The sequence below is a fragment of the Dipteris shenzhenensis genome, chromosome 11, assembly GCF_047967505.1.
Source record: "Dipteris shenzhenensis isolate YYH24624 ecotype China chromosome 11, Dip_SZ_1.0, whole genome shotgun sequence".
NCBI classification, from domain to species: domain Eukaryota; kingdom Viridiplantae; phylum Streptophyta; class Polypodiopsida; order Gleicheniales; family Dipteridaceae; genus Dipteris; species Dipteris shenzhenensis.
Genome location: NC_141606.1, coordinates 40,244,561 through 40,316,649, shown reverse-complemented (window position 1 = coordinate 40,316,649; position 72,089 = coordinate 40,244,561). Strand labels below are relative to the sequence as shown.

Here is a 72,089-nt window from a genome sequence, read left to right as displayed (position 1 = left end):
AACCAAATGGTAGTGGTCAGCACATAAAAGAAGAGACATCTTGCATTCTTTGCTATGCATAATTTGTTGTTGATAGATATTCATTATGGATGTTACACAAGAGGAATAGTTCCAAGAGCATACATCATGATACTGTTGGAAATGATACAAGCCTTCATGAACAAGTCTTTGTGTATTTAAACACTTATTTGTACTATAGTCTATATGTGTTTCTTTGATCGTGCATACATTGAGTTTTGAACAACCAAAGTTAGGTTGTCTTGAATCCTCTAATCCTGAGTTTGTTTGCAAGTTGAAGAAAGCCTTGTATGGCTTGAAGCAAGCACCTAGAGAATGGTCTGACAAGATAGGATAGTATCTTGTCACTATTGGCTTTCAGATTTCCAAGGCAGATTTCTCACTTTATGTGAGAAAAACAGAGAAAGGTATTATGTTGCTTGTCATTTATGTTGATGATTTGATCATCACAGGTGATAGTGATGAAGATATCCTTCATGTGAAAATGCTATTGAAGCAGAAGTTTGAGATGAAGGATTTGGGAGAGCTGCGTTATTTCTTGGGCATTGAGGTGATTAGATCACCAAGTGGGATACAGCTCTTGCAGAGGCAGTATGGATTGGACATGCTGTCCAAATATGGGATGACAGGCTGTAAGCCTATTTCAGTTCCTTTGGAGCAGAATGTGAAGCTGAGCGCAAATGTAGGTGAGCTTCTGGAAGACCCTACTATGTACAGATGCATAGTAGGAAGTTTGATTTATATGACTATTACTAGGCTAGATTTGAGCTATGCTGTTGGATTGGTAAGTCAGTTTATGCAGGCTCCAAGGAAACCGCATTTGGATGCGGCTAGACACATACTCAGGTATGTGAAGTCCACATTGCAGTATGGACTATTTTATGAGGCTGGAGTTCAAATACAGTTGCATGGATACACTGATGCTGATTGGGCTGGTAGTATTTCTGATAGACGATCTACCAGTGGGTATATGTTCTCTTTTGGGAGTGCTGTAGTCACTTGGAGCAGCAAGAAACAGCCTACAGTTGCCTTGTCGAGCACAGAGGCCGAGTACAGGGGTGCAGCAATGGCTGCATGTGAGGTAGCTTGGTTGCATAAGCTACTCTATGATATGCATCAGTCTACTGATGGGCCACTTGTCATTTATTATGATAACATGAGCAGTATACACTTGGCAAATAACCCAGTCTATCATGCTAGAACAAAGCACATTGAGGTGCATTATCACTATGTGCGGGAGAAGGTTTTACTAGGTCTTATTGATCTAGTTTATGTCAGCACAGAGGATCAGGTAGCTGACATATTCACGAAGGCATTGGGCGCAGAGAAGCTACGCAAGTTCAGAGACCTACTTGGTGTGCAGGAATTGGGATTGAGCTTGAGGGGGAGTGTTGAGATATCGAGCTCCACTCGTGACATGCCAGGGTGACCGTTGTGCATTTATGTCACCAACTTGTTAGCTGCAGATGCGGTTGGTACACCGCCCATGAATAATAGCTGTATGACAACTATCCTTATGTACTCTAGTTTGTGGCTTAGTTAGTATGCCACCTTAGTTAGCTGAGTTTGGTTGAGACCCACATATAGGGTTCTTCTATTTCTTTGTACTAGAGTTCTTTTGGCTTACACAACTAAGAAGAGGAAAATTGTTTTTCAGCCTCCACCTTTGTGTGTATTCCCCCATTGTGTATGTGAGAAAGCCACAGGTGAGACTCCTTCCTTCTCTCCCACTATCTTCACAATTACATCTAGCCATCGTTGATTGGTTATGAGCCTCATTGAACAAGAGGATATTTGTACAAATTAGAATTGCCACCAGCCCCCAGCTTGTTGCATTTGAATTTTTTGGGGAGCCGATGGAGGAGATGATGGAGAGGCCAAAGATCTTGCATATTGCCAGGACTCAGATTACGGCCCCCCCAACAAGATGACAATACTCTGCTGTGAAAATATTGAGCACTTCATCAACATATAGGGGGAATCCATACAGTGCAACCATATAGAGGCTAGAGCTATGCATGCCATCCAAGCTAGTGACTAAGTATAAAAATTCAAATTTGTGATTCGAAAAAATCGAGAAAATCACTTGAATGATTCGAATGGAAGAAAAAATCGGTTTAAAAAGCGGTGACACGTCATGTTTTTTAGATAAATCACCACATCATCCCCACATATTCGTACGAATAAATTTTATTCATATGAATAAAGTATTTGTATGAATTAACCCATATTAGGACGAATATGTTACTGCATTTCTACATATAAGCTCACTATTTGCCAATGTGTCTTATCTCACACTTGGTTCCCCAGCCGAGCATAAGAGATCAAACAAGGAAAAGAAGAAGAAAGGTCGTCAAGGTTGTGAAAGCAATCTACAAGGTCCGAAATAAGATGGATTTTTTGTTAGGGAGCTTTAGGATCTCATTTTGAGTTCCTGAGATCTCTTGTGAGGTTTTTGGTTTTGGTCTTTGTTCTTTTATTTGTGGGAGTTCTAGGTTCTCTTTATTGAGTTCCTTCGATCTCTTGTGATAAAAATATTTTAGATATTTATGTGTCTAAAATTCGTTTGTGGGAGTTATAGGATCTCCTTGTTGAATTCCTTAGATCTCTTATGAGATAAATTTATTCATGGGAGTTTGTTTTAGATCTCGTGTGAGAAATGTGCTTGTTTTTGTGTCTATGGGAGTTCTAGGATCTCCTTGTTGAGTTTCTTAGATCTCATGTGGATACATTTTTGTATGTGGAAGTTCTAGGACTTCCTTGGTGAGTTCCTTAGATCTCTTGTGAGAAATGGGCTTGCTTTTGTGTCTATGAAATTATGAAATTTGTTTATGGGAGTTCTAGGATCTCCTTGTTGAGTTCCTTAGATCTCTTGTGAGGATTTCTGTACGTGGGAGTTCTAGGATCTCCTTGTTGAGTTCCTTAGATCTCTTGTGAGAAATGGGCTTGTTTTTGTGTCTATGAAACTATGAAATTTGTTTGTCAGAGTTCTAGGATCTCCTTGTTGAGTTCCTTAAATCTCTTGTGAGGATTTTGTTACGTGGGGGTTCTAGGATCTCCTTGTTGAGTTCCTTAGATCTCTTGTGAGAAATGGGCTTGTTTTTGTGTCTATGAAATTATGAAATTTTTTTGTGGGAGTTCTAGGATCTCCTTGTTGAGTTCCTTAGATCTCTTGTGAGAATTTTTGTATGTGGGAGTTCTAGGATCTCCTCGTTGAGTTCCCTAGATCTCTTGTGAGAAATATGATTTTATTTTGTGTTTGTATTCTCACACTTGCTTTGAATGAATATTTAATATTCTTTCAATAGAATGTGAAATAATACAAAGAGTTTCAAAGTGTACGATATTAGAAGAGTTGTCTCATTCTTACACTTTCTTTTGAATGAATATTTAATATTATTTCAATAGAATGTGAATGAATGATTTTCAATTTGAGTGTATTCTTTTAAAAAAATGAATCCATATCTCTTTTTATTACTCAATTCTTTCACTTTCTTTTGAATTAATATATAATATTCCTTCAATAGAATATGAATGAATAATTTTCAATTTGAGTATATTCTTTCAATAGAAATGAATCAATGTCTTAATTTTTGTTACTTATTCTTACAATTTTTTTTAAATGAATATTTTATATTCTTTTAATAGAGCATGATTAAATGACAATTAATATATTGCATGCTTGAACGTGTTTTTCAAAGGATATGTGTTGTTTTTTATAAAATGTGTATTGCAGTATGTTTCTATTGTATACTCAAATTAGTTTTTTTGCATTTTGTTTTTGGCAACTTCAAAAGCATGGTGCGTGGCAAGATTTGGTCATACGTGATGGAGATACAAAAAGTACATGCCTCGGTTTCTTTCTTGCAGTGTAAATATTGTGGACACAAGTTCACATGCGGTTCTACTCGCATCAAGCAACATTTTCTCAAAATAAGTAGTGACATTGGCGCTTGCACATGCACTTCATCTGATGTTCTTTTGTTATGCAAATCATATTTAAAGAAAGTGAAGAAAGTGGTTAATCCGACCCTAATAAGAAATTGTTCAAATCAACAAGACGTGAGTGCTGAGGTTGATGAGATGGTTGAAGGAGAAGCACCAATAAATGCGAGGAGTGTATCCATACATGAAGGTGATGTAGATATGCTAGTAGCAAGTGGGTCACAGGTGAGTTTTGATGCGACTTATGTCTATCAATTAAAGAATAGAAAAAAGGGAGAACAATCTTCTATGGAGGATGGATTTCTTTGACAACAAGTGCATGAAGAGCACTTAAGATGGACAGAAGCATTTGTTAAAAATGGTATACCATTCAATGTCATGAGAGATGACACATTTCATAATGCCTTGAAATCATGTGCTAGACCAGGATTTATTTTGCCAGATTATAATAAAATGCATACGGATCATCTTGATAGAGTCAAACAAACTGTGATGGATTGGTTGAAAAAAAAGATATTGGACTTTGTTCCTACATATGGGTGCACTCTTGCTTTTGATGGATGAACTAGCAAGCAGGCCAGACCCTTGATAAATGTAATGTGCATTACTCCCAAGGGAACTATGTTTTTGGAGAGTATTGATACGTCTCTAAAAGAAAAAACTTCAACATATATTATAAAAATATACGAAATAGCAATTCGTAAAGTTGGTGGCAGTGAGAATGTTACTGCATTAGTAACAGATAATGCATCGAATTACAAGACCGCAGGTGAGGATAAAAATCCCAAAAGACAAGGAGCCTGAATTGAAGGACTCTGACTACAAAGAAAAGAAGCCTAAAGGGAGGAACTAAACCCCTTCAAGAACGGAGGAATAAGGGCCAAGCCTACAAACCAGGGAGCTCAAAGTAAGGAAAGGGAAAGAGACATGAAGGGAGGGGCCAAGACCCTGAAGGGAGGAACCAGCCCAAGGAAGAAAGACCAAGCCCACAATCAGGGAGCTCAAAAAGTAGACCTGCTTAAAGCAATATGGAACTAGTGCCCCCTGAAGGGAGGAACCAGCCCCCTTCAGGAAGGAGCAAGGAGGGAAAGCCTACAACAATTAGGGAGCTAAAAAAGGCAACCTGATTAAAGGAATGTGAGTTGTCACCCACCATGGCATCGGATCAAGAATTAACTTTGACAAGGGTCTAAGCCACATCCAACAAAAGTAATGGAATCAATTTTTCAAAAAGCAACTAGCACTGAACTTTGCCTTGCGATCCTTATGAACTTTTGGGAGCTCCAAATAAGAATACATAGCACCAATCTAGCAAGAAAATTTCAACTTTTGACCAACTACCACAAGTTGATTTTTGACTACTTTCAGCTTTGTGATGGTGTTGCACTAAAATATCCCTTGTCCATATTCATGTTGTAGAGGTAAGTCTGGAGATCAATTTCTTGTTCACCTTGTACATCTCTCGAGCACCTTCCATGCCTTTTGCCAGCTACATGTGTGGAAGGACAATGTGTCTAAAGGATGTTTCCAAGGCCTATGCGTCCTGCAGTACCCATCCTTGCATTGTATTCCAATATGTTAGCCGAAAATGCGTAATGGAAAGACAAGCCAAAACAAGGTGACACATGTGTTAGTGAGACCACAAAACAGAAAAAATGCTATTACAATGATCAACCTAAACATATAAAGCATGACTACACGAAGGTGGTGAGCAATCAAGCCCAATCCATAATACTTCCCAATGAATTCCTCTCCAACAGACCTCTTATTACTATTGGTCAATCTCTTCAGTGCATTTTTTCTATCCTTGTGGATTCTTTGGTTTTTTCCTTCTATTTGAAGCTTCTGGGACATCAGAAGAAAGGTAGTACCCAAGGAAAAAGAGCTGCATCAAGAGAGATGAGGATGGAAAGGGCTAATCAATTGAGGCATTTGAAGATTCCAATTGGCGCACAAATTCAAAGCTTACAATAGATGGGTACTTCTACAAGGTACCTTAGCTTGATGCCACAACAAACAATGCGAAGATTAAAAAACAAGTTGTTTTCTCTCAATGCATTGAATTCAATTGCATGCTAATCAATTGAGGCATTTGAAGATTCCAATTGGCGCACAAATTCAAAGCTTACAATAGATGGGTACTTCTACAAGGTACCTTAGCTTGATGGCACAACAAACAATGCGAAGATTAAAAAACAAGTTGTTTTCTCTCAATGCATTGAATTCAATTGCATGCTTTGGTCATAGCATTTCTTCAAGTATTTCAAATAAACAAGGAGGGTGTCATGGGGACATGAATTTCTAAGCTTTTGGAGATATGTTCATACATAAGAGTTTCATATTATGCCTCTGAATGGTGGTTGTGTGTTGTGGGGAATTCCATGGTGTTATCGTCTTTGCACAATCATCGATACATATAATAAGACAGTTACTATGACTCGTAACAAGGGAAATACTGATGTACTTGTTGTAGAACTCAAAGGGGAGCTATTCTCCACAATTACTTTAGTAATGAAAAAGCATATTTCTGTGTATTTTCTTTGGCAAAACTAAAAAGAGAGGGAAGATGTTCAGCCACCTCATTCTGGCTTGGATAAAGAGCGAAGAGATTTCTTGTTTGAGTTTCAAATTTGTTTTTTTTAATCTCTACTAGGGGAACTTCCACCCAAGACACCCAAAGACCATGCCATATACCACCATACAAGTAGAAGAAATATTGAATCAAGTGAATGAATTGTTGCAGAAGGAGCTGGTTCGGTTTCTCCTCATGTTGTTCACCAAATCTTTTGGTGTAGAAGAAGGATGAATCTTGGAGAATGTGCCTTGACCTACCATGCACTTAACAAGATGGCAGTGAAGAATAGGTTCTGTACTCCCAGAATTGATATCCTAGACACACTTGGGGGGTCTTCCATTTTCAGCCACATTGATCTGAAGAGCGTGTATCACTAAATCCACATAAGAGCAGAAGAAGTGCACAAGACCACTTTCAGAACCACATTTGGGTTATATGAGTATCTTGTGATGCCATTCGGGTTTACCAATGCTCCTACCACTTTCAATTGTATGATGGATAGGATTTTTTTAGAACACATTTTGTGGGAACATTTTTTGATGACGTCATTTTGTTCTCTAAAAGTGAGGTAGAGCATCGAAAACATTTGGCAGTAGTGTTTGAACAGTTGAGAAAACACAAGCAAAGAAAAGTGAATTCTTCATGCCAAAATTCACTTCTTGGGAACATCATTTCCAAAGATGCAATTCGGATGGATGTGGCAAACATTGAAGCAATTAGAAATCGGCCACCACTCAGGAACATTCATGAAGTAAAAAGCTTTCTTGGCTTATGTTCATACTACACAAGTTCTATTCATTGCTTCTTTTGAAGAGCTGAAGGAAAAGCTATGCTCCGATCCTGTGTTAATCTTGCCATATTTGCAAAAACCCTTTGTTGTCACGTGTGATACCTATGGAAATAGCATTGGAGGAGTTCTTATGCGGGATGGATGAGTTGTTGCATTTGAGAGCAAGGGGTTGTAGGCCGTTGAAATGAATTTTCAGATTTATGAAAACAAGATGCTTGCTGTAATTCATGCCTTAACATAATGGAAATTTGGGCGTTGATTTTTCTGTTTAGACTAATCATTCTTTGCTGCTGCGATATTTTATCACACAGAGAAAATTATCTGAGAAGCACATGCGTTGTGTGAATTTTCTCTCTATGTTTCATTCTCAGATTATACATGTGCATATAAATAAAAATGTAGTTGCTGATGCACTATCCAAAAGGCTAGTGCCTAATGCCGTATTGAAGAAGTCACAGGTTTTTGTAGTTTGTATTGCCTATCATGATGAATTGGATGCCATGAAAGAGCAACATGCTACAGATGATGACTTTGCAAGGATATATGATCAGATATCTAAAGAGAAGAGGAGTGATCATTATGCCCTCCGAGATGGTTTTCTATTGATGTAAGGCCGTTTGTGTGTTACAAAGCAGTTGCGGGTCAAAGTTATAGCCGAAAGTCATGTTCCACCTTATGCAGGACGTAGAGGAATAGATGCAATTGTGAAGGATGTTGAGCACTTCTTTTACTGGCCAGCTTTACACCTTGATGTTGACTCGTATGTTAGGTAATGCATCATCTGTGTCAAAAAGTTATGTATGATAGGCGGAAAGCACCTGGACTGCTATAGCCACTCCCTCTTCCAGATAGATCGAGGTGGCAAAGCTTTGCCATGGTTATTTTTTATCTTCATATATCATCAAGTCATGATGGTATCTGGATCATTACTTGCAAGTTCAGCAAACAGGTTCACTTTATTCCCATGAGGAAGAACATTATAGTAGACTAGATGGCAAAAATTTTCATGTCTCATGTTTTCAGATACCATGGAATGCCACAGTCAATTCTTAGTGAGACAGGGATCCACGGATGATGAGTCTATTTTGGAGAGAATTGTTTGAGAATATGAGTACCACACTGAATTTATCATCTTCGCTTCATACACAGTACGATGGGAAGTTTGAAGAGGCATATTCCAACGTCCTCGATCTCTTGAAATGCTTTCTCGGACCACAAAGCAAAATGGGAGCAATATTTGTAACAACAACATAGTGCATACTTCTACTAAAATGATATGTTTCAAATTGTGGAAGGTAATAGAAAAGCTCCGCCCATTTTGCACACCAAAGATAAAATCTTTGAAGCGGATAAGTTTGTGGAAAACTTGGATAAGGCCTACGGGAAAATCAAATGTCGCTCTCCTGAGGGCTCAAAAAAAGAAGAGAGTAGCCAACCGTGATCATTGTGAATTGATCCTCAAATAAGATGATTGGGTTCTCTTGCGCTTTTAGAAAGCACGACCAAAAAATCAGAAGGGCAAAGACAGGCTGTATGTTAAGCTCGCTATGAGATATTACGTCCCTTTCAATTTTCGAAAAAGATCAATGATGTAGCATGTAGGCTGAAGCTACCACATCATTGAAAGTCTCACAATGCATTCCATGTGAGTCTTTTGAAACCGTTTCAGGCAGATGTGCCAGAAGATCGCTTGGTTCCTGAACAAATTCTAGCACACAAGGAGTGCAAGGTAAGAGGTAGAATTATCCGTCGCTATCTGGTTACATAAAAAATTATCAAGCCATAAATGTGAAGTGGATAGAGGAGGTGAGCTGGCAAATACACCTCAGCTATTGCAACTCTACTTAGAGGCCATTCAGTTTGAGCCGGTTGGGGCTCATTCTTGCAAACCCGACCTACCCACCATGTTGCTTGTCTTCAAAGACAAGCTCCTTAGCCCAACCACGGTGTCGTGCCTTTGAACAACGAGACAACCATCGTGCTCTCTCTAAGTGTTTGCCAAATCCAACCTCTACATCTCCCAGTGAAGAATAGCTCGTCTACTAAAACCTATGGGCACTCACGACCGTTGATCGTGCCCGATCTAACAATTGAATGGCCATGCATCTGCGCTACGATTGGGTGCACATCCTCCATGCCTCCTAGGGTCATGGAGGTATTAATTCCCACTTTCCAAGGTGGCTTGCCTCGTTGCCATGTGGACTAGCCCCCTGTGGCCGATCTCGTAGGCCACTCGCCGCTTTGCCATGTATCAATGCCGTGGGTCCACGTGGACCGTTGATTGGTCTCATGGATCCCGTAGCCAAAATAGGTCGTTTCGTGCCGCTGACCATCTGTTAGCTGCGCCTAGCCTTCAATTGGCTGTTGCCACCAGAATGACCAAGGGCCATGTGACCCACCCCCACACACACACCAAAAAAACCGACCCACCACCACATCTATCAAAGTAACCAAACCTTCTTGGGCCTCGCATTGCCGGCATTCCAAGTTGTGTGGCAATGTAAGGCCAGAGTGAACGCAGGCCTCACGTCTCTCGACTGCTCCATGAACCCATAATCTGTGGACTTCATGGACCTAGCTAGCTCCTCTATGGACTCAAATCTAACAAGAGACAGGCTGCCAGGAAAACTTACTGTTGCTGTTAGTGCGAGCCATTAGGAGGGCACTACTTTAAGTAGACTGGCCTCTACCTATACCTACGTCTATTATTTTCCAGCTAGCTTTATTAGACACTGCTGGCACGTCATCAAAACAAAACATAGGTCATATACACCTATGCAACGTGGGGTCGAAGGAGCCAATAAATTTTTTCACCACAATCCACGCTTTGCTGCTGTTGGCCACTATCTTGTCCCCTCTTAGAATTACTAACTATACAGACATATCAATCATCCTTCCCCTTCAACAACTGTACTTCGACTACAAACCCTCACGCAAGCGATCGTTACATTCCAAAGTACCCACTCCCATTTATTCTGAGGTATCAAATCTTCCACACGAGTGATGTAGCTCTACGGACCTTGACTAGGTGCATGCTCCTTGACTATCCCTATCAATCTATCAATATGATAGGCACTCTATCACAGTACTGCATAAAATACATTACGATACCAAAGTACTCCCTTACATGAAGCCAACTAGGAACATACCCCATAAGGCCATAAAGACATGGGAAGCCATCATTCCCTTCTGCTGCAGCCCTCTTGCCTGTCCCATCTAACAGAACGTCTCCTTACAAGTGGCTTTGTACATCCAATAAAGGGTGTACAATATTCAATGCTCTTGGTCTACTGGCAAGGGACTAGGAGGAGACTAGAAATCTATGGTAGGGCTATGCGTAGAACCAGACCCTACAACATTGGTAAGCGGGCACGCGGGCTCGAGTCTAGAGATAACGGACACATAGGAGGAGGACCTTGTGGTAAGATCAGAGGAGGACCTTGTGGTAAGATCAGAGGAGCACACCATTGGTGGGACTCCATAGCTTTGTGCGAAAATATATTATTTTGGTGGTTTCTATCTCTCGCTGGTTCATTGTCTATTGATGAGTCTACACATATATCCTATGCACATAAGTTGAAGAAGTTTGTAATTCCACACCCTACACCACATTGTGTGAGCTCCTGGGCTATTCTATCAATCTTCCACTGTACGTACTCTCTATTGGCCCATTTCTAACATGGTATTAGAGCGCAAGTAGGAGGCTCACAAGAGTGCGAGCCTGAAGGTAGGGACCTTGCTGAAGGATGACCCTAATTCAGAAGCTCTTCGGAATCGACTTCCACGACTGGAGGGCATTACCCTTGCAAGGAGGGTGACTCAGGTTCAGTCAGGTGTGTAAGGAGTTCTGGTCTACGAAAGGTTGAGTTTGTTCGACTTTGCTGTATGGTTTTGCAACAAAGATGTCGATCTCTTCGACCTCTTTAGCCCCTGCTCTCCCTTCCTCCTCCTGCGGATTTCTTTCTTTCACCATCCCTAACCTTGGAGAGTCTGGAAAAGTGGATGGGACAAATTACCCCGATCTGGAAGGTGAAGATCTGGAGTCATTTAGTGGCTCGAAAGCTGTGGATTGACAATGGGAGTGGAGGCAAAGTCGGAGGATATGGTGGACAAACAAGGGAAGATACTCATGCCAGTAGATGGAGTGGAGTTCGAAGCTTGGCAAGACAAAGATGCCCATGCCCTAGCATTGATCATAGGGACTACGGCAAACTCTGTGCTTCCTCACATCCAAATGGCCGACAGATCAGTAGAGGCGTGAACCATTTTGAAGGATCTGTACGAGACAGACCACACATTCCGGATCTTACTTCTTCAACATCAGCTCTACAACCTTGATATGGATGAGAGAGATTCGATACATGACCACTTGACAAAGGTCAAGTTGGTGAGGGATCAATTGGCATCAGTTAGTCAGAAGGTGGACTCGTGCCATTTGAACTTGATGGTACTAAGGAGGCTACCTTGGAGTTTTAAAAGCTTCGTAATGACTGTGACAACAGGACAGAAGACCAAACCTCTGACTTTTGAGGAGTTGGGTCCATTACTGCTATAGGAAGAAGCTAGGTAGAAGCTCTATAACAACGACGAAGGTCATGAGGCGTTGGCAAAGGATTCTGCTGGCAAAGGAAAGGACAAGTGTAACAGTGGCAAGTCCAAGAAGGATGACTCTCATGACGAGGACACTTCCAAGAGGACGCAGAAGAAAAAGTACTTCTATTGTGACACGCCAGGTCATTTTGCGAAGCATTGCAGAAAGGAGAAGGCAGATCAGAAAAACAAGAGGAAGGAGTCCGACTCAAATTCAAAGGGTGGCAGAAAAGCCAAAGCTAGTGTGGTAATCGAAGAGCTGTTCTTGGTGACATTTCTGTGTGTTACTGAGGTCAGATATGCCAACCTAAAAACCACAATGATGATGCCTAACATTGAGATGAGTCGTCAAATGCCTTTGTGAAGGTGAAGGACAACATGAAGTGCTTGGTATCTTCTAGGTGTGTAATTGTTATTGATACTGACACGAGGGTGGATTCCATAGAGAGTTCTTGGGTTTCATGTTCATGGATGATGTACTTGAAAAGGGGACAATACACGATTACACAAGCTATTGGTATGTGCCTCAATGAGCTGCATGGTTGCTTTCAAAGCAAGCACACAGGTAGTACGACGATTAGGTATGTACTTAATGTTCTAAATTTGAGCCTTTATAGCATGCTGTGAAGAGACTCTGCTCTTCATTTGTCTCGAGTAATGCAAATTGGCCTTCTTTGAAGGCAGGAGGGGAAGTATGGGTGCTTCTTCAAATCTCGGACACAAATTGTTGGAAGGTGATGAACAAGGTGTATTGAAGCCAGAAGAGTACCTACTCGAGAGCTCAATGAGAGTTCGTGGTCCAAGTTATCTGAATATATTCATTTGTTGCGAACCTTGCCAAAGGAAGGACGGGCTGAAACAGACCCTCAAAGCATGGTGCGACTCCGGGTTGTTCACTCATTATGGGAAGGACAACTAGAAGATCATGGCGTCTAAATTGCTCGAGTATGAAGGCGGGAACGTGACTGAAGGTGGTGGTGCCAGGAGGTGCTACCAAAGATGGACCTGTGTTCCAAGATGGTGCGCGGAAGCGGAACCAGACCCGATGGAGCAAGAGCCACTGGATAAGAAGCCAGGAAAAGATTACGACTTCGAAATGTTCCAAAGGCCTACGACCAAGGAGTTACTAGAGCATCGTCATCGACGTGTTGGCATTGGGCCGAGATGTGTCGGTGTGAGGGGATGTTGGAAAGGTCACCCCCATATGAGAGCATTGGGAGGGGGGGGTAGACCTAGGTCTTGAGACACTGACACATGGGCAAGGTAATGTTTGCCATGTGGGCCAATCAAAGAATGAAGAAAAGTGAGGTACCGGGGGCGTTGCAACAAATGGAGCTCATGGATGGAAAATCCGCTATGGGAGCTTGGATTTGGCCAAGCAGATGCATATTTGGAGCAGCACCAGATGGCATGGTATTCTCATGAAATCGGCGCCTATGTGGCAAGCCAGTTGGCGGGGTTTATAGGCAGAAAAGCGACCTGCAGCAGGCCCTGGATATGGCGCAACATGGCGGGCCAAAGGGAACCTGCCCAGGGCTGCAAAAGGCAGGGGCATTGGGCAGGCAAAGGGCCTGCAAGAGGCTCCTACAATGGCAGAAGCAGCAGCCCAAAAGGGCCTGGCAAAAGCCCTTTATAGAGCTGGTTGGACCAGCCAACCAGGTCAGCCAGCAAGCAGACTGGTCAGCCAGGATGCTGCTGGCTGGTCGGTTTTTATGACAGCCCCTTGGGGGCTATAAAAGGAAAGGCCTCAGGCCGTATTTCACATTCTCTGGCAAGCAGGAGCAGCTGGAGCATCAAAGATCAGCATTTGGAGCCTATTCAGGAGAATGAAGAAGGCTGAGGAAGCTGCAGACCTAGCTCAAGGTGCTGCCTACCTAGGCTGACCTACAGGCAGTAAGGTAGAGAGAACCATTCTGGACAGAAAGTCGACAGACGCTCGAGGTGGAGCATGCGGACTCGAGTCTCCAGATAGCCAGCAGATAGGAGGACCTTGTGGTAAGATCAAGGGACCACACCATTGGTGGGACTCTGGATCTTTCTCTTTTGTGTTGTGTCAATAGTTTTGGACGGAAATATATTATTTTGGTGGTTTCTGTATCTTGCTGGTTCATTATCTATTGATGAGTCTGCACATCTATCCTATGCACATTAAGTTTAAGACGTTTGTAATTCCACACCCGACACACTGTGAGAGCTCCTGGGCTATTCTATTAGTCTTCCGCTGTGCGTATCCTCTGTTGGCCCATTTCTAACACTTTCCCTCACAATAGGCCATGGGTCCTTTGCCCTATAGGTCTAGGACTATGATGCACTCAGCCAGTATCCGACTACCCTTGCCACCTTGTGGCTATAGCACATTATGGTGAGACCCTCTCTAGCCACCCTTAGTTCCATCTATATCCTTGCGCCCTCTGTCTCTCCATCAAGACCTCTGGCTCCAAAGGAGGACAGGCAGTGCAGAAGTCCCTCAATGAGCAGGGCAGAGCAGTCCTCTGCTCACTGCAGTCCAGTGTACACCTTGCTCCCTCGGGAACTGTTTCTGGTGCAGTACATGGTAAGGAGAAGCCTAGAGCCAAGAGCATAAAGGAGTGCTCCATGGAGACCGTGACGTGCAAGGGTCTAAGAGCAGACTGTGTATGACGGTTTAATATCGGCACCCATTCCCTACAGAGTGGGCCAGTTTGAAACATCCGCGATAACATCCTAAGGGGTCACTGGAGCTGAAGCATTGCTGTCCTCAAGGTACTAGTACGTAGCCTTGAAAGGAGGGAAATAAGGTAATAGTCAATAGGTGCCCTCTCTATGGCAAGGCCTCTGTGAACCCATGCTAGTACGACTATGGTGTACAGTGCATGGGGTCTGTTGCAAGGACTTCAGTACAGGGAAAAGGTACGAGTCCACCCTCTAACAGACCCAAAGTCACTGGAGGAGTGTTCCCAGTGGTCAGTGCATGTCGCTGTAGTCTCCTTGTGCACGACCTCACCCACCTTGTCCCAGGGTCCAGTGGATACTCCCTGGGCTATGTCAGTCTCTAACTTCAAGATGCACACTACTCTTTACTATAAGAGAGGGGGCAAATAGAGTTAGTCCAGGACTGCTAGGGGCACATTGAATATTTAGTATCACATGCACCTTCAGAAGGATTACACAGCAAGAAAAAGGTTTCCCCCTTATAAACCCAAATCTCGTCTCTAATCTTTTCCATAAGGAATTATAAACAAACAATATTGCAGCCGAATATATTATTATTTCAGGAAAAAAAAAGGCATAAAACAGATACAACCCATTTGGAAAAATAAAGCACCCACATAAAGCACCCACGTCCATTTCAACATACATGACGCTGCTAAGCACTATTAAGTTATAAATGTAAAAAAAGAAGAAGCGCTCTATAAGCTCCCGCACTCATAAACAATCAATAGTAACCACATGAACAGCATTTACTGCAAGCTGCCAACTTCTGGCCATAAAAATTGTTGCTTGAAGCAGTTTGCCTTTACAGAACTTTTTCCATGAGTTCTATTGCATGAGACATCCAATTGTCTTTTTCTCGAAAGCCATGTATTGCCATGAGAAAGCTCTGCTGTCAGATTTTCAGTGAAGTAGACAATCATAATCAAACATTAGATATCCAATTCAAAATTGTGATTTCTCTCTCAAACGTCATTTCACTGACAAAACCAACAAGAAAATTTTATATTGAATAAAAATCATCCTTTCTCTACACCATTCAATTCATTTTCAATGATGTGCCGTGGTGGCAGCCTTTTGCTGTGCTTTTGCTCCTGCCTGAAAGCGTGAAAATCATTGGTATTAGCTGAACTAAAAGACATTAGCATGGGCAAAAAAAAGGCATAAACTGTCCATGTTGGTAATAAAAAAATGCATGTATCCTCTCCCTTTTAAAAGTGAAGAAAAAAGGTGAGGGTGTACCCGCAAATAAGCCATCTTGATAGTCCCATATGTTAGCCCAAATGCAAATGCTGTTGCCCTTGCTACCTGCCAAAAGAACTCAGTTAAATTCTCTTTACTTTTTTGTTTCGTTTTTGTTCTCTCCTGCGGTGTTCAGAAACAGCCATTACCTACACAGATGCCTTGGTTATATAAGCTTCCATTACCTAGTCATGAAAGCGTATTTCACAAAACCCACAGGTCTAGATAATAACTCAAGGGTCTTCTGATTTTTGGCAACGGTTGAAATGCACCCACTTGTGCCAACTAAAATTGAATCAGGGTAAAGATATTGTTAGCTGCTCACCAATTATATAGCTTAGGCCATGCCTAAATACATCCTGAGTGCTTTTTACCCTTAGACCTCTAATCCAGACGGTAGTTCTAAACCTCCCTTCCCCCTAGGCTAATACCCTTGCCCTCTGGGGTCTCTCCTAACCCTAGGGCTAGCTATTGGCAGCCCATAGTTAGCCAAGGATATAACATTCATCCCATTCATTAATGGAGTAGGGAGCACCTCTCTCTTTGAAATGGCAATTCTATCTACATATGGATCTTTCCTAACATATATTTCACAACACAATGAATTTTGACTGCATATGCCAAATTCCTCATAATTTTAGAGGTTAATTTGACACATCATAGTTGACTCCTAACCAATCCTTACACTGTCCACACCATTGTACATCATCCGCAAGAAGATGCTTAGGTTAGACTAAGTCATCAAAACACTTTGTGTCGTGACATAGATTCCCATATGAAAATATATGCTAGATCTTCCACTTATTTCAATTCATCTACAAATACCAACATAATTCTTCTTTTTGCACACAAATAGGTGAATCCTGAAGAAAAAGAGAGTAACTCATAATCCAAACATAACCAAAGAGCGAATACATTTTCCACCGGCATCAATATACATACCCTTATATCCCAATTCTTGAAGACCCGTCCGACGATGTCACTATCAAATTCAATCCTACTCTACTTTGAGCAGTTTTGAAAGCCTTTTTTCATTATGCTAGAGCCTTTGCACATCCTACAAGAATCATATAATTCCATGTCTTCTGAAGTCTAGGGATATCAAAGACCTGGATTAAAGTTCCTATCTAGGCATAACGAAGCTATCGCCTATAGCCGTATGCTTAGTATAATCATGGGCTCCACAATTGAGATGTACCTCTCCTAATATAGTGATTATCTTGAGACCCAAAGAGAGGTCTAGTAGTTTTATAGGCATCAATCTCAAATCAATTCGCTACCTATGTAGCCATAAATTAAATCTTCTTTTGGGTCAACCAATGTGGAAGACAAGGCATAGGATGTGCCCCCAAAAGAAAAATTCATTTGAATGTATATGTTTATACAATGTATATTTTCTCTAAGCAAAACTAGCCTTATAAACTTCCTTATTCAAGACTTCAAAAAGGAAAAACATGCTAAGAGAATATATGAAATACAATAACAATTGAATTTTGCATCGATCATAATCATCCAGAGGCATTTGAAATTGTAACAACAAATTGATTCCCAAATCTATATCAAAATTCGAGGATAAATTTTATTTTAGGAATACTAAATTTGTCATAGGCTTATCTACCCCCAATTCATTCTATGCAGATTCCAAGGAACCTTGAACCACACAAAGAAACATGGGATAATCCTATACCCCGTGTGGAATCCAAAATCAGAAAGGAAATCCTGACTCGCCTTACAAGGAATAGACTTTTTCTGGTTTTCCTAATATACACAGGTCTTAAATCCCACATCTTCCAAGACAGTGTCTTAACACTTATCCTCCTAGGAGATTCCCTAAGTGCATTGTCAAATTCTTTAACAAAAGTATCCTCATATCATGAGATTCGATTAAGATACTTATCTTAATAAGCAATTATATATATACTCAAATTTTCCAGAGACAAGTCTCAACCATAAAATTCATCATGATAGTTTTCCCACATCTAGAGACTTTAATAGTCCCGAAGTCATATCCACTCAATATCCAATTGAGTAACTGTCTTTTTTTTCCAAAGAAAACTGTGTCTTTTTGCATCCACCCAAGACAATAATATTCAAGTTCATTTTTCAAGGTCATCCTTGAGCCAATTAGTTTGATTTTGTATTAATAGAATGGCTTTGATTCTAGCAAAAATCTTGTAACATGTAACGGTTATCTAATCATGTAATGCGCAGCAAGACCTTCTTTAAAGCTTTGTGCGAGGCGTGTGCGTATGCACCATGAGAGAGAGAGAGAGAGAGAGAGAGAGAGAGAGAGAGTAGCATTTAGAGAGAGAATGTAGACGACACCAGATTGGGTCTCTGTACCCACTAAGGGGACCCTTCTCCAGCTGGGAAGGAATTTGCTTTATATCTTGGAGAACTGCAAAAGAATACAACTGACACTCCTTCAGAGAGCTTGAGAGACAACTCTGAGGATGACCCTTCGATACAAGAAGCTGACCCACAAATGCCTGAGAAGCAACCCAAATCTCGACCAAGACCACGCTGCCCACACGGAGATGTGGACCACTGTGCAAGGCTATTGAAGAGGCTTTTTGTGCTGTCCCCGGTCATGCAGTGGAGCTGCGTGAGTGGGAGAGTGAAACTGAGAGAGCTGAGATAAGAACTGAGCTGCTGAAACAGACCCAAACCTTGCTCCATTTGCTGCTCCAAATCCCCCGACTGTAGTGCTGCATGTACACCATCCAGGCAGACTGATCTGGACTGCTGAAGTCTGCTGTTGTTCAGGGCCTGTTCTGGAGTACACGGGCTGCACAAAGGGCTGAGGGGAGCTGCACTGGAGGAGCATATGAGGCTGGAACTGAATGCCAAAAGAGCCAACCAACTAGAAATAACCGACCAGCAGTCGGCTATTTTGTGATTGGCTGGCTGGTCCAGCCTATAAACCCCCCCTAGGACCTCATTTGAGGTCCAAAATTTGGGGTTTGGGGGCAGCCTTTCAGGGTTGCTTGCCTTTGGTCTCTGGTCAGCCTTTAGAGGGCCCTATGGGGCTCCTAACCTCAGGTAGACCTAGACCTAACCTAACCTAAGATGGAAACACTAACTATCTACTATTCTCCGGTGGGTATAAGTGAACAAGGACTAACTGTCTGACTTGACCTAAGGCTGAGAGACTGACCTACGTAGCTCGTGCCTGACTGTCCCTGGACAAGGGCTCACAATGGGGTCACGGCATACAACAAAATATCCTATGATAGAAACTATTTGCACTTTGTTGATGAAGCCAGTTGTCACCTTGCACCCAAGTGCAGGGGTGCATGTGACAAATCTTTCTCTAGGGATAGGAATTAATGGTTGTATGATTACTTTCAATTAAACTAATTCTTCCACTCAATTCTGTATATATGGATAAGTCTCACTATTGTAGGGTCATGCAATAACTATGTATGAACATTGAAAATAAAAACTTTCCCACAATAGTACAAAATGCTCATTGGTTGGTTCCGCTTGATAGATCAAAATAGTATAAGGATATCTAGAGCCTTCAAATTAAAATCCCATCAAATTCTCCATAAATAAAGATATAAGAAGGTTAAATTTCTAAGGGTATTATCTAATACCCTATCTTATAATTCAAAGATCGTTCAAAAGAAAAATCCCAAAAGCATATACCTTGTATACAACTCGAGCTTGGGATTGCTAGCCACCATCGCCAGTTTTAAATCTTACACAAGATGTCATCTAAGAACACTACAACAAATTTGCCCAGAAAATCCCTGAACAAATCGTTCATCATCTGCTGAACAAATGTGGAGGATGAACAAATCGTTCATCCTCCACATTAGTCAGCTATAAGTTCGCACCTACAAACTGTGTGCCTTAACAATGTTGCACGTGCAACCCAATAACCGACAATAGATTTATTGCAAGGGTCTAAGATTGTACCTTCGATCAAGGCTTTAGGGGAAGACTAATCGGCTCTACGCAATAAAGTGTTAATGCCCTTGAGCCTATTGCAAGATTGTTTTTGCAATGGATAACCTTCAACAAACTGCTTTAACCAAACAAGGGCACATCCAAATGCTTTCTTCTTCTTGTACCAGGGGAAGATGGTAGCAAAGATTTATGCTCTATTTACCGAATGTGTGAGAGGAATTCACCATGCATGTGAAGGACAAGGAAGAAGCAATCCTTAACCACAAAACGTTCACACGTGAGGGGGGAGGGGGGGGCAAAGAGAGAGAGAGAGAGAGAGAGAGAGAGAGAGAGGATGTACATCTAAATAAACCACTCTCTCCTCTATTCGATGTCAGTAGCCTTCCTTGTACTACTCTTGAGACGAGGGGTAAAGGATTGTGCAAGGATGCACTATACCTTGGACACTTTTGTTGAAGGTCCGCATCTCCTGATGTCACATGGTTAGGTTAGGACATTATTGAGGGCCTTGTTGTGGGTGTGCATGCCCCCATGAGGTCAGCCTAGTATAGAGTAGGATAGATGTGCCTAGGTGAAGGAGGCTCGGGACCCGATGGGGCTGCTATGGTGGCGCATTATGGTAGGCAGTGCTAGGGGCCTCCACCCCTAGAGCTGCAGGCCCACCCCTTAGGACGCCTTTTATAGGCAGAGGTGGGCCGACCTACTGGTCGGCCTATAGGCAAGGGGTTCAGCCCCTCTGTATGGCTGCATGGCAGTCCATGATAAGGTTGGAGGGTGTTGGCCCCTTGGAGCAGCTCATTCGGGTAGAGACGCAAGGATACAGCCCCTTATAGGGCTTCCTCTATGCTGTAGGGAGGGTACCTAGGTCGTCGACCCACCTCATGCCTGCTGGTCGGCTTGTTAGACCAACCAACTGGGGGGGTGCCTATTTATTGGCTGAGATGGCGGAGAGCAAGGAAAAATTCCGGTTTTGCCCCCCTTCCCAATCAATTGACAATTGGATGACCTCAATCACCATGTCTGGCGGGTCATGATGGAGTCCGTGCTACAATCATATGATTTGGTAGACTTCATATTGCTGGGAGTTGACAGGCTGGATCCCCTTGTGTCCAACCTAGGGATCCTGCAACAGGAGGCCAAGACCCTGTCTCAACTATGGGACCATGTCAATGCGAGGGTAAGGTCGTATATTCCTAAACTATTCTCAAGTGATTAATCACGTGAAGCATATGACGGTGGCCAAAAGTATCCAGGAGTATTTGGTGTCCTTGTACAATCGAACCTCTCCCATGACGAGTTGTTTGGACGTCATGACCTATCAGATCTAAAGGGGGTTTCCTTGTCTTATGCTGACTGATGAGCTGCTGGAGATCCTTGTGGGTCAGATGATTGCCAACACAGACCGAGCAGTTGTGAGTTAATGGTTGGGGAGTGAGCAAACCAAAGCGTCAACATTTGGCGATCTTGCTAGGGAAGGGTCAATTGAATTTGCGAGTTAACGTCGTGTTATTAGTTTGGAAAATTAAGTGGATTGAGTATAGAAAGCCTAGGATTGAGTGCACAATCAATGAGAGCGGTTCATGCTGACCAGAGCTGAAAAGTAGTTGCTAGGTGTCGTGACCTATTACAACGAGCTTCTCTGAATCACCACATCAGAGTGGCATAGTCTAGTGTTGTCCAGACAACGCAGATTAATCCTTGTGAGCTGTTGGTTGCCCATTGAATCTGGAGCATAGAGGTTCATCAATCTAGGGGCAATGAACGAGTTTGGACCTGAGAGGAAGCTTCAAATGGAGCTGAATAGTCTGAGATACAGGTGCCCATGCAAGGAAGCAAGCCTTGCACCGATAGCAGTATCAATTGGATAATTGCACCAGTACCGGACCAAAGGAGTATGCCTAGCACCTGTGGCCTAGAAGCATCAATATCAGGTTTCCAGTGATCGTGCTGAGTCGGTTCGTGCCAAGAGAGGGCTTCTTCCATAGTACCTGTGGCGGACTTCAGCGACAGAGTATCACACGACGGATTCCTCCCGTTGTTCTGGCGACACACCCAGCTCCCTGAGATCATGTTCCATACAGGAGCTGAGAAGAGGTGTTGGAGGTCAGCATCTCCTGATGTCACATGGTTAGGTTAGGTCATGAGTGAGGGCCTTTGTTGTGGGTGTGCCCGCTCGACTGGGAGGTTAGCCTAGTATAGAGTAAGGTAGATGTGCATGTGTTGAGGACCCAATGGGGCTGATATGGGTGTGCATTATGCTGGGCAGTGTTGGGGGCCTGAGTGGCCACCCCTGGAGCTGCAGACCCGCCCCCTTAGAAGGCCAGGCCTCTTACAGACAGAGGTGGGCCGACCTGCAGTTCGGCCACCTAGCCTTGCTGGTCGGCTGATAGGCAGGGGGGTCAGCCCCTCTATGTGACTGTGTGGGAGTCCGTGATATGGCTGGAGGGCGTCGGCCCCTTGGAGCAGCTCATCTGGGCAGAGAAGCAGGGGTACAGCCCTGCGTGGAAGCCCCTATATGCTGTAGGGGGGTTCGGCCTACCTCAGGCCCACCTCAGGCCTGCTCGTCAGCCTGTTAGACCAGCCAACTGGGGGGGGGGGGGGGGGGCGCTATTTATAGGGGGGCCCTCCCACACTTGTTTTGCATCTCAGTGGAGCACCTTTTGTGCACTGTTCAGCACAGGTTTTCCCCACCAGTTGTGGGGTTTTGTCCAGCATCTTGTGGTCTCTTTCTGTGAGATTTGCTCTCTCTCCATTTCTGTTCAGGTCGGCTCCATTTCTCACAACTTTTGCTCTCTCCAAGCGAAGGAGATGGAAGAGATAGACGTCATAGAGCATGGGAATGGAGCTATAGCCCATCTGATGGGCAAGGGAGGGTAAATCCCCGCTAACCAGCCGGCCAACCCATCTATAAGTATTTGGTCTCACCTTTCTCTTTTATGAAGGCAACATTGCCAAACTTGCACGTCATAGGGTTAGGGTTAGGGTTAGGGTTAGGTGTCCTTGCTAAGCCTCCCACGTAAAAGCTTTACTTAGACTTCCAAGGTGTACTTGATCGTCTTGAGAAAGCCCTCTATAGATTTATAGCCCCCCTTTGTGGAAACTGTTGCAATACCTTTACTTCAATTTGTGCATCATTTCTCTCCCCCCTTTTTTTTTTTGCAAGAAGTAAATTCTATTACTGCTTGAAAAAACCATACAAACAGCTTCGAATAGGAGCTGTCGATGAAAACAAAGAAAAGAACTGGTTGCCAGCTACAAAAACAACCATCCATTCACGGCTCATCACCTATAGAGACTCCAAAACAGGAGCTAGTAACCATGCTGGTGGTCTATATGCCCAACGAATACCCCTCGCGGAAAGGGTGTAGAAAACTCCTGCCGGTCATGTCTGGCAGAAGCGCTCCCGCCTCTCGACAGTCACTCTCGAGCCTGGAGTACCACGTTCCCAAGTGGCGCGCAATGTGAAGATGATATCTTGCCAAATGGCTACTAGAGTAGCTGTCGGAGAGATCAACTGGCCCCCCATCACCTCGTTGCATCTGGCCACCCAGACGTTCCAAGCAATAATGCTAGAGATGGAATCCCAAACACCATCCTCTGGAAGAGCTGGTGGGTGTGAGCGGGTGGGCTGAACTGCACCATGGATCTCAATCTAGGAAACCTGTTGTCCATGTATCCTGTAAGCCGGCGTGATAGGGTCAATCGCAAATGCTTGGCCTCCCTCCGTGAGCCAGGCCACCATCCCTTACGTGAAATCCTTGCTCATCATTTGATGCTAGCAACAGACCCTCATGCGCCAACAATCAAAAGAAGTAAGAGATATTCCGCGCGCGCAAACTCGTCCAGAAGCCAGGCCAAAATCGTCCTATGACCTCTCTCAGGACATCCTGCTCTAGCCAGTGGTGCTCCTTCAAAGGGGACCATGTTGATACCTGCAGCTGTAGACGACGTGCGATGCGAGTGGTATAACGAGAAGGAGACCTCCTCTATCCGGCGGTCTGAGTGTCATATGCGCGCGGGCCAAAACCACTCCCTTGAGTCCCATTGAATGTCATATAAGGGTCTGCCTTCCCAAATCCAAAGGCGCCACACCGCTCCCTCTAGGGTCGATAAGATGGAGTACCAAGCATGGTTGTTAAGACACTCGTGTCTTATGATAAGACACTTAAGACACGTGTCTTACCTTAAGACACCTTTAGACACTCTTGTTTTTTTTTGAAGTAGGTTGGGTGTAACAATAAACATCGAGTTTGACTTAACCATGCTATCATTGATGGTGACTTCGAATCCAGCAGTAGCAGTGACCTCGCTGATTCGGATTAGGATGAATCTTGAGAGATTTGACTCTTGAGAGTCAAAAGTTTCCTTTCAATTATATGTATCGAGATGCATATTTCATTCATGTCACATGTGATTGACAGACTGTTGCCATGATATTTATGTGTGTTGATTAATGATGTTGGTATATAATCTATGTAGCCCTCTAGGCTCTTGTTAAGTTGTTTGTCTAGATTTTTGAATATCAAGATTCTACTGTCAATTTAAATCTTTAAAGTTGTGAGTTGTGACTTGCAAGCTCTTGAGTCGTGACTCTTAACTTGCAAGATCTTGAGTAGTGAGTCTTAACTTTAACTTTTAAGTCTTGAGTACATTGTACGAGTGCATTGTCACTTCTTACTTCTTGCATTGTTTAAGTGTAGCTTATTGTACTTCTAGAATCATTCAGCTAGCTATGCTAGCAAGTTGTACACTTGTATACTTATACATATATTAATTAAATATTTATTATTACAATGACGTGTCTTACGTGTCTTATCTTTAAGACACTTTAGACACTCGTGTCTGAAGCATGTTTAACCTGTCGTGTCTTAACGTGTCTTACAACCATGGTATCAAGTCTTTCCCGAGCATCCCACAATCATGACCCTCTGCCACTCCAAGTCCTCTAGATCCACCTCTATCTCCTCCTCCACCTCCAACTCGTCTTGCAATGAGTCTCCTGGTCCCACTCGATAGAAACGAGACTGGAGGGAACCAAGAGACTCCCAAAAAAAACGTATCCAAAGCGGTACCCCTATCTACGAGAACTGTCTTGACCAGCAATGGGAGCTCCAGGTGCTCCATAGTCCCTCCCACCAGGAGTCCGGGATCGCCTCTTCAATCTCTTGCATTCTAATACCTGCTCCTCGGAGGTAGGAGAGGGCCTATCTACAGGCCTCTGTCTCTCTAGGAAGTCGTCTCCATGTCCCAAAGGATCTGGTCCCCTATCCCACTGTGCCCATCCAATATGAGTCCACTGCCCTAGCATGCGCCCCTCCAGGTCTCTCAAATTTGGGTGCCATATGAGAGGCTGCCTCTCAAACTCCTCTCTGCAAGACGGCCTAGCCCGTATGAGTCCTCCAGCCAATCTCTGCCACACTCTGTAGAGACTCCGCATCAACGGAGAGCCCTTCCCTTTCAGCAGATCCTCGAAGAAGATCCACCTGTAGGACTACTGCCACTGTCCCCCAGTGCGAGGCATGTTCCCAAGAAGCCCCCGCTGAAGTAGGAGCTTTCAAGGTTCCGCACTCGAGGTAAGGCTTCTCACAACCAGCTTGCCCGAGAGGGCTTTGCTCTGCATCTCTAGGTCAAGAATGCCAAGCCCCCCCTGCGTCTGTGGCAAGATCACTCTTTGGCAAGCCACCCTAGCTCTAGTGTTGCGCATGCCATCTGATCCCGACTAGAGGAAGTTCCGTACTAAGCGTCGTAGCTTCCCCATGCAGCCCCAATGAAAACACCAACACAAGGCGATGTACCAAGCTATAGCTAGGAGTACTCGGGTTCACCAATAGTGCACGTCCCGCAAGTGAGTTTGGCAAAGCTCCAGTATAAGAGCTTCCACCTAACACTCTCTAGGTCCGAGCTGAACTACTACATTGCCGAAATATCAATTCCTACCTGGTGGCCTAGGTAACGCGCCGTCTCCCCTCTCGGGATCCAATGAAAGCCAAAATCAGCTCCCTAATCTCGAACCTCCTGGGTGTCCTCCAAGCCTATGAAAAAACCAACGGATTTGGTCCAGTTTATGCGAGCTCCGGAAGCCTCGCAATAAATGGCTAAGGCCCCTCTGACCCTCTCCAGGCTGGCCGTAGAGCCATCCACATAGAGCGATGTGTCATCTACGAACTCGGAGTCAAGGAGCTCCTCCTCCTGCCTGATCGGAAGCCGCATCCCTGTAATGCCAAGTATCTGGGAGCGCAAGAAGTGACCTAAGGCCTCTGCCACGAAAACGAAAAGATAAGGGGCTAGCGGAGGAAAACGAAAAAAGATAACACTGACCATGTAGAGGCTCGGTTTCTCAGAGAGATGGATCAGATCAGTATCAGCTCTCTATGCGGGCAGCTCCAAGATGATTATCGAGGGCCACAGGCGAGGCCTTCCCTCTCTCCCGCTCAATGTACTATTGGTGGCAGGGGCCTCCAGTATAAGTCCTTGCCCCATTGAGCGGGAGAGAGGGAAGGCCTCGCCTGTGGCCCCCGATAATCATCTTGGAGCTGCACGCATAGAGAGCTGATACCGATCTGATCCATCTCTCTGAGAAACTGAGCCTCTACATGGTCCCCTCCAAGAAGGACCACTCCACCCTGTCATATGCCTTCTCAAAATCGAGAAGAACGGCAAGTGGTTACGCCTCCTCCCTGGCCCAGTCCACTGTCTCCCAAAAAGTGAAGATGTTATCCAAGATGCTACGCTCCTAAACAAAACCGGTCTGCATCTCATGAATGATATCTGGGAGGTGGGGTCACAGACATAGACTCAAGACCTTAGCCAAGATCTTGTAAGCGGTGTCCAAAAGGGTAATTGGCCTCCACTGCCGAATGTCTGATCTGCCGCCCCCCTTCGGAATCAGGCATATCCAACCTCTACTCAAGGAGTGTAGAAGTGATCCTAAGTCAAACATCTCCAGGCAAGCCAATCTAAAAGGGGTGGAGATATGCTTCCAGAAGCATCCAAAAAAGATCAGGGGTAGGCCATCCTCACCAATGCACTTCTTGGCCGGAGGGGCTTAAAGGGCCTCCCACAACTCCTCATCCGTGAAAGGAGCCTCTAACCATTTGTTAAGGTCCTGCGAAACTACAGAGGGGACCTACTCCCAAACCACCTCTCTAGCTAGAATGGTGGTGGACGATACCACCTTTGACTGAAAAAGCTGGCTGTAGCAGGTTGTAGTCAACTCAAGGATCTCCTGCCAGTCCGCGCGCATGTGTCCCTGTGGGCCTCGAAGCCGTTGAAGCTAGGCTCCTGCGGACCATGGTCTAGTGGCCTGAAAGAACTGCCTGGTCATCCTATCTCCCTACTGCACCCACCTGGCCCAAGAAGAATGGTATGAGAACTCTACTCTGCGAACCTCCAAATCTTGCAGCTCCAAGCATGCACACTCCACGCGATCCCTAAGCCACTGGGATTCCGGATCCTGCTCCTTGAGTCTCTTGATAGATGCAAGGTCTCTGCGAAGGGCTCCCTCCCGCTCCTGAAGAGCCGCTCTCCGTCTGAGGGCCTGACTCTGGAGCTCCCGAACCTACGCTAAACCCTCTCAGCCACCCATCCCTTCTCGAGTCTGTTAGAAATGGAGCATGAGCAAGAACAAGTGAGCAAATGAGAGCAATGACGAGTTGTAATTTCATTCATGAGTAGAGTTACATATAGTGGAATGCCCCTGAGTAGGTGGCTCCAGATCCATGATTATCTCCCTGGGTATCACCATAGGACATATGACTAACTAAAATGGAAATAACATATCATTTTAGGATGGACTATCCATGGCAGAGCACCTTATTGACTCAAGCACATCAAGCTTATATAGGAAAATAAATAAATCTCCCAAGCTGGAAGATGTTCCGCATGCAGCTGTCACACACAAGTGTGCACATTCCTACATGTCGATGAAGTCCTTGGCAAGAATGCCCTCAAAGGATATGTCAGTGAAATCCATGAGAGCAACTGCGTAGGGCAGTCAGCCCATGACTCTCAAAACGTTGAGTGGAGAGGCACCAATATTGGAATAGAAGGCCTTAATTTGAGTCCATCTTTGCTTGATGTAGCAAAATCCTCAAATGAATGTTCAATTCAAAGAGGAATTTGCATAGATTTTAGGAAAGCCCCGAAATTTTACATTTAAGACCTTCGATTTTGATCAAGGGAGAGGCAATACAGAAAACCCCCAATTTTGGCAAAGGCTAGGGCATCAAAAATATGAGGCAAAAATGGATCTAAATTGGCCTGCAAAGGACAAGCTAGGGGATGAGTATTCCTGGTCCAGATTCCATTGAAGTCTCTTGACGCCTGAAATGAGAACCCCTTCAAAAGTCGCCAAATCTCTCTGTGTGGTCTTCAAGTTCGTCGTTAATTTCTGGAGCTAGCTTGCATGATGTTGTGCTAGTCATTGACGCAGGCGTCTATTGGTATGCTGCATCAGTTGGAGCTTGCAGCAATTTGCTTCGTACTTCTGCTTCTGCATGCTAGGGTGACGCAATGGTGCCATGAGGCTGGCTTTGACACCAATGTAGAAAAGTGGGTACGGGCAGATTAGAGAAAGGGGCCAGAATGAGCAAAAGGGAGAGAGAGGAAGGGGGAGAAGGAAGGAGATGGGGTAAGGGTGAGGGAGGGGCGCGGGCACGGGCGAGAGAGAGAGAGAGAGAGAGAGAGAGAGAGAGAGAGAGATGTTAACATCTGCAAGAGGCCTCGCGGGCCTATGAGACAAAGAGTGAATCTAAGAAGTACCTCATACGAGCCACTGAGGGCTGAAGCAAAGGGTACACTAAGACCCTTGCTGAAAACTAAAAATTCAAAACTGAAAACTGAAAGCAAATGCGAAAATGCTAGCATGCTAAGCTAGTGAACAAAATACTAGAGTAGCAAAGTAACAGAAGCGTGCCAGGCGCTCAAGGCTAGCACTCTAGGGTACATGCTCACGTTCCATATAACCAGGTAACCTAGTGGCACTCTGATGAGATTCGAGAAGCTCTCGTATCTGTGTCTGTCGAGCTGTCTCGCGACATGGGAGAGGGCGTGGTCTCCTCGATCTCTGGATCCAATGGGCTACGTCAAGGGTGATGCCTCGTCTCTAGCGGTCGCCTCTAAGAAGGGATGAGATAGACCGGACCTCGATCATGCATGCTCTAGGCTCTCTCCGTGTCGCATGTGGAGTGTCCCTCATCTGGCCGCATCGTGGTGGACACTCCTACTGCTGATCCATGATGCTCTCATCTCATCAAGCTCCTCTCCCTCAGCTACACTGAGGCAGCTGACTCAGATGCATAGAAGTCTGAAAAAAAGTATGTGATCTGTCGAAGGTGACCTGTGGCATCAATCCATGCTGCTCTCTAGCCTATCGCATCAGTGTGTCTCTCCATCGACACATCTCAAGTAGGTAGAGCCCAACATAGACCCGATCGTTAAAATGTATCAGCTGTGTGAGTGGGCCAAAACCATGTCCCTCCTAAAAGAGGCAGTGATATCGTCCTCGAATCTCATAGTAGACTACGCAGGCACATAGAAAATGCTTCTCTGTCTCGATCTCCCCCATCTTGCATAGTGTGCAAGTCCTCTGCTCTCTGGGTATGTCTGCAACTCTTCTCCCTGCCTCAATCCGCAGCTGACGTGATGAGACTCGTAACTTACCAATGGCGATCCTCACTACATGTGAAACTCTCATGTCCTCAAGATACTGAGGTCTAATGACAAGACCGTGCTCTGAGATCCTCGAGAAGAGATCATGGTAGAATTGGATCTTGGTGGAGAGCTCCTCTCCCCCCAAAGCCCTAGATGTATGGAGATGGAGGAGGTCCAACCGTATGATACGGTTGATCTCATCTCGTGGGATCATCTTGGGTGGTGAGTCTAGACTATATTGAAAGAGGACAAGTCTATCCATTTGAATGCCGTGACTACCAAACCATGTGGATATCCGTGCGTACCATGCCGTATCAACACCACTCTCTGCTAGTCGCCAAGGGGACTCTAATGCTAACCTCGGTAGTATCCACTAAGACAAGGCCCAAACTCTGTTGAGGAACATCACTGTTTGAAAGATGGCATCAACCTGGAGAGGGGTCATGGCGAACTATGCCTGTATAATCTGATGAGGGACTGAGGGTTTACTCCGAATCATCTTGGATCCCATGGTCACCTGTAGTCTCTCAAATCTCTTCCACTCCGTCACTGAAATATCACTCCCCCAAAAAAGGTGTTGCGTGCATGGCAGTCGGTCTCACCAGTGTGTCGAAGAGCCAACCGTTCGTTGAGGGTCTTGGAAGTGTGCCTGGAAGCATCGCCTCTCTAGTCGGGCCAGAGCACCCCGTCCTCGTGTGAGTCGTGCTGTACCCGCATGAATCATCGTGAAACTTAGTCCAGTGAACACTATCCCCAAATGTGTAGGATTGCACTATCTCCACAAGCTCGCCACGGTATGTGAAACTATGGTGACGGGACACTGCTCGCGAGGTGTTAAAGATCATAACCTTGGTCTTCCCAAGGTTAACTGTAAAGTCTCTCTCCCTACAGAACATCTCCAGAGCCTCTAGATGATTCTGCAGCCCCTCTACTGGGGATGATATGAGGACTATGTCATCGGCATACATCAATATCTGCACCATCAGGTCAGCCGGGAGCGAACCCTCTCCACCTAGACAAGAGAGAGAGAGAGAGAGAGAGAGAGAGAGAGAGACAATGTGTGTAGGATAGAATTAGATGTCACATCAAAAAGTGAGTACAATGGGAGTGAGGTGGGTTTAAATAGTCCTAAGTCCTAACCCACACTAGGCTTTGGATATAAATCCTCCACCAAGAGAACCCTTTCTTGGGCACAGATTTGCACTTAGCTGATCCTGGGATCCTCTTGCAAGTCAAAGAAAGCCAGTCTAACAACTTAAACATCCATGTAAGTAAGCCTCGTATCACACTCCTCCGTGCTGAAGGCCTCTAAGAAAGAAGGAACATGCATCTGTGAAGGATTGTTTGAGCTGTGTTACAAGCTGTACTTGCAAATCAGAAACAGGATTTATATCTGCTGAGTATAAGAATGGTACTTGAACTGTGCCAGGCTGCTGATTGAAATCAGTTCCTTGGCCTGTCATGAATAGCAAAGAGAAGCCCAAGATGCAGATGAGCCGTAGAAGGCATTTTGCAGGAACTAGTAAGACTTAAGACAGATTTGCAACTTCTACAAGGGAGCGATGCGTTGAAGCCTCTTTTGTGTTGTTGAGGCCCAGCCTCCCAGGTATGAGCTCACTCCAGCTTTAATAGCCAAACCCTCCAAATAATTACTCTTAATTCAGCTTTAATGAGAAGCAAACCAGTGCTAACAAAAAGCACTAAGCTGATAATTGAATCCCAAGCACCCCAAACCAGTAAATCATTGGCAAAATAAGCCAAAAACCATAGTCCAGAGTCTAGAAGCCATCCCCACAGATTGTGGTGGATTTGAGCTGAATATGCTCTTGCTACTAGTCGTCCATCTTGCAATCCTGTACACACAGCATACCCTAGATGAATTACAACCATTTCTCTGAAGACTTTGCCTTCTTACAGGCTGAATCATTATTATCCTGAGTAGATCGATCTAAGCTGGCTCTAATACCCGGGCTGTACTCAACACCAAACCTAGAGCTCATCCAAGCTCTCCCCTGATCTAGAAGTCAAGATCTCACTGATGGCAAAGTAACCAAGCTATAGACCCCATACCACCAGAGCGTATCATGAAGAATTCTAGAGATCATGTGAAGAAGACACTCCCTACACGCAGCGAAAAAGCTAACAACATGAAGCCATAACCTGACGCTAGCCTGAGCCCACATTGGACTTCATTAACCTTTGCAGTTAGTGCGTACTTATTACGAGGGCACCACTTTGAGACTTTGACAAGGCAAGTAGGTCCGCTAGTATACTTGCGCACTGGCCTGTGCCTGTACCTACGTCTATTATTTTCCTGCTAGCTTTAGAGGCACGTCCTGACAACAAAACAGAAATCAGTTATACACCTATGCAGCGTGGGGCCGAAGGAGCCAATAATTTTTGTCACTACAATCCACGCTTTGCTACTGTTGGCCACTATCTTTTCCCCTCTTAGAATTACTAACTGTACAGACAGAGCGATCATCCGTCCCCTTCAACAACTGTACAATCCTCAAGCAAAGTGGTAACGCGAGAAAGCCCTCGAACAGTAAAGATGTCCGCGAGAAACAGCATTTGGAGGCAGAAGCAGTGTAAGACATCGTTGAAGAAGGAAAATCAAAAAAGAAAGGAGCTTTACTGTACCGAATCCTTACCAGAGCAAGGCTACTGCTACCAGAATAGGGTCCGGGGTATGCCATGGATGGACCAAGGAAATGTTTCAGCCAAACGAGAAGCTCTGGCTTTCTCTAAGTAAACGTTGACTGTTGAAACTTCCTCAACCAAATGTTTTGCCGAGACTTTGAAACCAAATGTTTTGCCAAGACTTTGAAGTTAAATACTCCTTTGCAACCTTATATAGTACCTTCTTGTCCACGTCCTCCACACGTCCTTCCGCCCATGGTGGAGGAACTAGAATTGGAGGATGGTCGCCTCCTGTGATGGTTCATACCAGCCGCTCCGCCGCCGTCATCATGCTGCTAATTTATGTCACCAATATGTGATCACTATAGTGGTCGGAGGAAATGGAATGGGATAATCATGTAGCGGCCGGAGGAGTCGGCCATGAGGTTTGCGGCCTCCATGGACCGAACACAAATCTTTTATATCAATGTTCCAATGTGGTTACGTGTACAAACCGCCCTTTTGTGGGTAGCCAAGCTTGGTTGCTCGGTGATGACCAACTAGCCAATCAAAAAGCATTCCAAGACCCCTCCACAACAAAGCTTCACATCAGTTCATCTATTGCATTTTTCTTAGGGCGCATTTCTCCATAGACAAGCTTCAAGCGGATGATGTACGTGTAAAGGGTCTGCCCGTCCCCTTCACAAAGCTCCCAAAAATGAGATTTCAAAAAAGTGAAAAAACAACACAAGAAGTGGTGCAAAGGGTTGGCCATGTAGCACCCTCTCCACACAAGCCACGCTCCCATCCCCCATCCTCATTAACCTTGTCTGTTTGTAGTGGTTGTGGTGGTTCACTCCCCTATGGCTTTGCTTTCTGAATAACTCCTCTAGGAGGTTAGTTTGTTTGATCGATGGCTTGCTCAACAGTTCTTCTCCTCCTCGCGTGAGTAGGCAAAGATGTGCACCCACTCAACATGCCTTTTATTTTTTTCCTTCAACTTGTTGACTTGGTGTTGGATATGCAAACTCAAGAGCTTCGCCCAATTCACATGCCCTCCTACTACCACCTTCAATGCTTTATAGGCTAATTGCCTAGGCATGCAAGTGTTCAGGAATCTTAAGTTGGATCCTCTCAAGTAGGAAGTGAGAAAAATATTTGGTTCTAAATCCTTCACCTTACTTAGCCTTGCCCTTAGAGGTAGGCTCTGTTGACCAAAAGTCATTGCACTCTATGCTCATCACTTTTGCAAGTCATCATCCTCAACTGATAGTTTAAAAGTCAAGGCTACTTTTGCCTCACCATGGGGATTTATTTCCCCTTGACCCAAAATGTCTTCATCATGGCATCATATGTGTCAATGGCCCCAATGGCCAATGCTTGGTCAAATGCAAGGCTCCATGGAAGCTCTTAAAATCTATGCTTGAAAGAGGTGAAGCCCACCAATGGCCAGCCTTATTCTAAAAATGGTTTAATGTCAATATCCTTCAGCTTTTGAACTTTTTCCTTGCTTGGCATTAGCATTTCATTCTTATCATATCCGTTTCGCTCGAATGGGATATTTGCCATTCGAGTTTGCTAGGGGGTGGGTCGCTACAAGATTTTTGAGGCAATAATTTTGGATGGTAGAGGTGAGAGTGATTAGGTGAGGAAATAATTTGTGAGGCAATAATTTTGGATGGCAGAGGCAATAATTTTGGATGGTAGAGGTGAGAAAGATTAGGTGTGTAGATAGCATTTGAATGAGAAAAAGAGGGTCCCAACATGTAGAGAGATTACATAGTGAAGAGTGTAGATTTCACTTCCACGTCTGCCCATTCACTATCCTTTTACTCAAACGTCTTCACCGTCATGAGATTCCCTTGAGTTGTGGCATCTTGACCATTTTATGCTTCTTGGTTTTGGAATCCGTCAATTTGGTGCTTTCTCAATTCATGATTATGCTTATTTTGTGGCGTTAATCCTCATCTGGTGTGTGGTAGCCCCTTGGAAACTATGCCCATTCAAAGGTTCATCATGGGTACTACTACGATGAATTATGATTATGGCCAAAACTCCCTAATCTTTATTCCATTGATTCATTTTGGCAATTTGTCCCCTTTATTTCTTCCGAGGTCATGGTCCCATTGTGAAAACACTTTTTGATTCAATATGGTTCGACACATATGTGGAGGAGATTTTCTTCCTTACTCCAAGTGGAGCACTATAAAGTAACATGAGCATGACTTCTTTGTATGATGTCTTCTCGATGTGGGGATATTTCTCCTCCTCCAAATTATATTTTGTAACTACGATGCCATCACTGAGAGGTCACCACATGGGCAATAGGAAACAGGTTGTCATGTGGGCAGTATGTGCCTAAGAAAGGGTGGTAAAAGGCAGCCATGTGGGCTTAATAGCAAGACAATGTGTAGTGATATGCAACCAGCATTTGGTGGCATGGAGGAGTTGTGGCTAGGGCATTTGGTGGCATGGAGGAGCTGTGGCTAGGGCATGGAGGAGCTATGGCTAGGGCATATGCCCAATGCCCAGCAAAGGGGCAAATGATGTGATGGTGAGGGAAGTTCATGCAGGTCAATGGGACCTAACTGGCTTGGGTATGCTTTGGCTCGGAAGCAATCTTGGGAGAGGTCATGAGCCTCCTGCAAGCTAGTGAAGTGCAGACAGCATGCGGCAAGAGGGATTAACCAACAGGAGTAGAGCATCATTGTAGGATACGTGTGGCAACAATTGGCATCATATGTGAGGTTCTTGCCTAATCTCTTGTTGTTGATATGGTGTAGAGGTTTGCTACCTACATGCTCTGTACATCTTAAAATCTACACTGGCTAGGCTGTAATGAGCTTGCCACAACAATTTTTAACAATGTATAACATGCAGTGAAAGCCTTGTATTCTCGAAGGTCATGCAGCCAGGCTCTTCCATATCCTGTGTGGTAGGATACAATGCCGAGTCAAAGGTAGACAAGTCCCCAACATTTTCAATATAGCCTCCTATTTAAGTGCCATCAACTTGTATCCCCTTATTTCCTGGACCTCCCCACCCCTTGGGAGGAGAGTTACAGGAGCAATGAAGGGGTATGGCACCTTCTTGCTCTACCCACATGCCACCTCTCATACCAGAAAGATGTCAATCCTTTATGTCCACGTCATATGGGGTCTCATAGTTGTGTCCTTGACCTGACATTGCATCCCTTCTCAATGACACTATGGGTGAACTCCCATTCTATTAAGGAGATGCTTGATTTGCTCCCATTTAGAAGCTCTTAAGAAAAAGCTAGAGGCAAGGTGGTATTTAGGTCTAATCTCCCACACCTTTAGTATCTCTAGGTCTTACCTGCATTATTTTTGAACAGTAGGCACCAATCTAAACTTTGGTACAATAAATTTTAATCCCCCTTTTCCTCTTGGCAAGTTGCCATTTTATCTTTTTGATATATGCCATTATCCATCTTGGAAAGTCTTCCACGTTAGTCACTTTTGTTAGCATCGTTATCTCTTAAAGAGTCCATGACACAACATCTTCAACTAATAAATAGAATACTGCAAATGCCTCTGTGATGGAAACCCTCTGAAATCGGCCTTCAAGAAATCCAAAGGGCAGTGCACATATTGCAACCAGCAAATACCTAACTTTCAGCCATAAAGAAAAATATCCACAACACATCAAATAATTCTACACTCAATATTTAGGAGCTAGATTGCCTGTGTTTGCACTAGACACCAGATTGGTCCTAGACTTAGCACCCCTTTTGGTATTTCTTTAGCTTTTATTCAAAAGGAATCAAAAATACAATAAAAGCACTCTTTATGCATCCGACCAAAAGTAGCCAAACTGAATAAAATAGTCCATCCACAAGCACTTCTATCTTGCTATGCAAACAGTTCTAGTTTCAGAAAGACATCCCAGTCTAGTGCAACATTCCATAGCGACCTTTATTCTTCATCTAGCTGAGGAGTTCTCACCTGGTAGCTCCAAAGAAGTTTTGGCAGGAGAGAAAACCAACCAAATCTATCCTGGCAGTTCCAAAGGAGTCCTGGCACTAGACAGGGCAGTGGCTAGCAAAACAACCAACCTCTGGCTTAGAAAAAGGTCAATTACAGTGAGGTAAGAGACTGTGAAGATCCTGAGACAATTGTTTAGCTTTGGGGAGGCAAACAACCAATCAAAGGGCCCTAGAAACCTGTAGCAATAGCACGCAAAAAGGTGAATTGATCTAGAGTAGTCCCCAAGCCATCTAGCAGTCGAAATTAGTAGCAACAACCCTGGAAACATGAAAAATAGCAAAAAAAGATTTCCTCTTGGCACCCTTATGGCACCTGGCAATCCAATCTTGAAAGGCAAAATGGATTCCATACCAATCTGGCACCCAGGTAGTCTGCAACAAAGATTTCGTCTAGTTTTGGAGTCCCGGAGTAGCTCAAATAGGTGTGAATGTTTGAAAACGACCTATTTGGTGACCCTGGAGTGGATCTCGAACAACAGAATTAGGTCTGGCAGCCCTAGAAAGCCTCTAGCAGGTGTGACTTAGCAAATCCTCCTGCGTAGAAGCAAATCAAGTTGATTCTAAAAACGACCTATTTGGTGACCTTGGAGTGGATATGGAACAACGAAATCGGCTCTAGTAGCCCTAGAAAGCCTCTTGCAGGTGTGATAAGCTTAGCAAATCCTCCTACCTGGAAGCAAATCGAGTTGCCTGCAAGCTCCAAACTGCCTAGAAAAGTGCAATTTTGATAGGCACCTAGGAGGCGCCTTGCCTGGATGGCTCTTGGAGAAGAATTGCAAATTAGATTTGGGTCTCTAGGAAGGCATGAATAGCATGCATGCTACAAAAAAAATTTGCTCTGGAGGCTCCTAGCACAAAAAGGAATTCATTTTTGAGCTTCTAGTAGCCCACCAACAGCCCACAAACTACCTTGGTAGTTGAAAATCAGCAAGGCGATGTGATAGAATATACTTGGAGGAGCACCTTCCCAGCTTGTGACTTGCCTCTCCCTGTCTTTTGTGGTCCAGTAAAAAGCCTCAAAGAAAATTTTGCCTTTTTGCCTTGTCCCACAAGCTAGTTTGCCAAATGTGGCTCATGGAGCTATTGTCAGCTAAAGGTATTTTGACCCCTCTCTAACCTTCAGTCCCTTGCCATGATCCATCTTTTTTACATATGCCATGATCCATCTTGGAAAGTCAACCACGTCAGTCACTTTTGCTAGCATTGTTATCTCTTAAAGAGTCCATGACACAACATCTTCAACTAACAAACAGAATACTACAAATGCCTCTGTGATGGAAACCCTCTGAAATCGGCCTTCAGGAAATCCAAAGGGTAGTGCACAGATTACAACCAGCAAATACCTAACTTTCAGCCTAAAGAAAAATGTCCACAACACATTAAATAATTCCAAACTCAATATTTAGGAGCTAGATTGCCCGTGTCTGCAATAGACACTAGATTGGTCCTAGACTTAGCACCTCTTAATAAAAAATACAATAAAGGCACTCTCTATGCATCCGACCAAAGGCAGCCAAACTGAATAAAATATTCCATTCACAAGCACTTCTGTCTTGCTATGTAAACAGTTCTAGTTTCAGAAAGGCATTCCAATCCAGTGCAAAATTCCATAGCGACCTTTATTCTTTATCTATATGATGTGTTCTCACTTGGCAGCTCCAAAGGAGTTTTAGCAGGAGAGAAAACCAGCCAAATTTGTCCTAGCAGCTTCAAACGAGTCTTGGCAGGGCAGTGGCTAGAAAAACAACCAACCTTTGGCTTGTAAAAAGGTCAATTATAGTGAGGTAAGAGACTGTGAAGGTTCTTAGACAATTTTTTAGCTTCGGGGATGCAAACAACCAATCATGCTGAAGCAAGCCGATATGCAGAAAAAGCTACATGCCACATAGTTGAAGCTCGAGGAAGTCAAGAGGGAGTATGCACAGTACAGAACTATGCAGGAGAAACAAGTCTCCAAACTCACTGCCCAAGTGAGAGTCCAAAAACAATGCCTACCTACTGTCACAACTTGGTTGGAAGAATGAAGGCAGAGTTTCTCCTACAGTTGGATCAAATGGGTGCAGCCCATTCCGATGTGAACATTGAGAATGTGTTACTTAAGGAATGGATAAATGCCTTAGAAGGGGTTGATAAAAACTCACGGAAATGGTAGAGGAGGTTGATGGCATTTTCTTAAGCTCCTCTGATCTCACAGATATGAAGACACAGCTAGCCAAGACATCTCAGGACCTGTGGTCCAATCTTAAGAAATACTTTTTTGTTATTGCACAGCAATCTTATGAGGCATTTGCATCTGGCTGCTTACACCTATGAGATCATGGCATAGGAATTGGAAACCCTCAAAGCTGTAGCACAAAGTGCCAAATAGAATCAAATGCCACTGGATGCTGAGATAGAAATTTTTAAATTGACAACAAAACCTGGGAGGCTAGATGAAACAGAGCAAGGCCACTCCACACAGTTGTTTGCCAAGCATGCGACTTTCAAGGATGAAAAATATTAGGATACAAAATGTGGGGGTTAAAGGTCACTGTGCCTTTACCCCGGTTATGTACAATACTCAAACACATATCTAAATGAATGAAAAAGAAGATTAGGGTGGTTCTGCACCCACCAAACTTGTGTGGCTCTCTGTGTCTCTCTCTATCTCTCTCTCCTTCTTCCGTTCTTGCTTCCATTGAGAGCACTCTCAACTGGTATCAGAGCTCGGGTGATCTAACTGAGCGTGCGTGAATGCTAGAAGCTCAGCAACTCTGTGGGAGGAAGGAGAAGCTCTGTGGGAAGCTTTGTGGGTGACTTTACTTGCATCCGAGTGTGCAGAGACCTTGGAGGAACCTTTGGAAAAGTTACTTTGGCTTTGCGAAGTGGTTTTGAGAGCCTGTTAAGTGTTTTCAAAGAAAAAGTCGTTTTTTGAGCTTTTCCCTATTCTGTTCGATGACAGAGACTCCGTATTGAGTTGTAGACGCAACTATTGCGTGCTTTTGGTGTCCACTTCACTTCAGGAGCTTGGAAACACCTTCATTCTTGAATCTGGGGTCATTTCATTGGATTTCTAACTCACTGTGTCAGTTTCTGCGTTTTTTGCCCGGGTGTTGGAACTCAAGTTTGGAGCAACCATTTGCAGATCTGTCAGTTCCGGTGGACTGAGGAGGTCCTAAAACTTCTATGTTGCTCATCATTTGCACTCTGGTGGAGTTTACAAACAGCTCTGTTTCCAAAAATGTTTTTCCGTCCGTGTGTTGGACCCAGTGAATGAGACCACGGTTTCCAAAACCGTCTGTCCCATTGCGTTTCGGACGCCCAAAAACCCCTACCTATTAGTTCTTGCGCAATCCGGTGGAGGATTTTCAGAGTTATAGATCTCTGTGTATTCGATTTCATCTCTCTGTTATGCATTTTTCATTCTAAGGTTTTGAAACCTTAGATTTATGCCACATGGCAGTGGATAAGTGTTGACTCCCCTTTCTCATTCATCGGTTGGGATTTTGGAACTCTGGCAGAAGAGAGATATTTGCAGATTTTCTTGCTGATTCCGATTATGCAATGGCACCCATGTTTTGAGGCATCTCAGGTTCTATTTTTAGTAGCGGTCATTACCGTGGGACTATGATTTCTTGAGCATACCTTATGCAGATTACTCTGGTTGCAGTTTGAGCAGTGTGCGCTCATTCATGGTGTGCATTGGGTTGCAGTGGATGATTTATAGGCCATTTGGATGCATTACGGTCCTTATTGGATGCGCTGATAGGCCCAAATTGCCTTGTGGGATGCTATTTTTTATGGACGCTTTGCACATGGATGCTATTTTATACTGAGGGACAGCTTTGACACATTGCAGGTGATGCATTGATAGTGCTATGCTCTCTTGGATGAGATATTATTGATGCATATGCCAGTGGACGGTGTTTATGCTTGAGTCATTTGGCACTTATTGGCATTTTCTTTTGGGCCAGATTTGTTCATATGGATGCATAGTATATGCACATGAGTCAGATGCATCTTTTGATGCTTTGAGCTTTGAGTTTTGGTGATATTTCACTCTATTGTGGCATACACATTTGGGTGCACCTGGCATTTGGTGTGATTCTCTCTTGCAGGCACTAGCATTTGGGATTTTGTTTCATTTGCATCATGGCATCCTCTTCCATGTCTGAAAATGAGTTTTTCAGCATTAAAAAGTTTGATGGGACAAACTTTTCTTTGTGGAAAGAACAAATAAGGGATGTGCTTATTCAAAAGAAGCAGATTAAACCCTTGGCAGGGATTGAAGCTAAGCCTGCAAATATGTCAGAGGATGATTGGAATGAGTTGGATGCATTAGCAAAGTCTACTATTATACTTCATCTTGAAGAGTCAGTTTATTTCACAGTAGTAAATGAGCAGACTACGGAAGATTTTATGGAAGAAACTGTGTGCCACTTATGAGAAGGAAACTGCCTCTAATAAATTTTACCTCATGAAGAGGTTGTTTGAGCTACAGATGAAGGAAGGGGTCTCCATTACTTCTCACTTGAATGAATTCAATATTATTTTCAGCCAGCTTCAGGCTCAGAAGATGAATTTTGATGTGGAGACTAAGGCAATATTTCTCTTATGTTCATTGCCATCCTCATGGGATACCTTCCGTACAGCTGTCAATAACTCTGCACCTGGTGGAGTACTGAAATTTGATGATGTTGTGGGTAGCTTGTTGGCCGAGGAGATTAGACGGAAGTCTATGGATGGCAACAAGCAGGATGCAGCCTTAAATGTGCAAAGGGGCAGATCACAGTTCAGGGGGAAGTCCCAAGAAAGAGGGAAGTCACGTAGCAAATCCAGGGCATGGAACATTGAGTGTTACCATTGTGGCAAGAAGGGCCATATGAAAAAGGATTGCTACAAGCTGAAAAGAGAGCAAAAGGATAAGAAAAAGAATGCAAATTGGGGTGCAAATCAAAAGGAAGAGAGTCCAAGGGAGGACAAAGGAAAAGTGAAGATCGAGGAGATCAATGCAGTCACACATGATAGTGACAATGACGTTCTCTTCATGTCTAGTTTATCTGCAGAGTTGCTTACCACTTCAGATGATGCATATTCCCAGGATTAGATTTTGGATTCTGGTGCTTCATTCCATGTTACTCCCCATAGGGAATGGTTCTCCACTTATGACAGTGGAAAGACAGGTTGTGTGCATCTTGGAAATGACTATGCATGTGACATAGTGGGAGCAGGTGACAAAGTTTTCTTTTGCAAATGGGTCTACATTTGTTTTGAAACATGTGAGACATGTGCCTAAGCTAACCAAGAGTCTTATTTCAGTGGGTCAGCTAGATGATGCTGGTTTTCACACCACTTTTGGCTTTCAGAGTTGGAAAATTCAGAAGGGCTCTATGCTTTTGGCCAGGGGTGCCAAGTGTGGGACTTTGTATCCCTTACATGTATCAGGGGTATTCGATCATGTTGTTGCAATAACCAAGCAGCCAGGTTTGAAATCCTTGATTTGGTGCATTCAGACGTATGTGGATGCCTACACGGTCATTAGGTGGGGCTGAATACTATGTGACATTCATTGATGATGCAACTAGGAAAGTGTGGGCTTATGCTATAGCTCGGAAGAGTGATGTGTTCCAGGTATTTCAAAAATGGCTGGCCTTGGTTGAGAATCAGTCAGGTAGAACGCTTAAATGCCTACGGACTGACAATGGTGGAAAGTATCTCTCTCATGACTTTCAACATTTCTGTGATACACGTGGGATTAAGAGGGAGCTCACATCCCCTCGTACTCCAAAGCAAAATCCAGTTGTAGAAAAGATGAACCGTACCATTCAAGAAAGGTTGCAATGCATGCTTTCCAATGCAAGTCTTTCTGGTGGTTTTTGGGCTGAGGCAATGAAGACTGCAGTGCATGTGATCAATAGATCACCTAGTAAGAGTTTGGATGGTGGTATTCCTGAGGAGGCATGGAGTGGCAAGAAGCCCTCTTACTCTCATTTGCGTATATTTGGGTGTGAGGCATATGCACATGTGCCAAAAGAGCTTCGAAAGAAGCTAGATCCTAAGTCTAGGAAATGCATCTTTTTGGGTTATGGTGAAAGTGGAGAGATGGGCTATCGTCTCTGGGATCCAGAAGCAAAGAAGATCATACGCAGCCATGATGTGGTCTTCAATGAGAAGAAGATGCATAAGGCACCCATGAGGGATGTGGAAATAAGGAGAATCACTTTCCAGGATGTGAATCCACCTGCATATGTTGATAGACAGCAAGCTGTCCATGCACCAAATGTGCAAGAAATGGTACCACCAAGTACTCCCACAGGTATACAATCAAGGGTAGATGATGGATCATCTATTGGTGGAAATGATGAGCCAAATGTGGCTAATATGCAGGTGGGACAGCAAGCTGAAATGCCCTTGAGAAGATCTTCTAGAGTGTCTAGACCACCTAATAAGTTTATTCCAGGGGTAGACTATGTGATGCTTACTGATTGCGGGGAGCCTTCTTGCTACAAAGAGGCTATGATGCACGAGGATCAACGCAAGTGGGAGTATGCTATGCAATCAGAGATGAGTTCACTTATGAAGAATAAGACTTGGGACTTGGTTTCTTTGCCACATGGAAAGAAAGCATTGCCATGTAAATGGGTCTACAAAAAGGTCACAGGTGATGATGTGCCTAGGTACAAGGCCCGTTTGGTTGCTAAAGGGTTCAAGCAAGAGAAGGGTGTGGACTTTGATGAGATATTCTCTCTGGTTGTGAAGATGACCACACGTAGATGCATGCTTGGACTAGTGGCAGTAGAGGATATGGAGCTTATGCAGATGGATGTCAAGACAGCTTTCTTGCATGGGGATTTGCATGAGGAAATTTACATGGTGCAGCCGGAAGGCTTTGAAGAAAAGGGCAAAGAGCATTTAGTTTGCAAGCTGAAGAAGAGTCTCTATGGTCTTAAGCAAGCGCCTAGAGAATGGTATCAGAAGTTTGATGCTTTCATTCGGTCCCAGGGTTTTAGAAGGAGTGAAATTGATCACTGCCTCTACACTAAAAGGGCTAAGGATAGTAGTCTGATAGTCCTGGCACTATATGTGGATGATATGCTATTGGCTAGCAAGAATACTTATGAGCTAGATGCATTAAAGGCCAAGTTGCATGAGGCCTTTGATATGAAGGATTTGGGATTTGCAGGTCATATTCTTGGTATGCGCATCATGCGTGATCGGAGTAGGAAACTCCTTTGGCTTTCACAAAAAGAGTATGTTACAAAAGTATTGCAACGTTTCAATATGGAGGGGGGGAAGGTAGTGAGTACTCCATTGCCTCCATATGTGAAACTGAGTCATACAGATAGTCCCAAATCAAATGAGGAAAGGGCCATGATGGCCGAGGTTCCTTATGCATCAGTGGTTGGGAGTCTTATGTATGCTATGATAGCTACTAGACCAGACATTGAGTTTGCAGTGGGAGTTGTTAGCCGGTATATGGCTAATCCAGGAAAGAGGCATTGGGAGGCAATTAAGTGCATCATGAGGTACATGAAGGGTACCAAGGAGATGTGCATCTGCTTTGGTAAAGGAGACATGCGTGTACTTGGGTACACAGATTTAGACTATGCAGGGCATGTGGATAGTAGGAGATCCACTTCTGGTTATGTGTTCACCTTTGCAGGTGGTGCAGTGTCATGGATGTCTCGTGCACAAAAGTGCGTTGCTTTGTCTACCACAGAGGCTGAGTATGTTGCAGCCACAGAGGGTTGCAAGGAGGCTATATGGCTTGATCGGCTAGTTGGAGATTTGGGGATTCCTACAGGTGTACCGACATTGCATAGTGATTCCATGAGTGCCATTCAGCTAGCACGGAATCCGGTCTTTCATGCAAAGACCAAACACATTGAGGTCAGGTACCATTTCATCAGGGAGGTACTTGAGGACAAGCGCATAGAGCTTGTCAAGGTTCATACAGGTGATAACCCTGCAGATATGCTGACGAAGAGTCTACCTAGTCAGCGGTTTGAGTATTGTCGTGTATTGATGGGCATTGGATAGTATGCTCACTGGTTGTTCTCCCTTTAAGGCACATTGTCCTTTAAGTGGGAGGTTGTGGGGGTTAAAGGTCACTGTGCCTTTACCCCGGTTATGTACAATACTCAAACACATATATAAATGAATGAAAAAGAAGATTAGGGTGGTTCTGCACCCACCAAAACTTGTGTGGCTCTCTCTCTCTCTCTCTCTCTCTCTCTCTCTCTCTCTCTCTCTCTCTCTCTCTCTCTCTCTCCTTCTTCTGTTCTTGCTTCCATTGAGAGCACTCTCACAAAATTCATAGCTACTCCCATCCAAGGCTTAGCCCCTACTACACATTTTGAAGAGGCAGAGACAAAAATTGAGGAGGAACCAGAGCTGAATGACACTTGCATGGAAGACACAGAGGAAGCAGACCCAATTGCTACCAAGGCAACAGTAATAGATCTAAACTCAACCCACACCATCAAGATCCACTTGATGGACTATTTCCAGTAAGGGTTCGAGTCTTCCACTATTTGCAAAAAGTTTTACCACCGGGAGTGCCAGGTGTTGAGGGTGACCTCTACACCCATGTGGACTTCACCCAAGGAGGGTTAGTACACCCCTAGTAAAGGGAAGTTACATTAGTAAAGTAGTGGATAATTTTGTAACTATAGGAACAATTATAACTATCCCTAACAGCCAGTAATAGTGGCCTTATCCACTACATCATGTTTTGAGCTAAGTTTGTTTCTGATTATTACTCGACTGATGTTAGAAGCTGATCTTCATCTTTTGTATTGGGCTTGTTGTTGTGATCTGCTAGAATACAAACTCTTAGCAACATTTCTACTGTGCTATCTCAAGATTTTGTATCTTTTGAGTTATGTTTTTATCTTTCCGATGTTAGTCAGACCTTGGCACTTCCATTGCCAGGTGTGGATATGTGTAGGTGTTTTCCAGTCTTTTGGAGACACCACTAACACCCAATGACATCATAAGATACTCATATAACCCAATTTGGTCCTGAAAGCAGACTTGTGCACACCTTCTCCTCTTATGCGGATCCGGTGATACCCGCCCTTCATATCAATGCTGCTATAAATGGAAGACCCCATAAGTGTGTCCAGGATGTCATCAATTTCATAATAGGGAACCTATTCTTCATGTGATCTTGTTAAGTTCACGCTAGTCAATGCACATTCTACAAGATTCATCCTCTTCTGTACCAAAAGAATTGTTGAATAGTACGGGGAGAAACTGGGGCAAATCAGCCCCTTCTACAATAGTTCATTTGTCTGATTCAATATTTCTTCCCATTGGGTAGCGCTAACCCTATACGGTGGTATATTTGATGGGCTACAAATTGGCATAATATCTATGGCATGGTCTTTGGTCTCTTGCGTGGAAGATCCCCTAGTTTTTAAAAAAAAAAGTTTTGAAACTCAAACAAGAAATTTGTCCGCTCTTTATCCAAAAAGAGGTGGCTGAACATCTTCTCTCTCATTTTCTTTGGTAAAAATACGCAAAAATATGCTTTTTCATCTACTCAAGTAATTGTGGAACCAGATACAACTGGAATAGGCTCCCCTTTGAGTTTGACATGTACATGAGTCTTTCCCCTGTGAGTGAGGGTAATTGTCTTATTGTATGTATCAACGATTGCCCAAAGATGATAACACCATGAAATTCCCCACAACACATCACAACCATTCAAAGGCATATTATAAAACCCGTATGTGTGAACATAACTCCTAAAGCTTAGAAATTTACATCCCCATGACACCTTCCTTGTTTATTTGAAATACTTGAAGACATGCTCTGACCAAAGCATGCAATTGAATTCAATGCATAGAGAGAAAACTTGTTTTTTAATCTTCCCATTGCTTGTTGTGGCATCATGCTAAGGTACCTTGTAGAAGTACCCATTTATCGTAAGATTTGAACTTGTGTACCAATTGGAATCTTTAAATGCCTCAACTGATTTCACCTTTTGAATAGCCCTTTCCATCCTCATCTCTCTTGATGCAACTCTTTTTCCTTGAGTACTACCTTTCTTCCAATGTCATGGATGTTTAAATAGAAGAAAAAAATCAAAGAATCCATAGAGGAGAGGAAAATTGCACTAAAGAGATTGACCAACAGTAACAAGTTGTTCGTTGGAGAGGAATTCATTGGGGCATATTATGGATTGGGCTTGATTGATTGTTGCCTTCATGTAGTCATTCTCTATATGTTTCGGTTGATCATAGTAATAGCATTTCATCTATTTTGTGGTCCCACTAACATAATTCTTATTCCTCATCTTACCTTGTTTGGTCTTATCTTTCCATTACGCATTTTTGGCTAATATATTGGAATGCAGTGCAAAGACTAGTAGTGCGGGATGCATAGGCCTTGGAATTATCATCAAACACCATTTTATACTCACTGTCCTTCCACACATGTAGCTTCCCAAAGGCATGGAAGGTGTTCAAGAGATGTACAAGGTGAAAAACAAATTGATCTCAAGACTTACCTCTACAACATGAAGATGGACAAGGGAGATTCTAGTGCAAGACTACATCACAAAGGTGAAGTAGTTGGTCAAAAAGTGAATTTTTCTTGCTAGATTGGTGCTATGTATTTTTCTTTGAAGCTACAAAAAGTTCATGAGGATTGCAAGGCAAAGCTCAACGCTGGATGCTTTTTGAAAAATTTATTCCATTATTCCTGTTGGAAATGTCTCAGACCCTTGTCAAAGTTAATTCTTGATCCGATGTCATGGCGGGTGACAACTCAAGTTGCCCCATTAGGAAAATCAAAATGGTTTCATTCAAGACTATCAGCAACAAATATATGCCTTATCTATGCAAGAATCCTCTTTCCGTGAACCAACATGCAAGAAATGGGATGAGTGTGGTTTTTAAGGAAGACAATGGTATCATTTGGTCCAAAGCCATAGGAGCATGGATCACCAAAGGAGTACAAGAGAGACTTCTCTACAGGATTGATGCATTGATAGTGCACGACAATAAAGATGCCTGATGGATGTGGCAGTCATGCCAGATATGGACTCTTGGGAGCCATGTGAAGATTCAAAAGAGACCCCCCATTCATAAGAAGGCACGAAGTCTATCGAGCTTGTATGGAATCAGGCAACATTAGGGTTCATTCTTGATTGGTGGCAATGAATTGGGCTATGAGACCACTTATAGTTGGATCACTTGGGACATTTGTGTGTTGATGCCCATAAAGTCACATGATAGAGTAATGTACTTCCTCATGCTATACGACAACATTAGTTGCATGATGTTAATATATACTTTGCCCAAGAATTTCTAGTCCTTTGACATATTTAATCAATAGAGGGTAAAGGTAGAATGTGAGACCAAGAAGGTCAATTTGCATTGAACAAATCCAAAAGGTATTATGGGGAGACCAAGATCAAGTGGTAGTTGACTTGGACTAGGACATCTCATTAACTGTGGTCCAAATGAAAAATTCAATGATTTGTGGAGATGAGGTTTGTTGATTTGAAGCAGAGGCACTCAAAACACCTATTCATGCTTTGAACCAAATTGCAATGAAGGTAATTAATGCTACAAAGACATCTTTGGAGGCATACACTAGGAAGAAGCCCATCATCAAGCATCGTCAAGTGTTTGGGTTTGATGATGGTTCATGTCCTACCATCGAATGTATATCAAACACCTACCAAAGTGGAATTGGGTATTGTGATTCAAATTGGGTAAAAGATTTGGAACATAGCGATCCACATTTTAATACTACTTGGAGCTAGGAGCTAGGACCCCATCTTGTGGCTTAGCCAAAAGGAAACCAATGTGGTTTTCTTCAATGGAAGTAGAGTTTGAATTAGGATGTATTGCCAAGACAAAATGTTGAAGGACCATCTTGTTCTACACCAAGACAAAATGTAATGCGGTTCATGACCACTCCATCAAGAATTTGATTGTGTATGGGTTGATAAAGTTGGTCTCCTGCATGAAGGAAAACATTTTCACAAAAGTTTTGTCTAGAGAATAGATGGAGCATCTCATCTGATGCTTTGGCATAGGCCCACATTGATTCATTAAGGGGGGGTTAGAAATCACGACCTCACACTCACCTCACATGTGAGCCCCTAGATGAGGATGAAAATGAGGTAGGTGATAGATCTTACTTGGTCTTCTCAATGAACTTATATTCGACCTTCTTGTCAAAGACAAAATGTATCACAGTTCATGACCACTCCAAGAATTTGATTGTGTATGGGTTGATAGAGTTGGTCTACTACATGAAGGAAAACATTTTCAAGAAGGTTTTGTCTAGAGAATAAATGGAGCATCTCATGTGATGCTTTGGCATAGGCCCACATTGATTCATTAAGGGGGCATTAGAAATCATTACCTCACACTCACCTCACATGTGAGCCTCTAGATGAGGATGAAAATGAGGTAGGTGATAGATCTTACTCGGTCTTCTCAATGAACTTATATTTGACCTTCTTGTCAAAGGCAAAGTATGAAGATAATAAGGAGCCTTCTCCTGAAGCTGATGTACCAAAGCGAAATATGATTTTCTTAGCAGCTAAATTTTGTGGGCATCTGAAATTGGATCCAAATGATAGATAAACTTGTAGGTCAAAGAGGAGCTAATTCAAGTCAAAAGCTGTAGCAATATATCATAGTTTCTTATGTCAAAGGTGAAGCCCATGAAGAACCCAAGGGTTTGCAATAATGTAACATAGTTGCACCAATTGAAGGAGAAGGTGATGAAGAAGTTGAAAGCTATAGCCATTAAAAGGTGATTCTTAGTGCATGTAGAGAGAGAGAGAGAGAGAGAGAGAGAGAGAGAGATGTATTAATGTCCGCGGGAGGCCTCGGGGGCTTATGGGACAAAATGCACAAAAAAGGGAGACTCATACAAGCCAAAAGTGGGCTGGAGCAAAGGGCGCTTTAGGGCCCTTACTAAGTACTATGCTATGTTGATCAACTCAGCTCAAGAGCTCAAGAAAAATCAAAATTCAAATACCAATTGAAGCAAGCTGAAGCAAATTGAGAGTTGGGACTTAGAGACCGATGCTCGGCACAGTGGTGGCTCTCTGGTGAGCTGTGAAGATATCTCAGATTTGCATATATTGAGCTATCTCATCCTGTGGTGGAGGATGCGGTCTCCTTGATCTCTGAACCCACTGAGCTATGTGTAGAGTGACCTCTCGTCTCTATCGGTCTCCCCTGAGGAAAATCGTGATAGGTAATACCACCTCAATGAATGTGCTCTGGGCGCCCTCTATCCCAAGTGCGGTCTCTACGTCCCTCTCTTGGTGGCACCATGTTGGCTCTCTCTGCTAATCCAGGCTACCCTCATATTAGCTAGCTCCTCCTCCACTACTCCACGATGTCTTGGGGCTGAGTCATCTATGCTTGATTAGCCTCCATATTTTGGCCTACTTGCCTCCTGCTACTCTCTGATCTGTGTTAGTTTGTTTGCCTATCTTGGCGCACCTAGAGCCTAATGCAGAGCTGGTCATGGGATGAAACCTGCGTCTGTCCAATGGCAATTCTCAGTGCATGGAGAGAGAGAGAGAGAGAGAGAGAGAGAGAGAGAGAGAGAGAGAGAGAGAGAGAGAGAGGAGTGGAGAGCTTGTTTTAAAAATATTGGGTAGACATGCCCTCCTCTTTGTGCTTGCAAGCTAGAGAGGGTGTGTAGGAGGGAGAAGAAGATTGTAGAAAAGTTTGGGTTTTGTCAGAGAGGAATTGGAAGACTTTCAATGTTGTGGGAGAGGGATTGGAAGAGTTTGGGTGTTATTGTAGAAAAATAATAGATGCCAAATTGGAGAAAGAGTGCATTCCAATTTTTAGTAACCTTGCCAAAAGGTCAATTCCATGAAGTGGTAGGACCTTTAACACTCTTTAGTTCACTTGATGGCCTTTTTCCACCTTTTCTACCCAATCAATTGAAAAATGGCTCCTTTGGAATAGAAAGTGTCAAACAAGAAGTCTATGATTAAAAGAGGGGCAAGGAGATTCCAACACTTATGTAGGCCATGGTGGTTCCAAAAGCTCAATATCTTCAATTCGAGCCTTGTTGTTCCCTCCTTTTGTTATAATAGGGGGCAAGTGGAGGGGTCTTGTGCTCTCCTCTTGTGATATAGAGGGGTAAGTGGATTCCAATACTACTAATGTGGCCTTTACTTGTTGGTTGAATCTAGGACCTTTGCCCACCCTTTCTTATAGGAATTGTTAAAAAAGATATCCATGGTTGAATTTGAGGGGCGTGTAGATTATAATGCTTATATGGCCTTGATATAACTTTATCCCATCAACTACAAGGGTAATTTCAGAGGGGCATGGGAGTGGAATAGGGATTTTTTAGGTGTTACAAATTTGTATAGAATGTCTGTACTATTGTGATGTAATTTCTTTGATGTCTACAATGAAAATGTTCAGTCTCTAGGATTGGAAATAGTGGGTAGTTGTTGTATATTGCAAATTGTTGTTGAGGTTTGTGATACTTTTCTTCTTGTTTACTTTAAGACTTAAAACTTCCTATTATTTGAGCCCCATGAATGAAATAGAATGTTTTTTGTTCTTTTACATCTAAGTCAAATAGAGAAGTAGGAATTTTGTTTTATTTCTTCAAAATTTCCTACCAAGAAAATGGAGGTAAGTTTGCTACTATCTTTGCTTTTATCCTTGCATTCATCCTTTATTGAAATCGATTCATTTTGTGTCCTTCTTTGCCAAAGTTGGCAAGTGATCCCTCCATTTCTTTTCACTTGATTTGCATCATCTACCAAAGTACCTGTCGAAGTATCTTGCAAGAGTTTTGCTAGCAAAAATTTTCACAAATGTTAAGTCTACATGAATGCATTTATTTCCCACCCAAAGGAAAATAAATATAGAGAAATGTAAATACCAATGTTAATATCGACGATAATATCAATAGTAATATTGATGCTCAGTCTCAGGCATTTGATTTATGCTTATTTTGCACATCATCTTTTTGTAGAGTATATTTCTAGATACTTCTCATGTTTATTGTAGAGTGTAAAAAAAGTTATTCCTATGTTTATTGCAGAGTACATTTCTAGACTTCTCATGATGAGTTGCAAGAGGAACATCATGATAATACAAATGCATAGTAGGACGATTAGTGATTAAAAGAGAAAAGGATAAAGATGGATATTTATACAAATTCATGGTATTGGGATAATAATTTAAGAAAACATCTATGGGTGATAAGCTAGTTGAGTCATTAGCGCTTGAAGAAATTTGTTTCAAACTAAGGCATGTCAAGTAATCTTTGTATTGAGAATAAGGTAAGTGCAAAATATGCTTATGTTTCTATTTATCAAATATTATTGAGGAGTTGATGCCATATATAGAAGTTTTTTTTGATTGGGTGGTATCGATGTAACAAGAGTATAATTTAAAATGAGCTACCTAAAGGAATGCTTCAATCGGCTATAAGTGGGCATACCAAATCATATATATGGAAAATGGTTTGATTAACAAGTATAAATCATATTAGTGGCAAAAGTATGTGCACAAGAGGAAGGTATACATTACTTTTGAATTTTATTTCTTGAATAGGATAGATAAATTCCTCACACACTATCTTTTACTTGGTGGTATTGAATAAGAAGATGTTTTTGATGGATGTGGAATCAACACTTTAAATGGTATTTTGGATGACAAGGTTTAAGTGAACTAACATGAAGTATATATTTTCAAAATAAAAGAAAATTATTTTTAATGCTAAATAAGGCATTCTATGGATTTAAAACACAAGCATGCAAAGTATGGTATGCAAAAATTAAAAGAGATTTCTTATCACTTGGGCTGAAAATAACTATGTTAGATCATAATATTTATGTATTGAGCGATTATGGATTAATTGTAATTGTTATTTTCTATGTTGAAGATTGAATTCTTAATAAGAACTGTTCGTGTAAGCTTGAGATAATAGTTTTGGAATTACTTCATTATTTCTTTGGTTGGAATTGTTGCAATACACATTGCAAATAATCTGATCACAACAAAACACATTTCAACATCTTCTAAAATCATCATCCTATCAATGGCTCTACATCTAGAGCATCCCAAATGTTACCATATGGCTCTCCCATCTAATGGCTAGAGAAAAGGAGTCGTTCGCCCATCCTTGATGTTGGGTTGAAATTCCAAATTGGCCTCATGTAAATTTATCCATGAGGTGGGTACCATGAAGCATAATTTTTCCTCTGACCAATGTGGAGGAGGATAGTTTCCTCCATTTTTTAAATGCTCCCTTCTCCCATTGGTTGGTTGGCTAATCATGGATTAGACTTTTTCTTTAGCCCTTAACAAAAGATGTCCTTTTTTAGTCCAAAACTTTCCTCATGAACCATAATCCAACCTATTTGGATATGTGAGGAGTACTTAGTGAATGTTTGATCCAAGTCATGATGGAACAATTGCCAAAGATGCTAGTCATGATGATGAGAAGAATACTCAATAAATGTATGATCCAAGTCATGATGGAAGTATTGCCAAAGATGCCAAAGATCAAGCTTGTAATAATATCATGACATCAATGTGTCAGGAATAGCCAAAATATTTTACAAGGCTGATGTATACGTGGATGAACCAACACAAAAATAGTCAATATATGACATTACAAAGGTGCCACATGAAGTGCAAAAGAATTGTACCACCATTGATGTGATGATATATCCACTACCAAAGTACTGAAATGGTATATTTGATGTGTGAATGTGGAAAAAGTTGATAGATATAAGGATATGTGTGGAAATGGGAGGAGTACTCAATAAATTATGATCCAAGTTATGATGAACAATTGCCAAAGATGCTAGTCATGATGAGAGGAGTACTCAATAAATGTGTGATTCAAGTAATGATGGAACAATTGCCAAAAAGCCAAAGATCAAGCCCCTAATAATATGATGAAATCAATGTGTCAAGAATATCAAAAATATTTTACAATTTTTATGTATACATGGAGGATCTAATGCCAAAAATAGTCAATCTATGACTTTACAAGGGTGGCACGTGAAGTGCAAAAGAAGTGTATTACTAACGTGATGATATGTCCAACACCAAAGTACTAATATGGCATGTAAGATGTGTGAATGTGAAAAAAGTTGATAGATCTAAGGTGGCCGAGTTCATCAGGAACTAATAGTTGTTTCAAGCAATGACTCACTTGGATTAGAGGAGTTGGATCTCCTCCAAGGTTGTGCTATAGACTACATATCAGTAATAGAAACGCAATGGAAGAATTTATTTATTTTTCAAGTTACTTTTTTTGGTATTATGTCTTAAACATAAGAAATTGCAGCTACAACTGGTTCAAATAGTACAATTGATAAAGCAAAAGACCAAGAACGAAAGAAAGCAAATGGAGATCATACATCAGTTTAGACTAAGGGTATGATAATTTAGCTTTGAAGTCCTTGATCAATACCTTATGATATTAATAAGTAGCCCTTTTGCCTTTTCCTTTTGCCACTTTCACCTTTGTAAGCTCTAAGTTTTTGTTATTTTGCTAAGTTTTTCTATGTTTCTCTGGAATCCACATTGGTAGTCCTTTCAACTTTTTTTACTATTTAAAAAGCTACATTCTTTCAATCCTTGTATTGAAAAAAATAATTCCATGAACTCTTTCCTCCCTAATCTCAAAGCTTTATTAAGCCTTATACAAGTCTCTTCTTACAAATCTTTTGCTACAGTGTCTAATAGCCCTCTTTGAGCTGAGAGAGAGAGAGAGAGAGAGAGAGAGAGAGAGCAGGACACCATAGAGCGGCCATACAATGTGTACACTGTAACCCACAATATTGCACCTAGTGGAGTGGGTATTTACAAGTAAGAGGATAACGGGATAAGGTCCCATATCCCATATTCACACTATCTGTACAATGTACATTGTCAGCGTCCCCTCTTAAAGTGCACTTACAAGATGAGGGTGGAGTGTGTATTAAAAAAGTACTCTAAAAACAAAAAAACAAAAAACTGTTATAACTAGGATGAAAATTTGTACTAGCACATACTTTATTTTTTTTTTTGGGTGAGAATACTAGCACATACAATGTATGCAACTTATGTAGCATGCGGTTCCCCTTCTTAACTTTCAAATCATCCTTCACCTCTGGGAACGAAGCCAAGAAATTACGTGGAAGAGAAGGTGGAACTCTGCCAAAAATAAGTCCTCTTAGACCAAAGACTACTTGAGTCACTAATGATGGTGTGTTGTAGATGGTTGAGCCAAAGTAAACATGTCACGAGTCACTATGGACAAGGAAATTAATATGAAGAAGTCAAATGTGGAGTGTTATGTGTGGAGCTTGGGTTCAAAGATATTGGTTTTAAGGGGCATTTGGACCTAGGCTTGCTCAAACCCACTCTATGGAGGGGGGGTGTAGGAGGGCTTTACTTATTACCACCCCAGGCCCCTTGGCAAGGTTTTCGAGGGCAGCCCATAGGGAAGAGGCACGACTTGAATGCCATTGGATACCCTCTTTGATCTAATGGATCATGTTAATCAAGTGTCACACACCATCAGAGAATCCAAGATTACTTCTATAGTATCCAAAGGAGCAACTTTAAAAATTCAAAACTAATTATACATCTTCACCTCATTATGAACACTAATTATGGACACTAACGTGAATACTGACATGTACAAGTTACTCATTGATTTTTCCCCTACAATTAAGAAAGATTACCCACTCCCTAATATTCTCCTTATGAGGCCCTTTTTGAGTCCATATCTCCCCTGATGTTACAAAATAGTTTGTTTTGAGAGGTAGTATTACAGATTAAGCAAGTTGAGCATAAGCCCCACAAATGGTAGCTCGCATTTCCTAGTATTCAACACATGCTCAGGCTTATGGATGTTCACAAATCAGCATTCCTTTTTAGCATCTTTCCCCCACAATGTTCCCATGGGTAGATACTCTCAACAGTAGGAGATGGGAAAGTCTCTAGCACAAAGCACTAGACAATCTCCACCATGGAACCATTCACATTGTGATGATATTTCAACCATGACTAAAGTGGAAAGAGAAATTACTTAAGGCTTTTGTTTCCAAAGGGTATGTAATAGTTTGGAACTCCGATTTGGACCTCATAGGTTTGGAGAAAATGGAAACAAAATTATCACATGTTTACATGGATTAGACTTTCAAATAGTGCATATTTGCAGATAAGCCCTCAACATGAGACTCTTCCAGCTACCTCATCTCAGGCCGACTATTTTTGTGATGTTCAGCCATCATATTCTTGCATGGAGCTGGCCACATTTACTGCCATAACAAATGATGCAAATGCACATCAAGAATTCACCATGTAGATTTGCACGCAAGTACTCAAATTGAGGCTCTCACAAATGCAGAGATATATGGCTTAGTGCATCGAGCTCCTCAGGTGATTTCATTCTAGCATCCATCGCTTATGCTTTCACCTCTGACATGGAGTATATCATGTTCTTCAACTCAGTTTCCACCAATTATGATCAATAGATCAATCATCAAGACATTTCAGCATCATCAATACAATTATACCGCAATGTATTGAACTTGTTCAGTTGTCACCACACTTTAGATTAGCAGATCATTCCTCAACATGAGGACATCTCAATGCTAGTCCAATCTTGCCACAGTGCTACTGATATTATCAATCTTGGACACATAGCATATTGCAGAATGACACTATTTCCCTTGCATACTTCATACTTGATGCATATTTGTGGTGCCATCATATACAAGTTTGTGTAGACAACATTTCTTCATGTCATTTCAGCATTCGGTAGCTCATATGCTTTTAGACATTTCATGATTTCTCTTTTGCAATCTCACCTATTAGGCCTTCTTACGTCCAACTCCTTGACGAGCTGTGACAATTACATCTGCATTTGATGCCAATAGATGCTCAGACACTCCCATTGTAGATTTCCTTCCATCTCATGTTACTTGAGCATTCAGGCCCTTCAAGACATTCACATCATCTAGACTGTCATGCCTTGCCCATGGAATCTACCACAATCTTCGACTTTCACACCTTTTAAAGTTTATGGGACGTTTCTATAGAGCGCAGTCTCTTATTTGCACTTACCATACTTGATCCTTCAACCCTTGATATTATACATCCTTTGGATTCTTTTGTCGACTATCATTTACTATCATTTGACCTAGCTTATTCTGTTCACGGATATCTTATGTAGTGCTAGCATGTGCCTTGGTTTGGTGACACTCTTACTTGTCTCACAACCTTCCAAATTACATCCTCCTTACTACCCAACTAGCTTTACATCTGGATGCATCTTTTATGGATCAACTTCGCAATGACTTTGTGGCATGTTTAGCCTATTTGCAACACATTTCCCTCCTCCCCTTTAGGTGTTGTTCCTAAAGGCTAAGGATGATCTACAACTTCAATGTATAGGATATAAGTTGTACTCATTGTATAGGCTTCCATTGCATAGTCACTTTGCTCACACTTAGAGAGAGAAACGAACATCAATGTATAGGATATAAGTTGTACTCATTGTATAGACTTCCATTGCATCATAGTCACTATGCTCACACATGCACATACTACTGTGATATTTCCAAATCTTTGTTTCAGTTTTGGTTTATGCACCTAAAAATCCAAAAACACCTTGTACACACATCCTATACTTATCCAATGCAATTTAAAGAAAGCCTATTGAGAATGGTGCATCTCTTCCCCCCATCCTCCAACATCATCTAATAGGTTGTCATTGAGCTCCTTTATGCAGGTAAGCGAAAATGTGATAAGAGATTTGAGGATGCTAGCGTTGAGCTTCTCTAGCCAAATCCAATGGGGTTACCTATCGACTTCAAAACTCTGAGGTGCAACCTGCAAGCTCTGCAAGGAAGGGAAGGAAAGGACAGGAAGAAAGGAGTGAGAAAAAGAAGAGAAGGGCTAAAGCAAGAGGGAATAGATGATGAAAAAAGAGGGAAGGAAGGGGTGGGAAAAACCAGGAGAAGTGGACTGCTTGAGGCCAAAGGACTTGCCAAGATGCAGCTCGGCAGCCCAAAATCAGGTGCTCAAAATAGAGGCTGTTGAAAAGAAGAAAGGGAACAAGCCAGAAAAAAGGGCACAGGCAGGGACAGGAGAAAACTAGAGAGGGGCAGGGGAAAGTCTTCCTTGCAGGAGCAACAATGTGATCTTGCTTGACTACTTACAATGATCCCTCTTCCCTACTTTGATGAAAACCATATGCACCCTCTCGCATCAGTGACACTTGCTCTGCCCTCCCATAGTGACGGTTTGTCTTCCATAATTGAGTCCCCACTAGCTTTGCCATGCAATGTATTTTTGCCCATGGAGCTCGATCCAATCCATTGACACACTTACTTCAGAAAGTCTACTTGATAGCATCAGAATCGGCTCCTTCATGGAGACCCCCAGAAAACCTACCAAAATTCAGTTGACACAATCACAGGTCACCATCGCCTTGAGGAATTGTGGAACCTGTGACGGGGGTTTTAGAGCATCTCCTCATTTCATCTTCCAGGGTGCCCCTCTTCCACAGTTTTAATTGAACCCATGGTGCTCTTAACGTATCCATTATTGTAGTGCCATGTGCCAGCAACTCAATCATTTTTTAAGTGCTGTGTGCCAGCCTCAAATTGCAAACTTGTCATATATGATAGAATTTTATAATATCATGAATAAATTGTTTTGAAAACGATTGATCTAAGCTGCAATCTGCATGTAGTTCATTACTAGGCTTTCCCGAAGCCTGTGACGTTTACTCCATTGCCATAGCTATGTACATTTTCGGAGTTGAAATCAACAGGTTCTGTAGTACAAGATGCCTAAAAGCACTCAGTGACTATATGTAGGATTTGCCAAGCAAAACACTTCAGAAGTCTTTAGTAACTCAACTGTCCTTCAAATTTGGGCACGTAAAGCCTGCTTTAGGACACTATTTTAACTGCTAAAGCTAGAAAACAGCATTCATGAAGCCTCAATCAATTAGTCCCCTTGTGCCTCCTTGATGCAAACTCTCGTTAGTCCAAATCTTTTCAAAGTTTATAATTGAGAGAAGCAGGAAGCTACATGACATCATATGCCAGTATCTCCTTTGCTCTTGTTCTTCTTACTTTGATTGCAGAGATCAAACAGCCATCTCATCCCCCCTGTATCCGTGAAACCTGAGAAATTTTAAGGCCTAGAACCTGGAATGGAGATATTCCTGTCCATCTGCACACTACAGCCATTCACTGCTGCAGAATAGTTTTGGGTGATTCTTTATGGCAGTTGCTATTCAGAATACCACTTCTTGTTCAGTTAAAGCCATAGAGAATGAAAATCAGTGATCAGTAGAGTGTCAAACCCAAACATAGCATCAAACAGGGCACCAATTAGAAACCTTCATCATCGTAGCAGTATTAATCAGAACTCAGAAATGCACTACTGTGCGATAACACGATTATCTATGCCACAACTTTAAAATCGCAAAAAAGTAAAATGCTCAATAATGAATATTGGAGCCTCATCAAATATTTTGATAGATCTTTGGTAAAGCAAACATTAGTCCTGGATATTTAGCCACGTGTGACAACAGATCTCCACAAGTCGTATTCATCTTTTGCTGGATTATAGTGGTCCAAAATCCCACTTTTACATCGTCTTCATAAAGAGACAATACAAGGTGACATTAATAGCTTTTCTTGTGTGTAGGTATTGGAGGATATACAAGTTACAAAGGTCTTTTCACAATTTTCCTTGGACATTGTCAGACTGAACCAATGATGTCTTTATGGAATGTCATTGAATCATATACAAAAGCAAACAAAGAATTTAAGCTTTCAGGATTTTCTTAACCAAACATTATCCTTTGATCATTGACCTCTATATGACATCCTGCTTTGTGTTCTCCCCAGTCTTCCATCCCAAAGCTCTGGCCCTTTGCTCCCACATTGCTGAGATTCTCTTCTGTGCTGTCAACGCTGCCTCTGCTTTTTCTCTGGCTCCTTCACATGTTTCCATCCCAAGATTACATTTCTCAGCTTCTTTCTGATACTGTGAGCTCAACTTCCTGGCCTCAAGCACTGCAGAGTTTGCCCTTTGTTGGGTTTCCTCAGCTACAACCGCCTGTAATTTTAACTCCTCTGTTAGAAGTTCAACAAAATTCTTGTCCAAATCTTCATGGATCGTGGGACCACTTTTGGCACAATCTGGCATCCCAATAGTGACAAAAATTACTGGATAAGTATACCAAACACAAAGGGAAATTAAGCAGAAATTTCACCAGATGTACATCACAAGCCTCTGGGTTTCACCTAGAAGTTCAATAATTTTATCATCTTACTTCATTTAGGAAACGCTGACAAACCTTTTGTTATCTACAGATACCTCCCTTGCCCAATTGACACCTGCCTAGAGGCAAATGCAAAGGGTAAAGACAGTGTTGGACAGCACACTTGCATGGAGAAGTGACGGCACTTACCATCCTTGAAAACTCGAGATAAAATGAAACATAACAAAACACAAAGAGATGCATGATGCTTAAAAGCCTGGACAATAAGTCACACAGGTCATTTAAAAGTCATACACTACATGAGACACTCTTAATTTCCACTCACTTTAAAGTTTGGTTTCCTTATAAAGATAGCGGAAAACACAACAATTGTCGATTATGCTTTCTTATAGAAAGCAAAAGTCACGATTTCACGAAAGAAGGCTTTCTTCCATCAGCCATTATAACTTTGATAGAATGCCTCAGTGGAGAGAACCATCCAGCCTTTAGATCAATATCATATGTTTGATTACAAAAAACGTACATGAAATTCAATCCTTTAAATACCAAACTGATTTCTTGAATGCGGCGGCCTTACCTGTCCTGAGTGGAATCTCCACAGAAAGGCCTTGACAATAAGTCAGGTGATTCAGAGCACTAGATAACGCACTCTAAGGAAATGCACCAAGTCAATTCTTAGATATGATGACAACTTGTTGGCCTAGAATTCTGCAATTGGCCTTACCCCAGCTATGAAACACAGTTTTACCAGGAACAATGGCCAGCCTCTATAGAGCATTATTAGCTACGGTTGCACAACCTAGAAAACTCCAAGATCCAATGCCATATGGCGTGAAATACAGCCTAGCCAGTGCTTCCAAGACTTTTCGCAAGCAAAGTATCAGCGAGATTAAGTCTCTAAGATGCTAAAAACGAACTTTCATGCGTCAGCGAGTGCCAGACTCTCAAGATGAAAAGGAAGTTTCCATTACCTCGCCTATATCATCAAGTATGATTCATGAATGCTGATGTACACCGTCATCGTAACGCATGCAGTTGGTAAGCAAGGACTCGGACATGCGTAGAGCGTATCGTTGAAATGATGTGCTACGATTTGCATTAAGAAATGGAAAACGAAGGATCGGCAGCTTAAACGGCGCCTCGGAGATCGTAAAGAGAAGCGGGAAAGAGATGAGTTCATGTCATGCAAAGGCGAATACCAGGGGGGAGAAGAGCGGCGGTGTGGGTGGCGCAATCACAGGTGCAAGGCGGGCAAGGGGAAGGATCGGAGGCAGCAGCGAAGCGCTCGACGAAGTGCCAGTAAAGGGGAGGGCAGAGAACGTAGGCGGAAAGGCCAAAGGAAAGGAGGAGGGCGCAGGATTTGGCACCGGGAGGGACACAGAGGGGAGCGGAACCTTGAGGGGGAGGCATGATGGAGAGCTAGAGGGGGAAGGGAGGCGAAAGGAGAGGCATAATGGATGAAAATGGATGGATTTTGTGAAGAAAAGGGAGCTCGGTGGCTATGGCGGATGAGACTGGCTATGGCCGATGGCACGCGGGGACGACGATGCCCCAAAAACCTGGAAAGTGCTCCATTTGAAAACTTTGAAAAGTTTCCCCTCCCCAATATCACAACATTTGGAAAAATACTAACACATCCTCGCACACTCATCACTTGGCCTGCTTTCAGATGCATCCTGGCCCCCCAAGACCCCAGAAAAAGAAGAAGACCAGCGTCGTCGTCCCATGTCGACGAATGAAACATCTAGACCCCGACTCGGACTTGATAAAATATTGCTTGCCTTGCAGACGTCGCCCACCTCTACTTAGGCGAGTGGTAGAAACATGCTCGACCTGGTTTCAAGTACACCTGGACGCGTGCACTCGAGGCGATTTCAAACCGCTCGCCCTACCACCCAGAAAAGAAGAAGGGGAGGGTCGTAGTCCTTCGTGAACAAATGAAAAATTTGGACCCAGACTAGGGCTTGAAAAAATATTGTCCGCCCAACAAAGGCCGCCCACCTACTTGGTTGTGTGGCATAAACTCCCGTGAAATGCTCCAGTTGGGTATTGAACCCACGTAGGCTGACACAAAGGGACCCATCCACTCCACTCCGGTGCTCATAAATGAGAGCTACTTCATTATCACTTATCCGCCTCTACCGCCGGTGTGAACAACATGCCCACCCATCCTCTCCCCACGGATAAGCAAGTCATCTAAACCCAGCCTCAATATCCTCGTTTGTCCGTTCTTTTCAGACAAAGACGCATGGACTTTCTTGCAAACTATTCCATGATTAGATGCCTTCATCGCTTGGCTCCACCGTCTGAAACAGTGTTCGTGCAGCGGGTAGCCCTTTAATGTCCAACAAGTTTGAAACATGCACCTATTTAGGCCCTTCATTCTATGGGATCTTGCGAATTGAGCAAAACGCACCTACACTCTTTGCTCATCCAAACACATCTGAAACCTGTCCTAGACACTTTGGTAGATAATGGTAATAGGTGTGTACGAGTTTGGATGACCTCCCTCCTACGAGGGTTCTTGCAAACTCTTGCATGGCTAGTGCACACATGCATGTGTTTTTGTGTGCATGTATACTTGTGTATATGTGTGTTGTGCGCATGTATGTATATGTGTATGTGCATGGTAGTTCATGAGTCCTTAAAAGTCCAAGAGTCCAACGTTGGTAATCCAAGAGGTAGTGATAGTCCAAGAGTCCAAGAGTGGCATATGGCAGCATTTTCTAAGCTCTTCTCCTCCAAGCTACCACCAAAAACCCGTCCTCTTTTTTTATCTTTGTTCATGGGTAATACGTATGATAGATATGCCTTTATACATGCATACATGCATGTGTCTACATTCATTCGCGTGTGTGTGTGTGCACACATGCGCATGCCCATGTATGTGCATGTGTTTTCACCCCTTCCAACCCCTCACCCTCCCTCACATCTATAGTAGCACTGGCCCCATGGACAAACCAAATCACATGTTGTATTATGAAAGAGGGGAGATGGAAACAAAGGCTGCGACCCAATCACTATTACCTGTCCCATCTTACACAAACTTCTAAGGTCTTCCGCAAGACTAACGACTACTTTACATGCACAATTACCCTAGTATCTCTTCGTCAAATGGTTAAACCTTGTCAAAGGGTTTGTTATGATTGTCCTCTTTTTTGTTAAACTAAACAAAATGTTACATATATCAAACATGAATACTTTAGTTTGCGGCAATTTAAGTCTACCCTTCACTTTACTACATGTAGACAACTTCACTTCATCTAGCAAATACCCTTCTTTGTCTTTTTCTCAATCTAATTCCAATGCCCCTTTCGTACATGCCTCACATGTCACCCTCCACAGGCCTCAAGTTTAGAACACATAACATTAGTCACATCGACCCTCATGGTGTGAATTGGCAAGAACAAGTGTTGGAAATACAATTACCCTTGCATTCATGCCTTTAACTTGGAGCTGCCACCTGCCCTTACACACATGCATAGGGCTAGATCCAAATGTTTCCTTTGTCTTTACAAGTACATCCAAAATATCATTTATGGTATTAGTCGCCTATACAATCAAAAACCCCCAAGGAATAATGCTAAAAAGCATATAGGGTTCATAATTTAGTTATGAGTCCAATGAGACTTTTGTGCTCATCTATACATATAGAAACATTGACTTTAGTACGACATTCCCACATCACAACAAATCCTCATTATTTAGTTGGCCTACATACATGGCCCATATGACGACATCATCATGTGCTCATTAAATACCACCTTAAATTTAAAAACAGCGGTGTGCTCCATCTTTTGAGAAATTCCAAGTTTGAAAGTAGTAGTTATCGCATGTAGGATTTAAGACATCACATAAATGGCTTCCATGCTTATTATAATTTCATTTTGTTGATACATAAATAAATACACCCTTTTTCATCAACTTGTTTTGTGTGTGTGTGTGTGTGTGTGAGAGAGAGAGAGAGAAAGATTCATACATGCTTGTGGTGTTCCATATATGTATGTATGTGTATGCGTGTGTATGTGTATGTGTATGAGTATGTGTATGTGTATGTGTATGTGTATGCGTATGCGTATGCGTATGTGTATGTGTATGTGTATGTGTATGTGTATGTGTATGTGTGTATGTATGTATACACATGCACATTGTGCATGCACGTGCACGCGCACGCGCACGCACACGCACATGCACACGCACATGCACACATACACCCATGCACACATGCATATGCATGCATGCGCAAGCACGTGTGCAAGCATACACACACGTGCACATGCACACACATGCACGCATGTGTGCACATACACACATGTGTGTGTGCATGCACATGCTTCCAAACTCTCACCTTGAACCTTAACATGTTTTCCTTTTTCTTATTTCCTTCCCCTTATTATATTGGTGTTGTCTTTACAAATTTCTAGCTCGTTTATAATGGAGCATTGTATAATTTTGTATCTCTTTTAATTTTGATAGCGTTTTGTAGTACTATTGTTTCAATTCATATATTTTTTCCGTATTTCTCTTAGCACATGGATACTTGGATACTATGGGAATCATCAAAGGGATAAATCTCACTTGGAGAGATTGATTCAAGCCATGGTTATATAGGTTGGGAATTCACATTTAGGTGATTTTCAAATAACTAGATTAAGGATGAAGATACTAATAGAGATGAATGCACTAGTGAAGATGAGGACAAAAGTGATTCAACCATGGGAAAAAGCTTTAATGGCATTTATAGTGGATGGTTTTTTGAATGCAATGCCATTATCAATGACTATTTCGAAAGGTCACTCTAGAACCTCATGATACTAATATTCACATGTATGTGAAAGATTTTTATGCCTAGGTCCATTCATCAAAGACTATCGAGCCCCTTACAGCCTATGAAGAGGCAGTCATGGGTGACACAGGGGCCCTTAACAAAGTGTAGATGCAATCTCTGTCTCCTAATTGTGAGTGCCAGGAAGATACACCTGATGCCAACTACAAAAATAGCATTCATGAGGAGAAGAATCATGAAAAAGCACCAACGGAGCATGCCAATATCCAAGGGAATTCTTTGTCTACCTGTAGAATATCTAGATGCATTAAGGAATTGGCTAGGGTAGTGAACAAAAATTTTCAAGGATGCTTATAAGACCCTCATTCATTAAGCCATGTTTGGGTAGGGCGGGCATGGTCAAATTCATGTGTTGTAATCATGTCATGGAATGTAAGGGGTTACTATAATAAACTCAAACAAAAAGGTTGTCTGTGATGCCAAAGAGTGAGACCTGTCTAGTGCTACCTACAAGAGCTAAGGTGCGGATATGAGGATGAGCCGTGTTTTGCATTCCATTAGCTAGGTTACAAAGTCCGCTAATTGCCCACATAGAGTTAGAGGGGGTTCAAAAATTATTTAGAGACAAAGAAAGTTGGTTGGTAGGTGCATCGGTGGTTTGAGAGGGGTTTGAATTTAGAGTTGTGAAAGTTTATGCTACTAAGCATCCACAAGAAAGGGTGACTACTGGAAGTTGTTGAATTCCAAAATGGATTGGAATTTCATGGGAGAATTGTGGGTTCTCCTGTCAGAAGTAGAATGGGATTTATGCGACGAACTTTTAAACCAAGTCCTAGTTGACTCTATCAACCTGATCTAGAGGGGGATTCACTTGGTGTAACTGGAGGAAGGGTATCAAGTTCCAAGTGGGAAGGTTAGACCGATTTTATTTCTATGAAGAAGAGGAAGGGTTATGGTTAAGAGGTCAAAAGAGTGGGAAATACACAGCTTCAACTTGCCTCTTTGCTGATCACATCTTGCAGTGATAAATAAGGTGGGGTTTGGTCAAGGATTTATAGAGAAAGTGGCATGCTTGTTTGGTCATGCTCCAATAGTCCTATGCATTAATGGGGGAGCTGTGGGTAGGTTTGGCTCCCCTTTTGTCCACAATAGGTGTAGTGTGACTCATGCACATGCTTAAAAGAGAAACAAAGGTGGGGAAGATCCAAGGGGGGCTACTTTACCATCAAGGTAGCCAACAATTTGCAAACGATCTATTGTCGTACTCTCAAGGAGATAGTGACATCGTGAATCACCTACTAGAAGTGTTGAAAGTTTTTTGCATTATATTTGAATCAAAGTGCAATTGGTATAAGGATGTCACACTGTCAAGGAGTGTCGGATGGCACAAAGTGACCAATGTCAAACAACAGCCATCGCTACCTTGTTAAGTCTTGTGGTTGCTACCATGTCAAGTCTCGTGCGATCAAGATGCCTTCATCATGATATAAACTGTCAATAATAAAAGGAAATAAATAGAATATGATCAATTCTATAATTACTTGATGGGATCGATCCAAAGTGTTGCCCTCCAAATCCAATATTATTGTGGTAGTCATTTGTACAACCAACATGAACTAGGAATCTCTGCCTAATCCAAGCTAGAAAGTAGGAACCAAGAAGGCTAGAATCATGTGGTGTAGACTCAATTCTGAAGGAATCAATTTGAACTTCATTTAAACTTCTTTAGTACATTCTAGCATGTGGTACAGACTCAATTCTGAAGGAATCAATTTGAACTTCTTCATTTAAACTTCTTCAGTACAGTTTGTTCATAGAAAAAACAATGGAAAAACAATAGGAAACATTCACCAATGTTCATCATCCTTGGGAATCAAGATGTAGTGTTGTCATCTTTGAAAGAAAAAGGGGGACCAATCATGCCGTGAAGATGGCATACATCCGGAGATACAATTGTATCCATACATATGAGGGAAATGATCATCTAGGAATACCAAACATCTGGGCATACCAAATATCCAGTGATACCAAACATTTGGGAACATCCATGCTACTGCATGCAATGGAGCAATAAGCCATAGAACAAAGGTCCTCCTCTATCTTGACAGACAATCCCTTGTCATGAAGACTCCGTATCTAGGAATCAAAGCATACTTTGGTCATAATTGGTCTTAGGAAAATGATCATCTGGAACACAAAACATCTTGGGATCGGGAATACAAAACATCTAAGCATTCGGGAATGCAAAACATATGGGCATCCAGGAATACACAATGATTCGAGCATCCGAGAATACAAAACACCTGAGAATCCAAGAATAAGATTCTCAAGAATTAAGAAAAAATGTTTCTAGCATCGAGAAAAAGTAGAGGCACAATCTTGGGATGTGCTAGCTTTGATACAATATAATCACATCTAGATAATCACAGCCAAAATGATATAATATAATCACTTATGCATAGTAAAAAGTCACGGTGGGACCGTCCAACAAGTAATCAAGAAGTAACTCTATAGTATTCAATAAAAAAGGCATAGACCACTATCCAACAAGTATCAATGATTAATCCTATACTAATTAGTAAAAGGCACTTGAAGACACGCATAAGTAATCCTTCAATATATCAGTACAAAGACATGTACCACTATCCGACAAATAATCAATAAGAAATCTTGCGTTAATCAATAAAAAGGCATGAACCACCATTTGACAGTATTAGTCAAGAGGCACATACCACCAACAATATCAGTAAAGAGGCACGGACCACCGTCCAACAAGTAATCAAGAAGTAACGATATAGTAATCAAATAAAAAGGCATAGGCCACTATCCATATGAGTAATCCTATAGTAATCAGTAAAAGACACTTGAAAACATACATAAGTAATCTTGCAGTAATCATCAAAAAGGCATGAACCACCATCCGCCAGCAAGTAGCATAATCTAAGTCATTTAAGTGCTCATGAAAACATGCATGCATTCTTAAACACAATTGAATATGATAATAAAAAATGAATATGTTTATCATTGAAGTAAATCCATCCTTCAAAATGATATAAATAATATATTAAGATCATAATAATATAACAAAGAAAATATATGGTCTCATGCTTGTTCTAGACCCAAAAGAATTCCTGTAGTAATAAAAAGGATGTGTCCTTGAAAATTGCAAACTTGCATATGCTTCATAATTTGTCCAAGTGCTTATGAAACACCCTTGCAAACTTGTATATGCTTTGAACAACAATAGGTCATGGGATATTATTTATTCAACAATCAATACCACTATCCAACATAGATTCTTGAGTGTTGTTGAGGCAACCCAATGTTCCAAAGAATGAAACATATCATAGATGCCTCCCCTGATCGAAGGTAGAATATCAATAAAGATCAAGCATATCTTTGTGATCAGCATGGCTAAACAATGTCGATCTTCTCAAGGGTTCCACACAAAATGAAGAACCATACATACTCATAATTAAACATTATTGAGCATTTATACAAATGTGATAACTTAAGATAATTCATTTGACAACCTATGCAAACTTGCATGTGCTCCATAGCATAATGTGATTCATACTCAAATTGTTATTAAGCGCTATCAGACTTGCATGCACTCCAAATTATATTGTAGTTCTCATAAAATCTTCTGTAGACTTGCATACACTTCATAGCATAATCCTGAAAATGAATGAAGTACTTAACACAAACCTACATGTTCTTCTAGATATAATAAAGTTGCAAATGAAATGAATGTATGTTACAAAGAGGGATAAATAAATGCTTTAATCCCTCTATAAAACTTCAAAGCATAATGTGATTCATCGAAGTGCCCTAGCCAACAATCAATAGTATTAGATGAACAACTATACAACTACTTGGACCATGTAATAATAAACAATTAGTAATAAGGCATGGACCATTATGCATCACACAACAAGAGATAATTCAAACAAAAGAAATTTATGTATATGCATGTTTGTTAGGCACTCCAAAAAAAAAAATGTTTTCATCAATAAGGTAAATATGGTGTTCAAACGGTATTGAGCACTTCGATGAATCGGCATGTGCTCATCACTAAAGTAAATGTGTCCTTCAAAAAGTAATATTGAATAATTAGTTTAACTATGATAGATTTTCATGTACTCCAAAGTATAATGTATTTCTATTATATGTCTATGCAAGTTTCTTACTATTATGATTCACATGAGACAATATATAGATAAACACAAATGCTTATACAAACCTGGATATTCTTCATAGCATAATATGACCATAAACCTGCATTTTCACAAATCCAAGGTAATAATATCATGCTTATCTTTGAGAGAGCCATTATCAACATAGCACTAATGATAAAAGTGCACTTGAAAGAGTATCAAAATGAAGGAAAAGAGAACCCTATGAAATATCAACTATATGCTCTCAGGTAAAATAGGCTGATGCATACTCCATGATGTTTGATGTGGCAAAATTTTCATAGGGATCATGGTAGTATAAAAGGAAAGTAGCAATTTCTCTTATCATGAGTATGGCCAACTTATCTTGAGTATGACAAGGTAATAATATCATGTTTATCTTTGAGAAAGCCGTGATAACAGTATATTATACGAAAAAAGAGAGACTCTTCTTTGTGTTGAGAACCATTGCAACATCATGTGTTATCATATGTGCATAGCACTAACACATAGAGTGTTGAAAAGGAAAGGATTGGAAACCCTAACCCTAACCATAACCCTAAAGGGGTTTGTATATATTCTTTATTTTAAACTAAATCCACTGTACAGTTAGTCATTTGTGGTATGCTCTCTAGCTGTGCCCTCTCTCCTCATCTCCACTCTTTTCCTCTCCTCTCTCCATATTTGTTCATGGTATCAGAGCTCATAATTTTGCCTTCTGGTGAGGTGCCATCCTTGAGGACTTTGAGGATGGGTCCTCTTTTGTAGGTGACTTCAAGGGTGGGTCCTCTTTTGAAGGGGGCCTTTGAGTATGGGTCCTTGATTGATCAAGTGATTGAGTGTTCTTTCACTTTCGCTGAGTGATATAGAATTTCTATCCATTCGTTTGACAAAACTCCATTCATTGCTTAAGTTCTTTGTGAGGATTCTTGTGAGAGATTATACTCTAATTTCTGTGAAAGAGTTCAAAGAGATTCATTATTTCTTGATGTGATCTTTGGGTTGAGGTATTTCTAGTGAGATTTAGAGATATTTTCCATCCATTTGAGAGATTTTTGTCGTTCTTTCGTGAAAGAGATTTAGATTCATTCTTCACGTTATTCGGTTGAGAGATTGTATGAAAGGGAGAGAGGATTCATAACCTTTTCATTGAGAGCTTTTTGTGAGAGAAAGGCCCTTCTTCTTTAAAGAAATCTCTTTGGTTTTTACACATAGAGAGAGAGAGACTCTTATTGACATTAAAGAAAAGCTTCATCACGACTAGCAACTCAACCCGCTATCTACAACTACCATGGCACTAACGACTCTCAAGCATTGAAACAGCTACAATAAGGCTCCAATTACAACCTCAAGCTCGTATGACCTACCTAGCCAAAGATCACAACTCGACATACAAATCATGGGCATCAACTAGGATGCCTTATCTCCCTCGACTACAACTCATACGGAGCTCTCAAGGCCCAAGTCACCACGTTCTATCTCCATGGAAGACCAACGAGCAGTGAGCCAAAAGCTCCATCCACCACCAGCAACCCTCCAGCAATGAAGCGGCAAGCCTTAGCTAGCAACAACAACTACCAACACACAACGGACTCACCAAGCTCTGCAAACTCCCATCAACACAGTGCCCAATGAACTTGAGCATCAAGCCTAGTCTCCTGAAGCCTCCACAATGCTTCATCAAACTTGACTCTCTATGTCAATGGACTCCTACGTCAGCCTACTTCAACAAACAAATTTCAGCATTGCTAAATCTCCAATTGAGAAAGTAGCTAGACTATGATGCCATTGTAGTTGGGGTGGTCAGCACTAGCGACTTGCACAGTGCCTCCGAGACTCCAAGAAATGAACAAACTGCACAGCCAAACCCAAACGGCTCTCCTGACTCCAATGCCAATAACGATGCTACTCTACGATTGCTCCACATCATCCCTACTACATCATCGGCCACATCACCTAGACTGCTACATCATGCCATGTTATTAGGCACATCACCCTACCACATCATTAGTGCCATGTGGCACACAGTCCCTTGGCAGGTGCAGTTACCCCTCAGAAGCACTCATTTTGTGCTGCATGTGCACACAGGTTCCACCAATAGAGTGTTCCATTAGGCACACTTCTCGCTAGGCACAGTCACAGCATGTGAACACAGTGGCCACATTATAGTGCCACATCATCATTTTCACCTTTTTGCCCCTCCACCTTCATCAGTCAATATCTCTTGATCCACGAAGAATTTAACTATGCTTCAAATAGGAAAAACACTCGATTTTTTATGCTCTACGTGCTCATCACATCGTGCACACATTTTGGTGCATGTAGCACAAACTTTCTATCCTCGACATCAAATCCACGTCTTGCAACTACATAAGCCTCTACATCATCGTATCTGACCCAGCACTAAAAAGGACCAAAGAAAATAAATTATTTGCTGCTTTTTCATTGCTCAATGGTTGGTCTAGATCGAGATCATCCTTAGAGGAGAGAACTCCAAAGCAGCCAATCGAAGCCATGCCCAAAAGATCCCAAGCAGTACCTACTCGGAGTTAGTCCCTACGCTCTCATGCAGTTTCACAGCATTAGATGTCCTGAAACCTGAACTTCAGCACATCAGTGAGTAGAACTTAGAGTTTTCAGAGGCATTGGCCAATTGATTAGTGGGCAGATTGCACATGATTTGATTTCACACTCATATGCCGCCATTCTAAAGCCTACTGGCTATTTTTTGGTATTGTGCACATCATTTGAGCCTTGTAAAGCCTCTTGTTTATTCCCAGAATCATTTGCCACATAAGCCTTGTAATAGATTGATTATATATTACAGTTCTATCTTCACTGATAGCTTAGATTGCAATTGATATAGACAGTGTTTTGCAAGTGATTCAGATAGTGTTTTTCACAAGCACTGTTAAGGCATAAAAAACCCTTATTTATGGATCCTTATGGGGATACCTGAGGGTGCGAGTAGTTTTAATCAACTCCCTAGTGTGGATATGCCATTTGGAAACCACAACACGTGGAGTATCTGCTCTTGTCCATAGACCTGCGGATAACTCATTTTGTTGGAATAAAGTGCCAATTGCCCAGAGAACTGCGAACAAGGTCCTCAATGACTACTTCATTTTCGGGTTGTCAGACGACCTGTTAGCACCACTAGACAAAGTAAACATAACCCTTACCCATGTGATTAATCAAGCAATTTAGGCTGATACTCTTCACTACATGGAAGAGTTGCAAAGGCCCACAAATCATCCAAGATTAAAGGAAAGAAGTGACTGAGCAAATCAAAGAAGCACAATGACAATGACCTTGAGACAAACAAGGAAAATTTGGAAGAAAGTCCTGAGGAGGAGAGCAGTGATGCCTCTAATGGTGAAGAGGAGAAAAAGAGCCACAAATCCCTAAAAGGAGGGAGAGGGAGCTCATCGGCATTTGGGGACACTGCATCTACAACAGTACTAAAAGAACTTTGGTGCGTGAATTGTTGCAATACAAGTCACTTAGCTGCAGAGTGTGCCTTGAACAAGAAATGGAGCATAATCTATATGGCCAATACATACCACCAATAATTGCCACTATAATGGAGCACAATCTATATGGCCAACACATACCACCAATAATTACAACTATAATGGAAGAGGCCGAAGAGATTTGGGTCCTACCCCATTGGAGAAGGATCCAAGAGCATCAGATTCTCATCCACAAGGAAGTAATGAGATGAAGCAATCACCCTCGTTTGGAGGCGAACAAGATGGAGACCATGGCTGCAAACGTGGAGGTGGAAACAATAGATTGATGAGCTAACCAAAAACTTGTCTATGCTATCT

At 42.3% G+C, this 72,089-nt stretch overlaps 1 protein-coding gene and 1 long non-coding RNA gene across 2 annotated transcripts; both read right to left on the bottom strand.

The window, feature by feature from the left end:
* Positions 1-15,235: 15,235 nt before the first annotated feature.
* LOC147897018 (uncharacterized) lies at positions 15,236-32,229 on the bottom strand. Its single transcript, XR_015541812.1, has 3 exons — positions 32,072-32,229; positions 15,852-15,917; positions 15,236-15,707 (listed from the first exon to the last, which is right to left on the bottom strand). It is a non-coding gene; the product is annotated as an uncharacterized LOC147897018 (long non-coding RNA).
* A 26,309-nt stretch (positions 32,230-58,538) lies between these two features.
* Positions 58,539-60,944, bottom strand: LOC147897017 (uncharacterized). The gene is made up of 2 exons (XM_087381684.1): positions 60,498-60,944; positions 58,539-59,215 (listed from the first exon to the last, which is right to left on the bottom strand). Exons 1-2 carry the CDS (start codon positions 60,706-60,708, stop codon positions 58,890-58,892), a joined length of 537 nt encoding a protein of 178 aa, XP_087237810.1. The 5' UTR covers positions 60,709-60,944; the 3' UTR covers positions 58,539-58,889.
* Between the last annotated feature and the right edge of the window lie 11,145 nt (positions 60,945-72,089).

Coding starts and splice junctions, on each gene's coding strand:
- LOC147897017 (XM_087381684.1), bottom strand. CDS start 60,708: ATGCCTCCCCCTCAAGGTTCCGCTCCCCTCTGTGTCCCTCCCGGTGCC. Junction 59,216..60,497: donor CGCCGCTCTTCTCCCCCCTG/GTATTCGCCTTT, acceptor TTGGGATGCCAG/ATTGTGCCAAAAGTGGTCCC.